The sequence below is a fragment of the Castanea sativa genome, chromosome 10 (genome assembly GCF_040712315.1).
Source record: "Castanea sativa cultivar Marrone di Chiusa Pesio chromosome 10, ASM4071231v1".
Taxonomy (NCBI): Eukaryota; Viridiplantae; Streptophyta; class Magnoliopsida; order Fagales; family Fagaceae; genus Castanea; species Castanea sativa.
The window spans coordinates 23,202,655-23,273,246 of NC_134022.1; the positions used below are offsets into that span (position 1 = coordinate 23,202,655).

The window sequence follows — 70,592 nt, forward strand, 5'->3', positions numbered from 1 at the left end:
TAATGGGCATATACACAAAATTGCAATCCAGATTAGTACTCGAGTTTCAAGCACTCGGGTACCATTCAAAGTACTCGAGTAGATGAAACTCGAGTATAAATCTGGATTCCCATCACATGTTGGCGGACAATCCAGATTGGTACAAAATTGCAATCCAGATTAGTACTCGAGTTTTAAGAACTCGGGTACCATTCAAGGTACTCGAGTCGATGAAACTCGAGTATAATTCTGGATTCCCATCACATGTTGGCGGACAATCCAGATTGGTACAAAATTGCATATCCAGATTGGTACTCGAGTTTCAAGAACTCGGGTACTTTTCAAGGTACTCGAGTATATGAAGCTCGAGTATTAGTCTGGATTATCCCATCACAAGCTGGCGGACAATCCAGATTGGTAACCGAGTTTAGTGGACTCGGGTACCAGATTATACAGTACTCGAGTTTGGAGAACTCGAGTACTAGGTGAATTTTTTAAAATAGAAATTCCATGCTGGCATGCCACGGTGGAAGTGTAAAATCTAGTACTCGAGTTTGGTGAACTCGAGTACTGGAAAAAGTGGTATTTCCCCAATTACTTCCGAAACAGTTTTTTTTGCCTAAATTTTTTTTAAAATGATGGTATTGGGCCGATTTCCCCCACAAACGAACGCGATTTCAAACATGAACATCTCATTTGTTAGTGTTGGGCCTGCCGCCATTTTTCTTCTTCTTCGTCTTTTTCTGTTTTTTTTTTTTTTTTTTGGAAAGCCCGTTAAGTTTACAATTTTTTTTTTACCAAAGAGGAACCTTTTTTTTTTTATCAAAGAGGAAATTTTTTTATAATAAAATAAATAAAGAGGAACAAATTTTTTGGACAAATGAGAGTATCTAATTATTCCTTCTAGGGTATCCAGTCCTCCCGTCTGATACACACTAGATTATTATAAAGAATAATCTCTTGAGAGTTGCCCTAAAATATTGGCAAGAAATTTCTATCTATAATTTTATAGATATTACGAAACCTTAGGAATTATTGTTTTATTTTATTTATATATTAACCACTATTATCAACGCAATAAGATATAATACTTCTTATCTTTTACTAAATTACACTTTTGTTGCTTAAAGTTTTGGTTGTTGTCATTTTGGACCCTAGAATTTGAAAATTTTCATTTTTGTTTACCAAGTTTTTTTTTTTTTTTTCATTTTCAAAATGGTACTTCCATCCAAATTTGTTACCTAACTTCTGTTAAACGCCACTTGAACCATCCAACTTAGTTTTTTAAAGGGCAAAAGTGTATTTTAGTTTTTTTTTTTTTTTAATGAGGAACTATTATCAATACAAGTAGCTATTATATGGCAAAATTTGCCAAACAGTACCATTCCATAAAATTTTTAGGAGAATAGCATGCGTTCAAACTTAATTTGTTAGTTGGACTCTTTTTGGAAGTCGATTTTACCAAACTCAACTTCCGGACAACTTCAGTCCACTTCCACCAAATATACAAGTTTGACGTGGATTAAAAAAAGTAAAAAAACACCACATGGAAGTCGAGTTCAGTAAACTCGACTTCCATTAAAAGTCGAGTACATTGAACTCGACTTCAAGCTTGCGTCAAACTTTGTATACCGTATAAAATCAAGTATAGTATACTTGACTTTCACTAAAAGTCGAGTATAGTATACTTGACTTCCAGGCTACTCAAACCCCACCTACCCCACCTAAGTCAGTTATGCGAGCACGGTAAAAAAATTAAATTTAATGGAAATCGAGTTTGGTAAACTCGAGTTACAATTAATATTGCAACCACCTCAACTGTCTCAGATGAATACACTATCATCTCTTAATCTCTTACACTAATTTCATCTCACAACTCTCACTTCTCCCAGCTCTCTCCCACGCCCAAATTCTCCCTTTCACCACACATTGATCATTCTACAAATTAAAAGGCTTTTCTTCTTCTCAATTTATAGGTAAATCATTCAAACCTTTTTATTTTATTTTATTTTATTTTTTGTTAGACCTAGTTAATATTCAAACCTTCTTCGATTTTACCAAACCTTCTTCTCGTTGTTGATGATGTGTTGTCTGTAATGGTAATTTATTATTATTATTATTATTATGTGCTGTTATATTATTATTATTATTAGTTAAAAGCAAGCAACTGTCACCATAAAATTCCCAGCAAAGAAAAGTTTGAGCTCTTCTATGCATACATTGTAAATTATAGTGGCAAGATTCAGGAAACATGAACTTCTCTTGATAAACAAGCTTGCTAAAAGTTGATAACCAACACTGACCACACTTGTTTTATTATAAAAGTAATAAATGATTTATTTTAAAGAAAAATTGAAACGAGGACAAAGAATGTTAAGTGTACAGTTTATGTACTCAACTATCCTTGATAAACTATTTATCCCAAAGAAAAAGACACTTAATTAAAGTAATCAATCATCAATAATAAGAATTTATAGAGTAGTGTCATATTGAGTAGTATATATTCATATCTTATATAAAGAACAAATGAATTAGTATGAAGAGATCAATTTTAAAGAACAGGTCATTATTATTATTATTATTACTGTTTTTGGCATTTGTCATTTGTGCTTTGTAATGGGTTGTTATTTGAAATATGCAATTGGTTTTTCGTTGTAATGTGTTCTTATTTGCAATGTGTTGTAATGTGTAATGGTTTGTTAGTTGTAAGGTGTAACGTATTAATTTTTTAAGGTTAGCGACCATATACAAATTTGTTTGAGTTTAAAAATTTGTTTATAGTTGTTTGGTGGACTATACAATGTTATCTTTATATTTGCCTTGAGGCAATATTTTGTAGTTCATATCGAATAAAGGTGTTATATTTGTCACTAACTTTCAGTAAACTTATTTGACTTATAGGCTTGTAATGAGTTCGATTGATTTATATCTATATTATGGTGGGGAGCCTTGCAATAATGTGACTTATAAAGTGACATATGAAGGGCTTGGTAAAAAATTAGAAATTATTCAGCTAAAAAAATGGCGAGAGATCAATTTGAAGAAATTGAAAAAGGAAATTATGAAATAGCTGGATTTGGACCGTCAGTTGCATGACATCAAAATTACATATCGTGCTCCTCATGCAGTGTTCAGTGATTGTATTGTCTTCACGCCTATTGAAATAAAAGGAGACAAGCATGTTAAGATTATGTTTGACAGGATAAACTCTACGCCCCAATTAAAAGTTGCTGAGTTGTATATAAGTGTGGAGCCTCATATAGAAGTTGGCGGTGAAGATGTGCAACAAACAACTTTGGAGGATGGTGGCGGGGAAGAATTCCAATCATTACATGCAAATAGTCATCCAATCTACTTCAAAGTTCTACAACAGAGAGACACCAGAGAGAAAAGGTTCAGCAAAGAAGAAGGCCCTCAAAATCGATTATAGGGAACTCATATTCCCCTTTTTACCCACATTAATTTTTTTTTACCCAAGTTTGAAGTCTGGAAGTTGAGTATACTATTCTTGACTTTTAGTGAAAGTCGAGTATACTATACTCGATTTTATATGGTACACAAAATTTTTTGCAAGCTTGAAGTCGAGTTCAATGTACTCGACTTTTAATGGAAGTCGAGTTTACTGAACTCGACTTCCATGTGGTGTTTTTTCCCTTTTTTTTAATCCACGTCAAACTTGTATATTTTGGTGGGAGTGGACTGAAGTTGCCCGGAAGTTGAGTTTGGTAAAATCGACTTCCAAAAAGAGTCCAACTAACAAATTAAGTTTAAACGCATGCCATCCTCCTAAAAATTTTATGGAATGGTACTGTTTGGCAAATTTTGCCCTATTATATACATATAAATAATAACATAAGTGGGCTCCAATTAGCTTGATTAGTAAAGTTTATTGCTATTAATGAGAGACATGCTTTATAACCCCCATACATAAAAAAGAAGCCAATTGTTATATTGGTTTGATAATATACAACAATCATCTTTGCGTGGACACTGAATATTTCAATTCCTATTGAATGTATAAAAAAAATGTAGTTATAATAGTACTTTATATGAGTCAATTATACTATGTTTATTTTTCAAGGGTTTGTTATAGGTTTTGAATCTTTAAAAGACATCAATAAATACGAATGATTTGTTTTTAATTATGTTAATGAAGTTTGCATATAAAATAAATAATAGTCCATTGATTATTATACACATGAAAAAAAATACATAAAGCAAATCCAAGAAAAGGGAAATAAAAGAAAAGAAAAATATGATGAGACCGGGGGGGGGGGGAGAAGATTGATGAAGAAACAAATGATCTTTGTAATTTTGGGTGGAGCGATTGCTCCTCCCCTATTCGCCCTCCCAACCCCCATTGGCCCCTTGGCTTTGCTCTTAAGTATAAATAAACTAATCGCTAACCCGTGCGATGCAGGGAAAAATTATTGACTATGAAAAAAATCCAACAATAAAAGAAGAATAGTTATTACATATGCAATGTTAGGATTCCAAACACCTAGGGGTTGTTTGGATTTGCTATTTCCATAACTCATAACTCTGTTTCCATCACTCATAACTCAAAATATGTGGGTCCCACGAAAAAAAAAAAAAACTTTGTTTGGATTTGTTTTTAGTTTTTGTTTCCATCACTCAATTTTCTGATTTTTGAGTGATGAGTTATGGAAATTGAAAACACATTTTAGGTGTTTTCAAGTTATGGAAACAGAGCTATGATGACATTTTGGTAATTAAACACACATTGAGGGACCCACAAGTCTTGTCAAGTCAGATGTACCTTCTCTCTTCCACTGATCACTCTCTTATCTTTTTCTTTTTTCTTTCTTCTCCACTTTTCTTTCTTTTTGTCTTTCTTCTTCCTCCGTTCTTCAGCTCAGTTTGTTCTTTCTTTTCTATTTTTCCTTCCTTTTCGTCTTTCTCATCTCAGTTCGTTCTTTCTTTCTTTCTTTTTTCTTCCTTTTCGTCTTTCTCATATTCAGTTCGTTCTTTATTTATTTTTTTCTTCCTTTTCGCCTTTCTCATCTCATACCCATTAAAAAAAAACCAATGATTGGGGCAACGAATTGGTTGTTGTGGGTTTGTGAATTTTCTGGGTGCTTTAAGGATGCTAATGAATTTTCTGGGTTTGTGCTTCAAGCTTAGAACTGAAGTGGCTGTTGTGGGTATTGGGGGTTGAAGGAAAAAAAGAAGAAGGAATGCCTGGTTTTGGGAGATCGTCGCAGGTTCGAGCTGCACCAAGTCATAAATGGGTTTTCGAAGATTTTGAATTTTGTTTATATAGATTTTTTTTGCTACAACTTTAGAAAATGATTTTGCAAGCTTTGCAAAATGACTTGTGGTTGGATTTCGTTGTCGTAGTTTGTGTTGAAAAAAGTTTCCTTAGTGCCCATGAGGTGTTTGACAAAAGTCCTCACTGATAAAAAAGTTGAAGAAATTATTATTTCTTTGAATTTGATCACAAGGTCCAATTAACATTGCGCTTGGAAATTTTTTGAGGGGAATAAAATGGCATGGGTATTGATTGTTGCTTCTCTAGTAGTGCTCTGGGTAGCATCTCTCTGTAAATTGATCACAAGGTTCAACTGCCTCAGGTCGATTTCACGAGCTCAACCTCCCAATCCCATAGATGTTCCAAAGAAAGACAAATGGGAAAAAAAAAGGAGAGGCAGAGAAAGATGTAAGAGCCAGGGTAAAAAAGAAAAAAAATGAGAGAAAAGTCTTCTTTGGGTCAATGTGTGGGTCCCACAAAACAGTAGAAATAATTGAATGATGTGAATTGAAAACAATTGCCAAACGGGTGGGTATTAGGAAATTTGGGTATTTTAAGTAATGAGTGATGAGTAACGAAAATTGAGCGAGGAGTGACGAGTGATGAAAAAAAAAAAAGGGGCCCTAATATCCTCAATTATCCAATAAATGTTGCAATGTTAAAATAACAAATTGTAATCAATTGAAAGATAAAAAATGTTTTTCATAATTTTTTGTGATTTTTTTTTTGTAATTTTAAATAACTTTTTGTATTTTCTTCTTTTGTTGCTTCGTAGTAGTCATTGAATAACTTATTTTGTTCTCCTTGAGTGCTGATGTTGAAAGTACGGCACCCTTAATGAAGTGTTTGTGCTTCTTAGCATTCTTATGTCTCAAAAAATTCATATAAATAACTAAACCTTCTTACGGATTAGACAATAAACAACACCTAAGAATATATTATAATCGTCAAGATCATGATCATTATCTCATACTATATAGCATATAAAGACTACACAAACTGTAAGTGTAGCAATCTTTTTCAAATATATATAAAAATTATCCTACAAAGAAGACAAGAGTTATGAATACTTTCCCTCCATGCTTACCACCAAAAGCTAAAGATTGTTATAGTTAACCTTCTGAGCATACCAAGTCATCCCTACCTCAAGAACAACGTTTCATGATTTTGATCACCTAACTAGTGTATATTAAACAACAATAATTTTGTTTTATAAAAATGATAAGTTCAAGTTTAAGTTAGACTTGTTAGAGAGATGGAGTTTCACTCCTTGTTAAGTTTGGATTAAACATAAATTATTTTGTTTTGAAAAAATGTGTTTAAAAAGATGACAAGTTTGAGTTTAAGTTTGACTTGTTAGATAGGTAAAGTTTCACTTCTTGTTAAGTTTGGACTAAACAAAAATGATTTTATTTCAATATTGTGCTAATGTGAAAAATTGTAAGAGTTTTAAAGGGTTCAGTTATATATATATATATATATATATATATATATATATATATATATATATATATGTAAACATATTTTAGAGAAAGACATACCCAACGCCTATATTTATTGTTGTAATTTACTTTCTAGAGTGTTATAGCCTCGTTTGTAGTCACCATATTACATTAACCAAATTATGTCCATAGTTTAGTATTTTTTTTGCAAATTAGTTTAACTTGATATCAAATTTAATTTATTTTAATTTTTAAATAAGATAGTCATTTAACCTATGTTATATACTCCATGATGATTATTTATTATCATTAAGTCAAGATATCAATTGGTTTTTGGTGTATGCAAAACATGAACCTAGATCTCTAATTTAAAGCATAGCATCAAAGTAATATAGTTGTTATTTGCTTAGTCTTGAATATTTTTTATTTAAATTATACACTTAGATATGGTTAACATGGTTAAAGTAGCTTGGCGTCAAACTTAGCACTCAGAAATTCAATTTCGTGTCTTACAATCATCAAATTTATGTAGTAAGGTCATTTTTATTAGACAATCTAATCACATAATCCTTAGACGCAAAATTAGTTAGCATGCTCGAGATGAACTTGAAGTTAGAGTGAGAAATAACCTTAAAACTTTCTCAAAGCATAATTCTACAATCAAATAAACATACTTATATGAATAGCATAATGTTAGACTAACTCTAAAAGCAAACTGTAAATAACTCAACTGGAAATTCAAATCTTTCATTCTTCATTGTAATTATCGAATTCTTCTTAGAAAAATTTATAATTTAAAAAGACTTTACACCAATTGACTTTAAATATATAAATATAAATTTAACCTAATGCAAGTTTGAGCAAACATTTTTTCCCCCAAAAAACAGAGAAAATTTTAAAACCTAAAACAAAAAAAAAACCCAAAAATATACATAAAATGAAAAAAAAGAACTAAGAAAATAAAAAAAATTGTACACGTTGGCAGAGAGAGGAAAAAAAAAGAGAGAGCACAAGGTGAGACCTTGAGCGATACCGAGAAAGAAGAGAGCAGAGAGAGAGAGAGAGAGAGAGAGAGTAATAGCAGCGATCGAGCTACAGAGAGAGAGAGCAAAGCTCAAATATAAAATCAGCACCACCAAAATCCAAAAAAACACACACACACACAAACACAAAAAAAGAATGCACCGAAAATTCAAAAAGCAAAATTGAAAACAAAAGAAGAAGAGCGCGAGCGAGAGTCGAAGTTTTTTGAAGATTCGAACCACCCAGTGAGTCAGGGTTCGATTTCTCTGCAATTCGTGAAGTTGGTTCGAAAGGTCAGAAGCTCAATCAATCTCTAACCCTCTCTCAAGCTTACTTTTTTGCTCTTCATTGGCCTCTCTCTCTCTCTCTCTCTCTCCCTCTGCGAAAAATTCTCACTCTGTTTAATTCTTCGAACTCACTGATCTCTTTTGTTCGACTTCAAAAAGTTTGGGATTTTGTTGTTGAAGTTTGAAGCATTTGAATTTCGTGAAAAGAAAACGTTGGGGGGGTTTTGGGGTTGGTACAGTGGTGCAATTTTTTGTGGTTTGTGCAAGTTCAATTTTTTTTTTTTAAGTTGGTGATGTAAAAGTTTAGGGTTTTGATTTAGTATGGGTTTCGATAAATTGAGCTTGATTTTGGTGGGATTTAGTGAATTTTTGTGGGTTTGATCTCTAGGGTTTTGGTTTTCGAGAAGATGAGATTTGGGTTTGCATTGTATGGTGTTTGTGGGTGGTGTGAATTCAGGGTTGTTTGGAAATAAGGATACTGGTATTCCTGTTGGGAATTGGGGGTTTTAGTGATTTCGTTGGATTTGCATTGAATGATATGTGGGGGGGAAATTTTTGGGTCGTTTGGAAACAGAAAGAAGTGTAATTTGGGTTGAATTGGGGTTACTGGGGGGGTTTCTGATTCTGTGGATAGTGTATGAATTTGTTTCTCGAGAAATGCAACCTCAGCAGAGCTCGAGAATCGATTTGGTTGACTTGAAAGCGCAGATAGCCAAGAAGCTTGGGGTGAATAAGTCGAAACTCTACTTTTATCACTTGCATAAGTTTTTGAGCAACAAATTGGGCAAGAGTCAGTTTGAAAGTTTTTGTATTCGGACTTTTGGGAGGGAGAATCTTCCACTTCACAATCAGTTGATAATTTCAATCTTGAAGAATGCATGCCAAGCCAAGACCCCACCAACAATTCATTTACCAGGTCCCCAAAAATCTGGGATTCAAGTTGCAAATAGTTCTCCTGGTGGGGAAGAAGGGCATGAAGAAAGTGGGGCCATTTTTCCAAATCAGAATCAAAATGTACCAGTTTGGTCAAATGGGGTTTTGCCACTCTCCCCGCGGAAGGTTAGGTCTGGGTTACGTGATCGGAATAAGCTCAGGGATAGACCAAGCCCACTTGGACTAAATGGGAAGGTCGAGTGTATCTCGCACCAGTCCATGGGAACAGAAGATAGTTGTAATAAGGTCAATATGGTAAATGGTGATTTGACTCCGTGTGATTATCAGAGACCAGTGCAACATCTTCAAGCAGTTGCTGAGCTACATGAACATGAAAGGGAGGGTGCTGTTCAGCGACCTGCAGAAAAGCCTAGAATACATGATAAAGATCAGACTGCAGTAACTAGTGTTGAAGATGGAGAAGAGGTGGAGCAGTTGAATCGCCCAAGTTTCTCTAGAAGTCCTCTACGTGCACCCCTTGGGATTCCGTATTGCTCAGCTAGTGTAGGTGGGGCCCGCAAAGTTATGCCATTGGCTAGCAGTGGTGATTTTGTTAGCTATTATGATAGTGGTGGATTGTCTGATACAGAGACGCTGAGAAAACGTATGGAGCAGATTGCAGCAGCACAGGGCCTTGGAGGTGTCTCTACGGAATGTGCTAACATGGTGAATAATACGTTGGATGTGTATTTGAAGCAGTTGATCAGGTCTTGTGTTAATTTGGTGGGAACAAGGTCTACACATGAGTCAAAAAAGCAACCTGCTCACAAGCAGCAGATTCAAGGGAAAATTATCAATGGCATGTGGCCAGCTAATCATTCACATATGCAGAGCACAGCTGCACCCACGGATGTTATGCAGGAGCAAGGATCCCAGTACTCGATATCTTTGCTTGATTTCAAAGTTGCCATGGAGCTGAATCCTCAGCAGCTTGGGGAAGATTGGCCATTGCTGCTGGAGAAAATTTGTATGCAAGGATTCGAGGAATGAACCATCCCTTCAAAGATGCTTATTCAAAACGTGCTTGGGTTGGTTTGTTCTGGTACCAAAGGGGTGGACAACTGTTATTGGAGATAATTGATGCACTCAGTTCTGTTCCTACTGCCAGGGTAAACCAGATTTCTCCCAGTTGGTTAAAGCTCTGGTCCTTGCAAAATGAATTATGGGCTTGAGCATCTTAATGTCTGTATTTGCCTGCTGAAGAGCCTGGACTGGTCAGGAAATTATTTAACTGCAACCAAGCAAGGGCTACTTTCAAAAAGTATGCCCATGATTGGTTGCACTGTTGTATGTTTAGAATTGATATTGGCTGTATTTGCCATCTCTACAGATCTCAAGCATTTCCTGTAATTTACACAGCCAATGAGGAGGAAAACTAAGAGTTTTGCAGGATACTGTTGTGTAGCTTGGTGAAAGGTAAAAAATTCACTTGTGTAAGAGCTGCAGTAACGCTCTGTATGTATTTTTAGACTGAGAATTAATTGGAATTTGAATATCAATAACACATTAACTTCCATTGTTATCTCCTTGATGGTTTGACATCACTGTTTACATCTGAATATCCTACTGCCGATGTATCCTCCCTAACTGCATCAATTTTATGGAAATTTCTGACTGTAAATGTTACTATGTCATCTTGCAAATATTAGTGGTGGCATATCTTGTTGTGCATTTGCTGAAAGTACCAGTTGCTGTGAAAGTGCTCTATTTTTAATTCTCTTTTACCATTCAGAAGGAGATAGCTTTCTCTCCATGGCTTGGAGTCAAAAATTAGTTTTGATGTCTCTGTTTGATATTTACGAATCTCATGTAGCCCTGCGGGATAACTCAACATAATTACGAATTGAAAGGGGGAAATAGCAATAAGCCATTTGTGTTGGCTTTCTTATATCATCATTACAGATCTTGGGCTTCTCATGTAATTTACAGCCAATGACAAGGATTTCTGAGAAGTTCTTGAAGCTATGTTGTTGTATAGCCTGATAAGGTGTAAGATGACTTGTAAAAGCCTGCAGTATGCTATCTGTATATTTTTTAAATTTGAGAATTAATTTGTTCCATTTGTTCCATTAATGACATTCTGATGTCCATTGTACGCTCCCTGATGGTTTATACATGAATATTCCAATTAATGCAGTGTTGATTTTATGTCAGAGGGAATCTTGGTGGTTGTTCTATATTGTCTTGTTTCCTATAACCATAATCAAACAAAAGATTGTGATTACACAAGTATTCTTTTATTTTTCTGATGCTGTAATGTTGTCGTAACGATATCATAAATGGGAGATGGGGAATGACTTTGATGCTGAGCACATTTGAATGCTTAGTACTGCTTTTGGTTATTGTTCTTCAGAAAAAATTTGGAATGAATTGAGGAAAGCTATTTGGAAATTGATGAATAGAAATTTGTAGAAGTAGTGGATGTTAGTTGACAAAAACATTAAAAAAGTTTGTGCTATCTTTCCACGTTACTCGATATATTCATAAAATATGTGAAAGAATTATTTGATTTTACTTTATTAGGACCTTGGTGTTATGATTAGTGCCCTCCATCCATGAGATGTGTTGCGTGTTCAAGCTCCAAAAAATTGGGATAAGGCTGCCTACCAACTATCTCTCCCAAATTGCTGAAGTGGGAGCTTCACGCACTAGGTGCGACTATTTTATGATATGAACTTGCAATGAAATTGGGTTACTTCTTTATATAAGTAAGATCACTATATTGAATGTATTTTATTTGATCTTTCCTTTTTCTTCCTCTGTTATCAATCCCTTATGCTATAAATTTTTTTATCAGTTTAATCACTACCTCTGGAAGTATGTGGTTCTGCCTGTACTACTAAGTGCCAATATCCTGAGTAAGTTAGTCTTTAGTTATGACCCCAAAAAAAGAAAAAAAGGCCATTAATGTATTCCTTAGGGTTAAAAACTGGCCAAAAGTGCAGTATGCTGGAAGTCTTATTGAAAGGTTTGTGCTTAATTTTTCAATTTATTAGTCATTAATGGGCCTGTTGAAAATGTCTTTATTGCCATGACATCCTTCTTGTTGATCTTCTGGCATTGAACTCTTTTTGTCAGTTCTGTTGTTTCCATGAGTAGTTTCGGTTGTGTGCTGACACTTTGAGGTTTCTCACAGCATGCACAATATAGGTTCAAATTTCAAGCAGTTATCCAGCTGGTCCAAAACCATCCTGTTGTGTAATCTGCCTGCAAATCTGAAGGGAAGAAAAGTACAGGAATGCTTAATATCTAAAAGAAGCAGAACTTTTTGATACATTTATCAGTGCATCTTTTACGTGCAATCCTTGTACTTTCCATTTGCATAGGGACCTCAGTCCTATATATAATGGCAAGTGAGCTTTCCTTCAATTTCTGTTTTCAGTTGACTTAAGGACATTCCTTCCTCAATGCCTTGTAACAAGAAGAATGTTAATCTCATTTTGGTTATATTGTAATAGCAGTACTTCCTCAATGCCTTTCCATCCAAGATTTTTGATTGGAAGCTCAGAGCACAACATGCTTATCATTAGTGATTTGACTCTGCATCTGTTGGACTCATTGTACAATCTGAGAATGAGAGCTGTTGGTCAGGGACTCATGAACCATGGCAATAAAGAATTCTTTTGTTTCTGGGCATAATGAAGATCATATTGAAGTAGCTGTAGTTGAAGATGTAGAAAAGTGGACCTTGTCAGAAATGTGAATTTTGTCCTTCGTTTCATTAAATTCATTTTGCTCATCTTGTATAAGTGGGATGCGAGAAGGTTGACTCTTTCAAGTAGTTGTCATTTCAATAGTATTAAAGGTGGGGGGTTGTTTGGCCATTGAGCTATAGCTCAAAGGCACCTCCTCACCTTGTAAGAGTAAGATGGAGGGTGAGATTTTGGGTTCAAGACCCACCAGGTGCATCTATAACTTACCATAAAAAAGGTGTGGGGGAGGAGAGAAGGGGGGGGCGGGGTATTTGTTAAGGAGATACTGACAGAATGTACAAAGTTGATTGCAGAGCCTCAAGGCCATGGATGGGTTTCATTTCAATGTGCTTGTATGTTGAATCTTGATAAATGACCTTTAGCCCTAAAAGCTAAGCTCACGCAGGATATTTTAACTTCTTTTAAATGAGAAGAAGAGTGGAAATAAGGTTTGAACCCAAGATCACCTTCTTTGATATTATGATAAATTACGCTAGTCCCAAGACCTTAATTTGTTAGGAAATTGTGAATTTAATCATTTAAACATTATTCTAACACATTTATACATGCAGTGGTTCTTCAGTTGAGCAAGATCTGTGCAAAGAGCCATAAAGCACTGTGCCCTGAAGCAGTAGATTCAAGTCAAGCTAAAAGCTGGTTTGTTGTCAAGTAATTGCTTACATATGCAAAGCTGTGCTGAACCTGTGCAAATTATGGAGGAGAGAATGCTCAATGATTTTCTTTTGTTTGATGTCTAGGTTGTAAGAAATCAAAATTGCAGCCACTTAGAGAACACCAGAATCTTTGCTGTTAATAATTTGCATGCATGTGTTTAAGGAAATAAATATGAATGAACATTGATTTTCCCTTGGCAATGGTTGGGTCACTCTGTTCTTTGTGGCTGGATTATTGTTCTTGGACTTGGACGTCATTGATGCACTCGATTTTCTATATGTAGCCATGAGGAATCAGATGACTTCCTTCAGGTATTGCTCTGACACTTGTAAGGTGATTTAGGGTATTGAGCATCAAAACATGTACTCCTACAGAGCCTTGATGAAATTCCAATCATGGGCTACTTTTCAGACATGATGCTCATGTGTGGTTGTCCTGTTATGTATTCAGCATTTTCTGTTGCCCTTATTCTCCCAATACTATATTTATTGACCTGTCTGATTAATCTACAGCCAATCTGAAGAAAATTTAAGAAAATTTTCCAGAATGCTTTTGTATGGTTGGTGAAGGGTTGCAAAATTGAATTTTCAATGATGGTTTTGACTTTGTTGTCCCAAATAATGACTTCTTAATACCTGTATTATATACTAGAACATAAGTGTTACATGTGGATTTATCCATCTAGTTTCATTGGTAAATCTTAGACTGAAACTTTCCTGTAAGTTCTCAACAGCCATTCAGAATTTATATTTTTATTAGCTGCAAAACATTGAGGTGGCATGAGTAACTATTAAATATATTATTTTGGATGCATTGGAGCTACATTATTATTATTTTTTAATTCCTGTAGGAAATAAGAAAGTTCCATCTTCTTCAGAGGAGGGAGGCAGACTGATTTGGATAAGTTTAAAATTCATGCTATCTCAAACATCCAGCTTGCAAACTAAAATTTGAGATTTAGGGTTTAAGAAGAAATTTATTCAGAATAAGTTGGGAAAATTTTGTGTATAAATTTTAACAGGGAAAGCAATGCTGAACACACTAGTACATTTGTTTAACCTTACAAATGAGGTTTGGAATTGAACAGAATGATTTCTGTCTAACACGATTGGTTTACTGATTAGAAATATGTAGCTGTTTGTGTAAAACATTTGATCAGGGTTCTCTTAATTTTTTGGGTGGGGGGTGTGGTTGGCTTTCAGTTCCTTGTCCCATTCACTATTGTAGCCTAATGCTGAACACACTACTACATTTGTTTGAGTAATGAAGATGTTTCTTTCTGTTAGTTAAGCATTAATTTTGGCTTTATTTGTCCGATACTTCATGCCTTTCACAATTGTGTTGTAGAACTTTGAGCAGGTAGCCAGCACAGGTGGGGCCACCCAAATGTGCCGTTTGTAAAAAATCTGATGAGAAAGTGAATTGAGAGGAACAAGAGCACTTGGCATTTGAAGGAAATAAACTTTTCATACTGTTATAGCACGCCTTAAACAGTGTATTTAGTAAGAGCAAAAGCCTCTGTACAGATTGGAAGTAGAGTGAGGTTTTCTTCAATTTCTATGTGAGATTTACAAAGATATTGTTTCCAAATGGTACCTGTTGGCTAATACAAGAAAAAGTAGTATTTGTAATACTCACCATTTTGATGGTTTGTTTTGCCAATGTACTTGAGAAGGGCAAGCTGGGAATTATCATCATAAGTGGCCTAGCCCTCTTGGAACAATGTGAAGGTGACTTACTCTTATCAACACATCTGAAAGACACAAGCCATAAACATAATGTAACATGTGGGAATGATTTTGTGACTTCCAGAAGCCACTGCATCTTCCTCAAGTACTCGCTTCAGTTTCTCAACAATAGCAGAGGTCCAGTTGAAGTGGTTATCATTGAAGTAATATGTGCAGCAGTCTGTCCGCTGGAATTTTAGTACAAGTAATCTATTATGGTCAAAACTATCATAGATGGGTTGCATTAATCTTTGCTAGCCATTTTGTTGGTGGTGACATAAATGAGGCATTTAGGAAACATCTGGAGGAGATCACAGCAGTGTTGGACCCTTGAGGTCTTCTAAAGGAATGTGTTTATTTATTGTTACTTGTTGGGTCTGTGTGTTTTTGAAGTGTTTGATTACAACTGGTGTTTAGTTGGTGGGAGTAGCAAGATTGAGCTAAAAAGGCATCCTGCCTCAAAGCAGCAGTCACGGCCATATGCAATGAAACAGTTGGGGGGTGGACCTAAATATACAATGACTACTATATCACTGCCCGATGCTGCTGGAGAAAATTTGTTCAAGAAAGAATTGCTTATGGTAATGCTGGTTTGTCCCCAATGAGTGTACACACACACACACAAAAGTTGGCAATTTCATTTTCAAAGGGCTTATATCTATCTTGGGACACTGCCAAAGCAGCCATTTTCCTTATTTTGACGAGGAATCAGATTACCCCTGTTCAAGCTAATCTGGAGATTGAATGAGATCTGAGCATGAATTGTTTGTATTCTCTTTGCTGTGAGAAGCATACATATTCAGTATCCTTGCAAAATCAACCAAAAATGGGTGTTTCCAAGCAGAATGCCCAAGTCTGATTACCCCAATCATGTGCTGTCATCCACCACTATTTGCGTTGGCTTGAGTATCAAATATCCTCAGCCCATGACGCAGAGCTGTGTGTGACCAAGAATTGATCTAATAACCTCCAGTAAATTTTTTTAACATAAATGCCTGTCTGCTTGCCTGAAGGTGCATTCAGCTCATGTTGGTTTGTCTTCTGTCCTAACTAAATATCTTGATCTTTCCATGCAATATACAGCCAACGAGTATGAAACCTGAGAAAGTTCTGAAATGATATTGTTATGTACAGACATGGAACAAGGAATTGTTCTTCTGGGATTTTGTTGGGAGGGGGGGGGGGGGGGGATACAACTAAACGAACTCAAACTACATGCCCACACATATGTACATAGTTATGTATGCATTAACTTGTAAAACATATGACTAAACTAACATTAGAGAGACTCTTGATTAATGGAAAGATTAATGAGTTCTATTTATAATTTAAATTTTTACTTAAATTGAACATTCATGTTGTATGTACAATGTATTATTAACTTTATTCTCATTTTAACAAATAATTTTATGCTTTATTGAAATTTCTAACCTCTTAAATATTTAAAATTTTACTTTAAGTCGTATGTTTTTACTATTCATAATACTAACAAGCTTGTGAAATACGTCAAATGCCTAACACATATTACAGTTATTTGACCCACAAATAACAAAATCATTTTAAGAAATTACTTCTCTATTAATCTCTCAAAAAACTTAATCTTTTGCTCAATTGACATTCCATAGGATTTGTGCCCTGTCTTGTCTCTAAAATCAGCAAAATACTAGATAGTAAGGGACAAAACAATAAATTGAAGAAGAAAAAAAAATGTAAGTACTCAAGGAACTCAAAAAAACTAGGCATGTCGAACGTATACAAACAAATCTTAACACTATTTTGTACTCATACCAACAACTAGAGAGGGGGAAGGGGGGGGGGGGGGGGAAGAGGGGTGGTGCTTATGTACACATTTGTTTTAATGCTATGATGCTTTCTTTTTTATTAATGACTATTTGCAACTGGACAATGTTAAATCTTCTATTGGGCATAAGTTCTATTTCCAGTTTTATCTCTACTCTTGTCTGGCAGATAATGGAAAACTTAATGGCAGAATGGGTACAAATGGGAGAAGTTTTATGTATGGATAATATTGTGGAAGACTTGATGGCAGGTTCTAAGATTCATTGAGTTTTGGTGAACCATTGATAAATGATATTTGCTAATTTGCTATTGCTTTTGATTGTTGAATTTGTAGATGTCATAGCTTTATAAAACATGTGGATTGTTCTTGGAGGACTGCTCTTCCCCTCAAATACTGTAACTTTTATGCTAGGGGAGTTGGCTAATGGAAGTCCCAAGGCTGGGGATTATGAGGGAAACAGGCTACTTATGAATTATCATGAAATTTGAGGAAGTCAAAATTATGCTGCTACCTATTCAAACACCCCCCCCCCCCCCCCCCCAAAAAAAAAAAAAACCTTGTGACGAGTATATTCGGACTTTGAAAAAGTTAGGGAAATTTATGCATAAGCTGACTTGCGCCAGTGATAAAGGTAGCAATTGTTGTGTTATGTGACATTATTATTCTGTCAGCTTGAAAACTAACTTCGATGTGGAAGGCAATCTCAAAAACCAACTTCTATGTACACTAAAATTTTTCATTTTAAATTACATAGGAATGGAAAACACAAAATTTCACTTTCATACTCATCTGAATGTTGCTGAATATGAGTCGTTTGAGACCATAATTTTTGGGAAGATTGGTCAGATGTGGGAAGGATGTCTCTCAGTAACCACATTTTCAGATTGGGGCAAAATGCATTTCAGGGATTTGTATGAGAAGCTTCGTCTCATATCATTTTTGGTCAGTGCTCTCCACTTCCTGGTCTGGTTGCTTTGCAGAGATCTCCATTCTCATTTCTTGACTGAGGACCAAGTTGAAGAGTCACAGCGACTTGATAACTTGGCTATAAGACGCAACAGTTGCCTTGTTTCCAGGGAAGTGCAGGTGAGCTTTGTGACAACATTCTTCTGATGCACTTCTCTTTTGCTTCTGTTTGTGCATATGAGCATGCTGTTTCTATGTCACACTTCTTTCTATCCCATCAGTCCCTCCATTTCTCATGTGTCTACTGGCCACAATTTTATAATTAAGTCAGTAGCATGTTCAAACATTTGATGTTATCCATTTTTAGTTTTTCGCACAAACAAATATCTTCGTGCATTACTTGAAAATATGCTCATAGTTTTGGCAGAAAAGGATAGACCCTTAAAAATTATGTATCTTCAACATGATTATTATTTCTCAGGACATCTTACTTCAAACACAGTTTTGGCAATTATTATCCACAGTTTCCATTTGCACATTACACAACTAGAAAGAGCAAAACATAGGTTCAATTCTTTAGGTATTGTACATTAATTTCTCTAATCAATTAACCATATAGCTAAATCTATTTGTGATGTTTTGGTCAATTCAAAGCGGTTCTGAATTCAAAGGTGTTTCGATTGGGCCTATTAGTTAAGTCCGACTTATTCAATTTGATTCAGAGTTTAACATAAAATAGACAAATAAAACAACATTGCTTTAATAATTTATTCACTTTGTCAATAAATAACCACTGTTTTTGCAACCTACCTATAAACGTTTCTCCCAGCATTAATGTCCAATTTGGATGGAAGAGAAGGAAGGGGGAGTAGAGTAGATTCAGTGGGTTTAAAAGATTGAAGAGAATGCTCTCACAAGCTTTTGCTTTTCAAAAGAAAATATGCAACTATCAATATTTGCTTCTCTGCTACACCATTACTTCATCAAGCTGATATTGAGTTCTTACCATAATTGTCATGCCTACATCCACCATTGGATCTGCACAGATTGCAGTATGTTACAAAGTGCCTCATCATGCAAGGTGGAGTTCTACTTCTCCCCCCACCCTCAAGGAGTTTTGGACTAGTGATCTCCACATCATAAGATATATCCCGGCCGACATAGCAAGATATGATGCCAGATCATTGGCTAATTACAAAAGACTTACAATCTGACATGACCATTTTTTTAAAAAAAATATTACTTTATGTATATACTTTGTGAAGGAACTAAATTGGTAATTACAAAAGATTTACAATCTGACATGACAGTTTTTTTTAATATTACTTTTATGTATATGCTTTGTGAAGGAAATAAGGTGGCTCATGTTTTGGCTCAATATGCTAGGAACTTGAGGCACTCTGATATCTGGTTAGAAGATATACCCACTTTTCTTCATAGCTATCTTTCAAAGATGTACAAATTTATTAAGAGATGTAATCTGTCTAGTTGAAAATACATAATAAACATAATTTAATCTTACTTTTTTGTGTTTTGTTTAAAGTTACAATCAATTTGTAGAATTTATGTGGTAAAATTTGTATTATGCCCTAACAACAAGTACAGAGACTGAACCAATTTTAGCATAACAGAGGGCTTGACCAGGGAAGAACTAAAATAAAGAAAATTACAGATGAGATTCTTCGAGACAGGAATTTTTATTCACAATTTCAATGTAAGAGTTCATCTATCAAGCCAATCGCCTGGGTTTATTAGTTCTTTGAGATGAAAGAGATTTCCTATGTACAATAAAAGAAAAAAAAAAGCAAAGAATGAATTAAGGCAGAGACGCACTTAATTTGTACAAAATGAAAAAGACAGTCTCCTTTAACTGTGATTTAATCAATTGAACTAAAGACCGCAACTGATTTAATTAATCGAACTAAGAGGGCGACAAAGGTGATGGCGAGGGTGAGGGCACCGCCGATGCTTTGCAAATGGGGCACCAATTCTTCAACCCCAGCCACTGTTCTATGCAGTCCACATGAAACTTGTGCTCACACTGCAATCTACCCAGTTCATCTCCAACAACATACTCCTCCTGCACAAAAACATAAAAGACACTTCAGTTCAAAAGAAAAGATAACATTTCAAACCCATGGCAATAGCTGATAGATAGCTTGTATCATTGGTTAATGCAATCCAGAAACTAACCGGATCAATTTCATTCGTTTATTTACAAGCACATCCGGTTTAATACAACTGAAAAACCATGACAACCCAAAATTACCTTCTGCAAGATATTGGCTTGTCAGTTGATCAAGTACCAAACTGTCTAGTCAATGGGGCTTACAGCCCAGTGCCACTCTTCCCCCTCTTTATAATAGGCCAGGAAAAAAGAGAGAGTAACAAACTGTCTATTCAAGAAAAAAAAAAGAGTAACAAATTGCCAAGGGATTGTAATTGTTTTTCCATAATTCAATGAGTATAACAATGGGGGAGAGGGGATTTGAACCTCGGACATCTTTATTGGCCCAAGTGATTTGAAATTTTTTTAGTCACGAATTTTCTATTGACTTTGGTATTAGATATATTCAATACCAAAGTTCTCTTTAAAATTCATTCTAAGCACATCTCCGGTTTTGCTTTTGGAAAGGTTGAAGTGCTTAAGGGAATTTAAGCTCTTTTAGCTGGAATTGCCAAATGTTTTTGCAATTTTTGCCAAAGAAAACAGCTTTTAAGGAGAGCTTAGCTTTTAGGGAAAAGCTCTAATATTCATTGTTCATGCTTTATAAACCTAGAAGTTTAAAGCAAAATTCACTGTAATTTTCCAAACACTCAAAACATTAAAAAGCTTTTCAGTTAAAGCTCTATATCACAAAAGCTCCAGATGAGCAATTAAGCCCTACAACAATGCCAAACAGGCACTACAGAGTAACTGAAACCTATTCCAATCCCAGCAGCAACCAGAATACTCAAATGGTTTGATTTAGCTCTAGAATTTACAAACTAAGGTGTTACCATGTTAGTGTTCTTGACCACAAGTGGTTTAAATTTGACTTCAGCCACAGCCAAACCTAACTACTCTGCCAGTGTTAATTAAAAGCAAATGAAATCAGTTATGGAGTAGGTATCATGGAGAAAAAAACCTGGCATATACTACATTTGACATCATCCTTTTTCCCAACATCATTTTCCCCAATGCAGCCCGCTGCTGCATCCTCTGGAGCTGTAGACTCATAAATGCTCCTCTTCAGGCATTCTGACAATGTTTCTTCTGTCAGTGCTGTGCTCACAGTTCCCATCCTCTCTTCCAGAGCTAATAATTCCTGTCATGTAGCAGTAAAATGGGTTGCCAAACGTGTACTACTTTTGAACACAAAATTATACAATTCATAAATTATTTATTTAAATTCTTATAATTCTAGTATGCATAATAATAAAGTAATAAAAGCGAAAAATAATTACAAGAAGATAGGACAGAAGAAAGATGCTGTGAAAATTTGTGTTCTAGTCTATTTAGCACCATTTTAACATAATAACTAACCTCATATGACATGTTATCAATGTCCAGTCTCATGTCTCTGTGCTGATCATAGACATAAAGGCCATTAAGGAACAAGTTGGTCTCCAGAACAAGTATTTGCTGCAAGACAAGAAAGAAGAGTTAAACAATGAACAGTAAATCAGGTGAAGAAGAAAACCCATAAACAACTACCTCATATGTAAGATCTTCATCTTGTTCGATCCTCTCAAGTGCCATTAATACCTGCACAAAGATTACATAAACAAAACGTGCCACATGGTGCAGGTTTCTTTTAAGACCATACTAAGTGAGATGTACTTGATAAAATTTCTAAAACCCTAGTACCTCTGCAATTCCATTGTAGCGCCTGATGCTGTCCCGATTCATCAAAGAGCGGGTAATGCCCACTTCTGCAGGACTAGCTGGCCTAATACTGTGCAGACGCTCACTGCTACCGCCAGGTCGACTGTAAGAAAGTGCATGATTTGAGGGAATTTCAGAAGATGATTGATGTGATGAACTAGGACCATTCACGTCACTAGATATGCCAGTTTGAAGCATTTGTGGGATTGCAACAGAGGGCTCATTTGGTGACAGACTGTTCATATTTCCTTGATTAGAGAGCCTTGCCCTGGTGTGACTATTAACTGGTCTCTTATTCCTAACTGATGGTACACTATTATCCCTGTGAGAAGGAATATTTCTAGCTCGTCTTGAATCAGAAATGGAGATGCTGGGGCTAGAATTGGAGCTCCGTCCTTCCAACAAAGACCCATTCATCTTCTTCCCTCTGGCAGCAGAACTACTTTCTCCTTCAGAATTTCTCCTTTTTACCATATCCTTCCTTTTACTGAAACTTGATTCTGAGGATGAGCAACCTGATGGGATGACATCTGATATTGAATTACATCTGAGATTTCTTAAACCATACCTGTTTGCACCAGCACGTGTTGCCTGGACAGTGCTCTTAGATCCCAAAGACACGGATGAAGCAACTAGATTATCTTGGTTGCGCAATCCAGATCCCTGATGAAGATTCCTTCGAGATCTTGTATCTGATGCTACACTAGAGCTTCCCTCTTCCATTAATGTGACACTGCTAGACTCCACTTTTTCCGACCCTCTCTGAATCTTTCCAGGTGGGGCAGTGAGTTCTGAAACCTCTGGTTCATCCTGAACACTACTAGTTTCAGATGAATCAGTTGCTAATTGAGATGATAACTTCTTTGAAGGCTCTATGACAGATTTTCTTCCCTTGCTGATCACAGAGGAAGTCTTAGAGGAACTTCCAATTATTTCCTTGCCACTTGAAGAAGAGCGGAGTAAAGGTCTTGAAGGTTTGGCCTTTTCTGAACAGCCATTTTGAACACCTCTAGCAGAATTCGGTCTGCCATTGCAACCAATTCGGTTGCAAAATTGAGCATTATGATCTCTATTGTTGGCATTCTCTCTCAACGCAAGACTAGATCCCTTTCTAGAGACCACAATCCCATCTACAGCTCTTTTACCAGAATATTCATCCATGAATAGGGAGGTGTACCTTTCAAATCTGCTAAAAGAGCAAAAACAGATGTTTCAAATCACTGGAACCTCCACCAGGTTGGTATTAACATGAAGAACAAAATTGCTTGCACAAAAATATTTTTACAGCTGAAGAATCCGTAACAGAAATATAAGCAACACATACATGGAACTTATCATTGATGGAAATCATACAAAGTTGTGTAAATTACATAAGTTAGCCAAATATTTCTTAGGTAGACATGTAATTACAGTTTCAGGGGACCTAAAGTAGGAGAAATCAAGCAAAATCAATTGCCCTAACAAACAAATAGGAATGAGCCCTACGCCTAGGAATCAATAATATGAAAGCTATGGCTAAATAAGGCAAAGCATACATATAAATTTTCACCAAGGAAAAACAAGATTATATATACTGTTAATTACAATACGTAAAAGTAATTAGAACATCTTTCTTGCATAAAAATATGCTCCAAATCTTCAGACTACCAAATACAAAATTTGATGCCTTATTCAACTCTAAGATCATAGGAGACATGAGTGGCATTATAGCTGATATTTCCAACAAGAACTTAACTTTAATTTATTGATCCAGCAAATCTGTAGGAAGTTAAAACACAGGAAACAGTTTCCTGAATTATTTTACAGTGACATTGCAAACAAACCCCTAGCTCTATTTCTAGAGGGCTGACATCGCACACCTGCTTAGAGCTGAAGATCAGTAAGCTCTTTCCCATGCCAAAATAAATTTCCAGAATTTTGGCTTCAAAATTTTCTAATGTACTCATAAAATTTCAAAACTTTTTTTTGAAATATATATTTCAGATTATTAATAACATTGAGTTCCAATGTGTTGGCTATAATTTTATTAAAATTAACTGAAACAGTCAAGCAAAATCAACAGAACAACAAGCACCCAAAAAAAAAAAAAAAAAAAATATATATATATATATATATATATATATATATATATATATATATATATATATATATATATATGTAAACAGAGTTGCAGCCAAGTTCTACAATAGTACAAGGATGACAATAAAAGAAAAGTACCATCTCCATCTGCTAATTCAAAAAGAATAAAACGATCAAATACCTCTTTTTTTTGTGATCTAAGTTTAATAAAATTTTAATTAAATACAATATTTGATGTCATTGAGAAACAAAAACTTCTTAAAATAGAGCAATTAACAGGTAACAGAAGAACCCCATTTCCTAAAAAGCAAAACTTGATCATAATTAAACACAAACAACTGCACAAATGCAAATACAACTTTACTTTTACAGAAACAAAAGAGGAGAGAAAGCACGAAGACATTAGAAGACCTTGGTTACAAAGTGATCAAACTAGCCAATAAAGACAACCAAACAATTTAGGCAATCTCTGAACAATTAAAAGGGAAGAAACAAACGAGTATAAAGAGGACCCAGATGGCCACATGCCCATATTTCATTCCCATAAAAAGTGGGTGTCTGTCAATTTGTTTAACGACATCAACTTTGCATGAATTTTTCTCCACACAATCATTCTGTTTTTTCTATTTTTGTTCATGACTCTTTCTCCGAGAATTCTCTTTAGATAAGTGACTCTTTCTCCGTGATTTCAGGGCAGATAAAGCTCAACAAGCCCACCAAAAATAAAGTTTAATAATAAAAAGCGAAAGATAAAAAAAAAAAAAAAAAAATTTATTGTTATAGCTCCCTCAATATAATTCACATAAACCATTGATAAAAAGAACCCAAGTTTCACAGATTAAAATCAAAACTAATAGCACAAAAAGAAAAAGAGAAAGCTATTTGAATATTTTCCAAGAAGCCAAACAGAAATATTGATTGAGACGAGACAGGACAATTTTATGTACACCAGAGCTAAAAACCAATAAAAATCCATTGTCAAAAGAGAATATCTTTTCAAATTCACTGACAGAAATAATAAATAACCCATTTCTAATAAAGCACAAATATTTGATAACAAAATTCACCCACAGAAATAAAACCCAAAAAAATAAAATAAAAATATAAACTACACCCACATAAGGAAACCATGAATATTATTTGAATTCATCAGAAGCGGCAGAAAGGTTTGAAATTTAATTCTCTTTGTACCTTTATCTTATATTCTTTCTCCTTTGAATACCAGAGAAAGAAAGAAAGAGAGAGAGAGTTCACAGCTTTTAGACTTCAAAGAGCAAAGCTTTGAGTTTTTAGAGAGAGAGAGAGAGAGAGAGAGAGGGGCACCAACGCGTGTGGAAGATCCGAGGCTAAGCTGAGTCCAATGTTAATTAAGGAGTCTTTTTAGGAGGCCCAACAGAAAACACAACACCGTTACTTTTTTTTTTTTAAAAAAAAAATTAAGAAAGAGAAAAACAAACAAATATACTATAATAGTGCCGTCCCAATTCTTAAAAATGTGTTCGGTGAGATCACAGCCGTTTGATTGGAAGGATCAAACGGCTCTTGATTACTATGACGTCATCTTCTACCTCTTGCACTTTTTGTGGACGGAAGGGAATGAATATTACCTTACCCCCTCTGCCCCACCACACCGGCTGAGCCGCCTCACTCCTCTAACAATTTGTGTGCCTGTATTTATATACACGTATCGTGTGTCTTTTTTCCTCTTATATGGCTTTTTGGATATATACTATAGATTTGGAAAGGTTTTATATATATAAAAGATAGTATTTTAATTGATCTGCTTCAAAATTATTATGAGAAGATATTGAATAATTTTTAGTATAAACAAGGATCAAACTCGTCAGAATTCTATTTGTAGATTCATTAATTATAATAGAGATGTATAATTTAAACCTCGTGCGTCTCTTTAGAACTATCCATCTGAGCCGCAAGGCTGTTGACTAGAGGCCTTTTTTCACAATATCATTTTATATAAATTCTAATGAGGTGAATCATATTTGTTATTAGTTTATAATTTTTTGTTGTAAAATTAAACATAGTTTGAAAATTTATTATTTGTTTATCTTATGTATTTTGGGTTTAGCACGTCAATTTTTTCTTAAGAAATCTTGACGATATTAAATTGTTTTAGATGAAAATGGTTTTTACTTTTTAATTACTGAAACTGACATTTGTTGTTGGTTTTTCGTTTTCGTCCACAAGTTTTTATTTTTTTTATCCTTCTTAATTATGATTAAGTTGAAGAAAATGATTCATTGTAATTTTCTTTTTGAGAAAACATTCTATCAATTGATTACACTGTACGAGAGAAAGGTACATTTGCTATAATATAGACAAAAATGGTTTTAATTTATTAAATTGACTATTCTTGTTGGTTTTTCAGTTTTGTCCACACCTTTTCTCCTTATTTATTTATTTATTTCTTGAGGGTTCAATGGCTTAATTTCAGTCAATATCACATTTCCCTACCTTGTTGACCAACATTCAATATGAATGCATCTAATCTCGGCAAAAAAAAAAAAAAAAAAAAAGAAAGAAAGAAAGAAAAAAGAATGCATCTAAACTTTTCTTGAGAAGTTGACATCAACCATCCTTTAGAATCAGCCAGGTGTCAACTTACATGGTGCCTAATTTAGGTTATAATGTACCTTTTCATATAATATGCATGGCTTATCAAATTTCATGCTTTATAGAAAAAAGAAAAACATTGTTTTTTTGGAAGAAGCCTAGTCCCTTAGAAGAGATTTAAAGTGTAAACATAGATTTATACTCTTTATTAATATTTTCTTTCACTCTTTTTTTCGTGGTAGGGATAAATACAGTATCATCTCTTTCTTCTTCTTCTTCTTCTTCTTCTTTTTTATGTGTTGTCCTTTTCCATTTATTTATTTATTATATAATTTAATAATTACAAAAAAGATGGTAAATTTGAATTCAAAATGTATTTGTTGGAGATGCGAGTTATAAGGCTCTTAGCTTTATGTGTTGTCTTTCAAACTCTCATTCTTATAAAATGACAATAGAATTTATGAAAAAAATTTATATAGTTGTTAATTTATAATACTCTCTAGAATCTTTGATATAAAAAATAAGACAAAACTTAGGTACAATATCTTAGGTGTTGATCCTTAAGTTCTCCACTTAAGATTGAGTCATGTAACTACTTAACTAAAAAATATACTTCAATTTCATGAGGAAAAATCCAGATGACAGAATCTTAAGACGAGAATTTGGGAAATAACACATAAGTACTGTACCTAAATCTTGCCCAACATATATTAATTTTCCTTTTCCAAATCCCTAAATTATATATTTGTTTTTAGTAATAGTAAAAAACTAAAAAGTAGTATTACTTAAATTGGGCAAGTTTTGATATTCGGTTTTTTTTTTTTTTTGAAGATTGATATTCGGTTTTAAAAATAGGGCAACTATTAATAGAGATTATAAATAGGGCAACTAGTACTTAAATAGGGCAACTATTATTAGAGATTATAAATAAGGAAACTATTACTCAAATAGGGCGACTATTCATAGATATTATAAATTTTACTTTATATAGATTCTTAAAATAACCCAATTTTATGTTATTTCTTATTTAAGTAAAGTAATACTTGTAGTTGTAACTTCTAAGTGCATTCATATCAGTTTGTGCAAAATTTCTACCCATTTTAGTATAAGATCCTACTTTTTCTATTTACATATTTACTGTTCAAACCCCTCCACATCAGATTATCTATTTTACACTACATTTTATTAAAATATCATTTTTTATTGTTTTTTTTTAACACAACAGCTATTATCGGCGCTCTTCTTTCATCATCGGGAATAAACAAGTTGTGTTGGGTTGACACAAATATAACAAAACCCATTTCAACCTACACAATATTAAATAAAACATTCATCTAGAAATATTTTTTTTACATCTCAAAAGCAATCCATACACTTCAAGTCTTCAATCCACCTTCTTGTAATCTTTAAAAGTAATACCCATCAAATCTAGTTTATAAACTATCTAAATAAACCCACTTGCAAGATATGCAGATGGTGTCCAACACTAATACAAACACCAAAAAAGAACACACGACACAAGACAAAAGCTACAATCGTGGCCTTAATCAACAATTAATTTATCTCATATATTAATAATGGCACGTAGGTTCAAAGTTTATAGAACAAAAGCATTATGCAGAAAAAACAAACACATGAGAGAGAGAGAGAGAGAGAGAGAGAGAGCAATAATCGATTTGAGACTTTGAGTTTGAGAATTGAGCGTGAAACTATAAGATAGTAAAGTGAGTAATACGGCTAAAATTTAAAAAAAGAAGAAGATATTTATAAAAAGGTTTAGAGATTTAGGGTTTTTAGGGTTTAGAGATCTAGGGTTTGTAAAGTTTCAATTTCTAATTATATCCCTCGTAAGTTTTTGTAATTACCCACTTTTCTTTTTAAATTTAAAATATATGTTGGATATAAAACGTATTTGACAAATCTAAAATAAAATAAATATTTATCTGTTATACAAGTTAAGCGGGTTGTGTTAAGTGAGTCATTTTGGGTTGACACAAATATATTGGTGAGTCAAATGTGTCTATTACGGGTTACGCGGGTTGACCCGCTTTTGAGACATTTCTTATCGTGTCGCTTTCGGATTGACTTGTTTATGACCCAAACCCATTAAGGCCTAACCCTAACCAGAAAAAATCCGTGTTGGGTTTGTGTCGTGTTTGCAGGTTGGGTCAAGCATTGACACCCCTAATCGGGATACATAAAGAAAGAATAAAAAACTAAATGCAAAATGAATAGTGTCAATAAAAATTTACATAGTTACTGTAGCAATGTTACAAATTTATACATTTTTAACTTTACAAATTAATATAGGTGATTTGGAACTTAAATATGTAAAATTGAGTAATTTTTCTTATGGCGGAGTGGGTCAACCTAACTCAAGTGTAGAATACTAGAATGTAGCAATTTTAGTCAAAATAAATTTTTAGGGGGAAAAACAAATCTTCACAATTTAACAATTGACAAGTGTTGGAGAGTATATAACGATTTTCCACCCCATCTTCACGTATATTGGGGGAAACAAAAAACCCTGAAAAGAAAATTTGTTTCTAGTTTTTTTTTTTTTTTTTTTTCACAATGAGAAAGATTTATGTTTTTTTTTAAAAAAAGAAAAAGAAAAAGAAAAAAAGATAGAGAAAGATTTGGTTTTAGTAGTGTACACCACGGCAATACAGCTTTTGGTCCAACATCATTTTCTTTAGTACCCAATACCTATCCATATTAAATATTGGTCACGAGAACCATCACAAAATTAAGGAGAAAAGAACTATTCTGTATCGTTTCTGATTCTGAATGGCACGTTTACCTTGCACGGCCATATCTTCCTTCTTATTATTTATATTGTTTATTGTACTTATAAGCTGCCCTTTTTCTATTAAAAACAAAAAAGAAAGACTTATTTTGGATTTGAATCTTTAACATAGCTTAATTACCATATTTCAGTCACATTCTTTTTTATAACGAGAATTTCATTTAGGAAACAAATAGAAAAGAAATGTCTAGATTACTAGATAAATCACATTGATTGATTAAAAGTCTCAAATTTATGGTTAATTCATCACGGTTCAAATATGAATTGCTCAATTTTACTTTTTTTTTTAAAAAATTTATAAAAGCTCAAATTTTACTTAAATATTGTATAATCTCTGATATATTAGTTTCATGTGCACATAGATATATAATATATACATCGATACATTTAGGTATCTAAAGATTATTGGCATTTCTACCTAACTTGAAGGGATGACCAGAGAGTTTTTATTCCTTCTTCCTTTTTCTAAACTTGACCATCAAGTTGTAAAAATAAGTTCCTCTCAAAAAAAAAAAGTTTGTAAGATATTTGGGGGTAGTATATTCAATGAGAAACCAAGATCTTTGTCTATAATTTTGGCTCTATAATCTGAATAGTAATAAATTCTAAACCTTGTTGAAGTACATGGCTTGAGAACGATTCTATTTAAGGCCTTAAGATTTTTGGAAAAATAGATAAAAATTGTGAAAGATGTTAAGTGGATTCCTGTTTTAATCAAGAGGTAAAGTGGAAGTTGCTTGATCCTGTGGGCAAACAAAGCGGCTGACTAGGTTGCCAAGGAAACTTAAAAGAAAGCCTTTTTTCCCTACCAATTTGGTGGCTGTCTGTCCTGTTAGCCTATCATCATTATTGTAAATACTAAATAGACACTAAAATAATATTAGTCAATAATTGTTTAAACATTGATGAAATTATAAAATCCAAATTATTCAATTAATCATAACTAGTTAGAATTTTCAAAAACTCCTCATTGGAGGTATTCTAAGTGCAAGGGCATGGGTTGGATCCTAAGCCCAAAAAGGCAATGGGATTGAGGCTTAACGAGCCCAACACAATGAATTTGTAATGAGGGGATTAGAAACTAGGCTTTAACAAGTTGGACAACAATTATAGTGGATCCAGATGACAAGAAAAACTAAGGTAAACATGTTTTATGCAAAATAACTCTTCCTCGGCAAGGTCCGAGGAGAATAGTTCTTGTATATATTTTTCTTAAACTTGATTACAATTTTAGTTCTTGTTGCTACAGTGTTTTCTCTATAGATTCTTATATGAAAAACCACCCACTCCTTCCTGGAGGATCTCTTATATTATATAGTTTCTTTCAGCTGATCTTGGCCTTCCAAATGTTGATCGTGTAGGACACTACTTGAATGCTTGTCCAATTAGACGTCATTTCCAGATCTTTTGTGAGTTTCAACAACCAAGACAGCACTGTTCAGGGGTTTGCTCCACATAAATGCGGCTAGGGGGTTTGGTGGGGTGTATTAAATGCGGTGGCAGCTACCATCCTTCCAGTCATGTCAGGGTTAATCCCCTCTCTGAAGTTCTTCCTCTACAGTGAGGCCTCCTCTGGTGATGTGCTATTGACGTGGCCATAACTCGCCTCTCTGGCCTTGCCGTCTGAGGGTACGATCTCCTCGGAACTACATTGGCCTCCTCGGCCTCGAGTATGACATGTGGCATTATTACCTTATTAAATTTCTGTACCCCACACTAAGAATTCAAAATAATTTTTAATCTTTTTACCTATTTTTTTTTATCTGAGATAGAATTATAGTTTAGCTTAATTTAGTTGTATATGTATGAAATTCTCTCTTAAAAGTTTGACCATCGGCCATTGCCTCCCCTTACTCCATAATTGTGGTGTGACTATTACGTTAAGGGTGTTCGATGGTTTTTATCAAATATATATGTTTAAATTGTTTTCTTTTTTTGGATGAGTAATTAAACAGAAAGGAAAAGTAACAAGGCAAAGCAATGGCTTGTTTCAAGCAAGTAATTAAGGAGATCACCATTTTACATTTTTTTACTTCAACCCTTTTGGCAAGGGCTTCACGTTACAATTAATGTCAGAATACGCATCACTCTTTGACTCGTTGTTTGTATTGGATTTGGCTCTATTGGTCACTTAGCCAAAAAGGGTCTCAAATTTTCAATATGATCTAATTAAAATTCTGACAATTTAAGCCACCACACCCCAAAAAAATAAAAAAAGAACTCACAACTTTGAACAGCTACATATTTGCCAAGTGTTTCAGGTAGAGAGGACCAAGCTCCCACCACAACCAAAGTTGTGTCCCTAACATAATTGTTAAATTCTTCCCACTTCTTGTTTGCTAGCCAGAAAAAGATAAGCTTAAAAATATTTTATGTTAATGAAGTAATGACCTGTATCTTACAAAGAAAGAGAGCAAAGCATGGTGTGACACAAATTGGACCGGATTCATATTATTATTATTCATATAAGAAAAGCATAACATACAACTTGGCTTTATCCACTAATATTATCTAGGTCATATTTTAAGATGACGTGTGTTTGGGCAAGGAATTATAGAACTAATCTGAAGTCCCTAGAAGCAACTCTTTAGGGCTTTTATAAAAACTTATAAGTTGCTATCTAACTTTGTTCCCATTTGCTAAAAACATTTTGTTCCCAAAATTGACTTGTCATTTTTGTAAATCTTCAAAACTAACATGCTATCCAATATTGTGGCACCGAGCACCTAGTAAAATAACATATCGAAACCAACTTACCAAGCATGCTTTAGCGTTTAGGTCCCCAAACCATTTCTAAATTAAAAGGCACAAAGTTGGATTCATAATATAGATGCAAGCTTAGGGCCTGTTTAGTAAGCATACTCAAACTCACATTTTTACTTTTTAAATAATTTTACACATATTTCTACACACTTTTTTACTCACACAAATTTCAAAAAATTACAAAAATCTCATCTCAAATTACTCTACTAAACACCCCCTTAGTTTCCTGCAACTTTAACCAATAAGAAAAGAGAAGAGAGGGGAAGGTGATATCGACATCCTTTTCGTATGGGATAAATTTCATACTAGTAGGGTACTTATTTTCTAATTAAGAGGGATGTTACATGCAACTGTTACAAAAAATAATAAATTTATCAAGTTCAATGTAACACATTGGGAGCAAAATATCAACAAACTCTTTGTGAATGGGCCAACAAGTGTGGTTTATTGTTTTATAACTGAAACTAAGTCAGTCTTTATTTTATTTTATTTTTTGATAATTCGATAGTTATATTAGGTTAGGGGGATTTGAACTTCGGATGTTATAGAAAAATTAAGAGGTGCCAACCAATTGAATTACAAGACTTTTGTATTGGTTGGCCGTTAGTCTCATTTTTAGAAGATTCAATCCCGTGTAAATAGTTCGGATGTCATGAAAACATTAAGAGCTGAAAACCAATTGAGCTGCAAGACTCTTGACAATTGGTCTCATTTTTAGATGATTCAATCCCTTGTAAATAGTATTTTATGCTAAGACTCCCTTAAATAGTTTTGTCAAGTAAATGGGACTGAATAAAATTTAACTTATCAATTTTTTTTTTTTTTTTTTGAGAAGGACGAATAAACTAGATCAAATTGGTCTTCCTTTCTTTTCTTTTTTTAATGGGCAAATTGGTCTTTCTTAAAAGACTATTAAAAGCGATTTAATTTTTTTCTCTCAAATACTCAATAACTGTATTTTCTAAATCTAGATTATTTGATACTATCTCTCAATATATATATAAAATTATAATACTAATATTAATGATCAAGCCTGTTGAGCTGGTGAACCGGCCGGTCATCCTTTTGGTTAATATTCCATTTTAGTTTTTCTAATTTTGGTATGGTAGGAGTTATAGAACTCTTTTTTTTTAATGCATTTTCTTTAATTTATTAAACACAGCTCCCTTAAACCAAATCCACTTATCCAAAAAAAAAAAAGAAACTAAATAACTAAACACTGCCTTTCTTGTTAGTTTAATTTGTGACACCTACCCCAACCCATGAATATGATCAAACTTAACTCACAATCTGCAAAATGGTAATGCATGCAATTTCTTCAACTTATTTTCATTTGTAAATTAATTTTGAAAAATAATTAGTAGTGTTAATTTGGTGGGATTCAAAGTTATTGGGCAGCACTTTCTCATGCCAGACGAGACTCCCACTTTATAGCGCTTACAAAGTTTCATCACTTTCTTTTAGCCTAAAAAGATATGTGCTTCGTTGGAAATATATACTTAGAATCTTCTGTTAGACATGTCAAGAGGCAGTACAAAAATAATCATGGATTTTTTTATTTTATTTTATTTGAGAAGATAATCATGGAATTAGAAAATAAATTATGGAAAAATAGTATATATAATGAACTGGGAGGCCGGACTTGTAAGGAGGTTATCAATGTAACATTCCAAAAATTAAGAGCTGGATTGTGTAAGGTGGTTCAAACTCATCCGATTATATCTAACTTATAAGAAAAGAAAAAAAAACAAAAGGAAAAACAAAAAGATAAAAACAAAACAAAACTTGGACCTTGTTTCTATTATAAAAAAAAAAAAAAAAAACTTGGATCATGAGATTACAGTTCCTTAGATATTGTGTCTTAAGCTGCCACATATATGTATAAGAATGCCCCATTTGAACTTTAGACTAATTGCAACAAAAATAGTCATTCACTATATATATTTTTTTGGAGAATTAGTTCACTAATTAATTTAGGCTACTAGAGCAATGAGCAAGGTAAGATGGGCTCGATCCAAAATGTCCACACTCTACAATGATTATATATCCCTGGACTCCTCAAAAAAAATATATATCCATGGACTGGCTGGTACATATTTAAAACCTTTTTTTCGATAATAGGTACATTTTTAAAACCATAAAGTTGATAGTGATCATATCATATTGGGGCATTTGATCTTTTTCAAGTCACATGGAATAAATGTACCCAATAAAATCATGTTATTATTATGGAGTATGGAGCCTAGGTAGAGCTGTTATGTTGGTACCCAAAGAAAAGGAAAATTCTTAGTTTTTGTTTTTTTGTTTTTGTTTTTCTGTTTTTGTTTTTCTTAGTTAAATTTTTTGTTTTTGCCTAGGAAAAAGTCAACCAATTCCCCACCTGTCTCGCTCGTTTGGCGAACAAAATTTTGTTTTCATTTCATGGCCTCCAACACCTTCACCGTCAATACCACCACCTTGAGTTATGCGCAATTTGCGCTTCTTTAATCAAATCAAACTCAAAACTCTTAACTAAGCCTCTCTTTAATTCCCTTCACATTTTTTCATCTTTCTATGAATTTTCTTCCCTTTGTTCCCCTTATTTTACCCTTCCCATGAATCTTCTTTGATCAAGGTACTCTCTCTCTCTCTTTCTCTCTTACCATAGATTTACTCCTCCATGGTACCTTTGCTTTTCATGTCAAAATTAGTATCTCTTCGTTTTTTGCTTCCTTTTGATGTCTAAATTTTTCAATGTCAAGATATGGTGAAAGACTAAATTTTTATATTTTTCAATGTTTATTCCATTTTCTTGGTTATCTTGGCATTGAAAAAGAGTATGTTGTTCTAATTTGTGTGTGTGCTACTATAATTCGTTGACATGTTGATATAAAATTTTCCTACAAGAAAGCAATTCTCGAATTTCCCACTGTATTGGTTTGAAATCAATTTATGTTGATTGAGCACAAAGCAATTGAATCAAAAGAATTGTTGAAAAATAAGGTAATGGGGCTCTTTTATTTGCTTGCTTTTGTTTCTATCTTTCTGAAAAAAGATAATGAATAATTAAACGATATCAGTTACTTGTCCTGGAAGATAAACTCACAACTTCTTTTGGGAGAGAGGTATGATTAGGTGTTGGATTTGGTTCTCGGTAGTTTAAATTTTAGATCATTCCTTTGCTATTTCAACAGTCATCTGTTGTATGTGTAAAATGGTTTAGTAGTTTGTACGTTTTTATCGTTTTGAAGCAACATTGTGGGGTTTATAACAGTCATTTGGTTATGAAAGGTTTGCCCCTAAAAGACGGTATCTCATGCATTTTAACTCTCACAACACTTAGGTTTCAATGTTTTAAGAGAGAAGATATATATATAATATGCATGAGATGTCTTTTTCCTAATAAATATTTTTCACTTACAAAAGTTTGAAATTTGAATGATCAGCATTAAGGAATTATGGTGAATTTGGTATATTTGTTAAGAACATAGACTATGTAATTCAATAGCAAGATTTCCAAAATATTTATTCAATAAAAAGTTTAGTTATATTAGGTGTAAGCAAAACTTGATGCTCGCATGCACACACACATAATTTGAAATTTTTATTCTCTTGAAAAAAATTTGAAAAAAAAAATGATAACATCAAGGCAGGGTAGAAAAAAATAGTTAATTATTATTCAAACAAAAGTAATTAAATTAAAGAGTTATTATCAGGAGTAAACGCTAAAAGTTGAAACACTCTAAGAAAAACAATAATGGTGTTTGGTCCAGCCTTGGGTGAGGCTGAACCGTGTCTAAGGTGTAGACATCAATCTCTGCTAGCCACGAGGAAAATACTAACACTTCAATTGACTTCTATGTTTGATTTGCTGGACTATTTCCTATCATTTTCTTTGTATTAATATGCATACCCCTGTCCAGAGCATCATAAAAGAGCCTGATAAAGAGAATGAGAATGACATTATTTAAAGTGATTACATTTTAGAATATATTATCCTATTTGTCTATTCCATGTTATTGGTTTTGAATTGAAACCAATAGATGTTACAAATTAACTCCAAATAGGAACATATACACTTATTGTGAATAAAACAATTATATATACTTACTGCAACTCATGGTACTATGACTTAAAAATAGAAAAGATCTTTATTTAAGAGTTTTGTAATTCAACTAATATTTCATAGTGTTTCTAATGGAGATATCTACGATTTAAATCCTCCACCTTCAACAATCAATATATCAACTAAAAAACAAAGGAAGGGCCTTTATATTATTCTTATACTTTTATTAAATTTAGTTTATAATATAATGAATTTCAAAAGGTCTTATACATATTAAATTTACTTTTATATGTAGTAGCAATCTTTGGTAGGTGTAGTAATAGGCAGTTGAGCTTGAGCACAAATAGTATATAGTTCCTCCAAAAGCAAAATGATAGCTGTGGAATGTACAGAGCTAAGGCAATGATGATGTGAAGCAATGAATCATAAAATTGGCAATTTTTTAAATTCCAAATGACTGTACTTTGAACTTTACATAGTGTCAATGTCTTTTACATTTTAAAATCTAGCCCATATATTAATTCATCTATACGTATGTGTGAAAAACTATTGGGGACAACTTTTTATGTAACAGTTGAAATTAGCAATACCCATTTGTTTGTTAAACTTGCTCGTCTTTTCCCCCAATTGAACATACATACTCATTGCTCTTTCATTTTTTTTTTTTTCAATTTTTGCTGAAACACCTAACAGTATATGGCAACTACGAAGAGAGAAGGTAATAATGTTTGGAAGGAGAAGAGGGTGATATCCCCTTCAAAGTCTCGTGCCCCCAATATCACCAAAACTCGTCCAAAACCATCCACAACAAGCTCTACAGATCACAAGGGTGCTTCTTCTTCTTCTTCTTCTTCTTCTACAACTACGACTACTGCTGCAGCAACTGAAAAGCCACTCCCAAGCTATCTTAGGCCAACGCTAAGCTCACGCCATGAATCTGTCAAGAATGCGAAGAAACCTGGCCCCGAAGACACGGCAAAGAAGGCCAGTTCTTTGAATAGAAAAAGATCCTCTGATAATAAGCCACAAAGTGCAGTTGTCTCTCATGGCTTGAAAGAGAAAACCACAACAGTCCGTTCTAATACTATTCCATCCAAAGGTAGCCATTCTCTGAAACCAATTGCGGAGAGGACTCCAAAAACGTCCAAGTTTGGTAAACCACAGGCGCCTTTGCATGCAAAGGGCACCATTAAGAGCAGTACCAATCCTGCAGCCACTAAGAAGGAGTTTCATAATGCTTTGGCTTCGACAAAGCGTCTTGATGTAACACAAACTTCGAGTCATGAAAATGAAGAGGAGAGAGAAACTTTGGTTCGTGAGGTTGAAGAAGTTGTGAACGTGGAAGTTGGGGCTGAGACTGAGAGTAACATATCTGAAGTGCCAAAAAGTGAAGATTTTGAGGGTGGTAGTGTTATTGAATCTGATCATGTCGACAGTATTATTGAAGATGAGCATAAAGTCATGCCTTGTGACATTCCTGAAGTTTCTGAAGAAATAAAAACAAAAGCGACTGCTCAGATTGAAGAAGCTGAAGATAAAGCACAAAAAGAAGAAGAAGCTGAGAATGAACATAGAGGAGAAGAGAATGAAAGCAAAGAAGAAAGCAATGTAGAAGAGAGTGTGGCAATAAGTGATGAGGCGGTAGTGGAGGTCAAAGAAGACAAAGGGGAGGTCAAAGAAGACAAAGGAGAAGATTCTGAGGCTGAAAACAAGAACGAGGGCAACATGGTGGATGAGAAGGAAGAGGTGGATGGAGGAAGTGAAGGGCTTAAATTGAAGGAAGGACAAGATGCGGAGGTTGGTGCTGTTGAAGAAACAAAACCAGAGGTGGTGAATACAGCATCATCTAAGCGCCAAGTGGGACAGGGAAAGAAGGAGTCTCAAGCATATAATGATGTGATTGAGGAAACTGCAAGCAGGCTATTGGAGAAGAGGAAGAACAAGGTGAAAGCATTGGTTGGGGCATTTGAGACTGTCATAGATATAGAAACCCCATCCAAATGAAACCCCTCTTGTTCTCCTAAATCAGTTTGACATAATTAAACTCATACATTACTTACAATTTTAAGGAGAGTGTGATAGAAAAATTCAGAAAAGAAAAAATTGGAGTGAAAGCATTCAAATCAGATTTCAGACATGAACAATTTTATCTAATAAACCACATCATTTGGATGGGGGAAGTTGACATTATATGTTTGTTAATGTTCCCTATTTGTTGATACTGTTGTATTAATTGCATTTTAGTGTATGAATCATATACTAATCTATAGATTCTATACATAGGTTTTTGTTTTTTTGCTTTTCTTTTCTGAGATGTAAATTAATGTCAACATTTGTATTGTAAAATTTACTATTCTATAAATTCTTTTGTGTACACAAACTTATTGAACGGCTTAATTTTAAAATGAATTAAACTGATATTAAGTATTAACTCTTGAATTAGGTGTTGCAACAAGTATTATTTTTATGTCACTAATAAGAGCATTATAATTCAGTAGTATTATCCATTTCTTCCATGGAGGAACATTTGTGTTTGAATTCACTTCCCTCACTTGTACTTCTATTTTTTCAAGAATCTTATAGTTCAAATTCCTACCCTCGCACTTGTTGTAAGTACTTTTATCAAACAATGTTTTCCTCCCAAACAAACCGAATAAAAGAAGCATTTACTACCACTTAGAATTAATTAATTGTGATCATAAGCAAAAATTAAAATTAAAAAAACAAACTGATGATATGAATTGACTCTTGACAACTAGCAATCCTATAATGAACCCCCTCAAAAAAAAAGCAATCCTATAATGAAGATGGACCACAAATTTGATAGAATTTACTAAAACAAGTTAATGGTATTTTAAACCAAGCGAAAAAAAGAAGGAATTGGTCCTCTCTCTATTTTGTTTGAAATGGAGAGTGTCCATTTTAAAGGCCAAGATTTAAAGTTGTATATATCTAAGGTCTAGATTTTGCCAATACATTAACTTTTAGTTTAGTTTAACCACAGTTAAATTTTAAATGAGTTGGCAAAATCTAGGTCCTAGATTTATACTATATTGAATCTTGGCCTTTAAATGGACACTCTACAAAGGATCTAAATTAATAATAAAATTTTTTCTTTCTTTTTCGTATAGTAAATGGGAGAGGGTTTCAATGTTGAAACTAGATTATCCTTATTAAGATAATTGAGTAATGTCATTAAACTATAAGATTCATCACAAAAAATAAAATAAAACACTTATATGAAGGATAAAAAGGCAAACTTTTTTCACCTTATTCTTTTCAGAAATCTCACACTATGGAAATTGTTGTGAGCTGTCTGTGTTGCTTAAGCTTAGTTTGGATAGCATGTTCTGTTCCTTAGTCTTAAAGTTTCTTCCTAGATTGTCTAATACTCTAATTTCTTCCAACAAGGAATAACAACGGAAAAAATTAATCCTCGAAACAAAGTTTTTGCACTCAGAAACACTGAGTTAAGGAAAACACAATTCAATTAATTTTCATTAAGAACTGCTCCATCGGAAATATTGATAAAACAAATACAAGCAATGCAAAATCAAAACCTCAAGAAACTCAATAGAAAAACTAATTGAAATCAGAAGATAAAAATAACTCAAAAATAGTTTATCAGTCCTCAAAACATCTCAGTTTTTTTTCATCTATATATATATAGTATAACAATCATGTATAACCCATATAAAAACTTTCAACCATAATTAACAAACCAACTTCAAAATTACAATCCAATGTCTTCTTCACTTTTGAAACTAGTCCCTCTATAGTACCTTAACTCCAAAGAAACTTGCCTTTCTAAGCGAAGCTGATGTCGAAAATTAGCAATAAAAATCTCTGCCCTTCTATCAATATCATCATCTGAACCATAACTTCTAGCTCGTTGATACACTTTGGCTGAACCATTTTCGTCGAGTTTTTCATCTTCTATGCAACCATGCAAGCCCTGGCGATCGTTGAAGCTCAACCGGCGCCTCGTAGAAGCACTGCCAGTAATTGAAGCCAAGCGCCATTGCAGTAGGTTAAAGCTAAGCAAAAATCTTAATTTCTTCACTGCCTTCTTTAGGTGGCCTAGTAATAGCCAGTTCTCTTTACCCATTTGTTGTTGGAAGTGATACTTTTGATGCAAGAGCGTATGAATGGTGAAGTTAAGGCTTTTATAGAGAAAATGATGGTGAATTATTGCACAAGATACTGTGTTTCAGTACGAGGGAAGATAACGTGTTATTAGTCGTTAGATATGATTTGCGCGTGAACTGTAGAGGCTACAGCTATTTGCGTTGGACTTACATGGAAAAGGAGTGTGAAATATTCCAAAAGCTTTAGTTATTGAAATAAGCTAAATTTAATCATTTAAGTACAAACTTTTACGAAGCATTATTGGAAGACAAAATATTCCTTTGCAGCGGAATAAAATGTTCATAACTCTAGTTTCTTAAGTGTTGAGCTAGTATATTATAATCTAAAGTAGTGATATTACATCTATGGTTATCGTCTAACAAATTTTGAGTCTTTATACTGTCATGTTTCTGCTTTCAATTACCCGCGAAATTAGTACTTTTCCAGTAAAGAAATATTAGTAAAGTGACTGGATGACTTTTGTTTCTTTTGGTCGGTGAAGGGACTAAATACTTGCTTACCAAGTTTTGGTTTATGCTAAAGACCAGGAAAAAATAAAATAAAACAAAACAAAACAAACTTAGGAACGGCTTGTAAAATTTGTTTTATCTATAGCATTATTGTTTCAAAAATGAAATTATATTAGCAACGTTATAAGACATTGTACCATGAGAAGTTGAGTCCAGTAACAACATTCTTGTTACTTTTATGTTCTGTTAAACTCATGATCCATCAGAGGAATATCAAATAATTTCCATCTGAAAATGATAAATGATTTCTGCTTAATATTTTTCCATCAGGCCTGATACAGCTAAAGACTACGTCAAAAAACAAACATTAAAGAGACACAAAATTTCAAATGGGCAATAAAAAACAAAGATGGGTGAACATTCCAAGATGGTGAATGGTCCAAAACTTAAGAGTTTGCAGCCCACTCGGCAGCGGCTTCTTCATCAGTCAATTGATCTACCACTTGGCCTTCCTCAATCTGCTTCTGTTTGTCTGACCAACCGGACATTTGTCTCCTGGCATCCCTACGAGCTGTCCTCTCGGCCACTTTCAGATCTTTAAAACGTTGTTCGAACCTGGCTTCATCCTCAGGTGAAAAGAAAACAACTTCCCTCTTCCCTAGCTCTTCGTACATCTTCTCAATCCTAGACTTCCAGTAGAGGCCCATTTCTGTGTCCATCTTGTGGTAAGGAGTTTTCAGCAGGTACTCATCAATCCCTCCTGCCTTGTCTATGCAACGGAGGGCATGAGTGGTGACTTTCACTCGAATATGGCGGTCTAAAACGTAACTGAAGAGCCGCTTCTCTTGGACATTCGGCTTCCAAGTCCTCCTTGACCTATCGCCAGAATTGCAGAAAAAGTTCTGATGAATAAAGATACTACTTCTAAGTTGATAAAAGACAACAAAACTTCAAATGCCAAAATGGAGCAAGCAAGAGACACAACTTATGTTGCGCAATAACACAAGACAACTTCATCCTATGAATTGCATAAATGAATCCAATACAACATTAAATATCATGTATTAGAAGCATAGAGACTGACTGATCATATGCCTAATTTTAAAATCCTCATCCAAAACAAACTGCAACAAGCAAATTGATCAATTAAATATCATGTATTAGAAGTGTTAAGGCTGATTGATTAAATGCCAAATTCTAAAAACCTCATCCATACCTAACCACCACAAGCAAATCCATGAAAAAAGTAAGCACTTCACGTACCGAATGGCGTTCGTCCAGATTATAAATATTCATTATCATAAAGATTTATAAAAGTAGACATATTCATGTTTTATCCATGCACAATATAGCATTTGTCATCATCATCTCTGACAAGGATTCAATGACTTGGTTAGAGGAAATCTACAGCAATGATGGCCAGATATATGATATCATTGAATCCATTCAATCACATAGCAAAGTCCAAGGAATTGGAGGCTTGTGCAAATACTTAATACTCCATCGCTTCACCAGGCCTCATTCCTATGTTTCAATGGATTGGTAGGACTACAACTCTGACTTATTAATGCATAATACCATCTTTTTTAATAGTGAAAAAAGAAATCTACAGGTAAAAGGTTAGGAGCAATGTAGAATCAATCTCACTAGGACCAAGGAGTCAAGGACCTTTGGCTCAGTTTCAATCGGGAGATGCAATCCTGCCTAAGGTCAGAAATATGAATTACCAAAAGGACATACAATGGCAATGGGCATGTATAGCCCATGGGTAGTGTAGGGAGGACAAGGGGTAAAATAGCCGAATAGGATAGAGTACGTCTTAAGACATCAGGGATACTAATGTGTCTAATATTATACAAAACTAAAGTCAGACTCAAAAACAGTGATTGGTCTTCTAATTTCAACTGATACCTCCTTCCATCCACTTGCTACTACATACCCACCAAGTATTGCAAGCACTTTTCTGGCAATGAATCATATGAGAACTCGGACCCGAAGATGTGATAGATGTGCAAATTTTCCAGCTAACAAAAATCCTGATTTACCTTATGCCAGTATAGTATTTATATTTATTTTTATTTTTTTGATAAATAACGTAATTTATTGAAGAAAAAAGACCATATATACAGGATGTATACTAGAGAGCATAATCATGGTGCAGAGTACAATGAGCAATGAAATCTTTTTGATAGGTGAAAAAGAATAAAAACCCAATGAATGCCCCAGTAGAGTAATTGATGAACCAACTCCAAGGATGGGGCACGTTAGAACTAGCAGACCTTTATGGGATTAGCTTTCTTTGCTAAATGCATCCATTGACCCCTCCTCTCCTTCCCAGGTTTTTCTTTCTTCTCTTCCCCCAACTTTCTCTCACAAGAAGAAGAAAAGAAAAATATGAATGTGGGACTAGTGGTCAATGCTCCGTAAAAACACACTTAGAAGTTCTATCAAGGGACCCAAACACGTACCAGCTCCCAAATTTGTAATCAATCACATACAAGGGATTGAACTAAGTGTTGGTAGATAAATACAACCTTCTACAGATTCAAGAACAAAAAGAAGGAAGAACAGAGTACAATTACTCTTCATACTGCAGCAACTTTTAGAACGTTCACAATACAAATTCTGAGTATGGTTTTAAGCATCTTGGGTAATAAATAACATTGAGGCAGAAGCTCTCTCTTTCTCACTCTTACAGTCCAGTCATTGGTGAAATTAATTGGGGACCTAAGCTACAATACCTAATTTTTGTCCAATTTCTATTTCATTGTCATATATGCACAGTCTAGTTGTTTACAATAAAAGCTTACTTACACAAATCAGAAGCATTTCACCCCTGGAATTCCTAGGTTGAGGCTGTAATTTCAGGTTTTAACAAATTAGATAAGCACAGAATGACAAATTCTCCTCAACCAATGCCAAACAAAGTCTAAAAGTATAAGACTTGGAACACATTTAAACTTCAGCAGAGAACAAGTTTAATTTGATCCTACTACATACAGATTGTCAAAGCTCCTATATTTAGGAGATTTCAAATGACAACGCATATGAACAAAATCCATCCATTCATTCAATCAATATAATCTTAACATCAAAAACCCATGAAGCGGAAACAATCACAAATACACATACACACATAAATTCAAAGAGAGAGAGAGTTACAGACTTGTTGCCACCATCTTCGCTGATGCGATTGCCAAACTGGATGTGGCGGCCAGCGAAGAGGCCGCGTTTGGCTCGACCCATGACAACCTTACTGTCCGGTATGCATTTCTTGAGTGACTCTTTCAATCCGGGAGCCAAGTTCTTCTCTCCTACATTCTTCAACACTTTCTTCATCATCTCCTTTCCTCTAAACGCCATTTCGTTCTCTCTCTCTCTGTCTCTGTGTCTTTTCTTTGGCTAGGGTTTTGGTGGAAAAAGCTAAGGAAAGGGGCTTGAATTCTTGGATTTTTACTATATATGTATGGGAATTGGATTCAAGTGAAAGCTATATGGGAAAAGAAAAGTAAAGAACGGAGCTTGATTTGGAGGTGAAGGTTTGGCTGGGTTTTGGGCTCTCCTCTGCAGTGAAGATCTATACGGTTTAGTTCAATTTGGGGGCTTTGGGTTTGCCATGTCAGCGACTAATTAATTAAAAGGGTAAATTTCACAAACGCACCTGAGGATTGAGATAATACCAATTTAGTCCTCAAAAGACAATTTTGTCCCTAACTTTCTTTCTCTTTCTCCAATCTGTCTCCGTTCCTCTCCCTTTCTCTCTTCTCTTTCTCTCTTTCTCAGATCTCTCTCTCTCACAACCCACCGCCCAACAAACCCATATCACCCACAGCCACAGCCACTAGAAAAGCCACTGACCACCACACTTATATCACCCACACCCACTGCTGCCTAGCAAACCCATATCACCCAACGTTTATTTTAATCCACTTACCTACCCAACATATTTCACAGCGACAACGGCGGCGACGACACCAACAGCTGCTCGTTTTCTGGTCCCGTCGCCGTGAGATCCGCTTTCGTGTCCGAGAACCTCACCGACTCTGTCGTCAACATGCGTCTCGGCGAGCTGACACTGCGGACCAACAAGTCGGTGAAGTCCAGTTCATCGTCGGAGGACTTTTTAGATCTCTCTCAAAGCTTTCAGTGACTTCTCTGCTTGTAGCAGCGAAATCTCCGGCGAGCTACAGAGGCTCGCGAGCTTGACGCCGCCGGCGTCAGAGGACAGCAACGGCCGATTGAGCGAGGTTCACCCATGGGGTTTTTGCAGAGAAAGAATTTCTCTACTGAGATAATTGAGAGCATTTCGCCTGAGGATCTTCAGCCGACGGTGAAGATCTGCATAGAGTGGGTGATATGGGTTTGTTGGGCGGTGGGTTTTGAGTTAGAGATCTGAGAAAGAGGGAAGAGAGAAGGGGAGAGGAACGGAGACAGAATAGAGAAAGAGAAAGAGAGTCAGGGACAAAATTGTCATTTGAGGACTAAATTAGTGGGTTTTAGAATGTTTGAACCTAATTGGTATTATCTCAAACCTTTCGGGTAAGTTTGTAAAATTTACCCTAATTAAAAAGATCAATGTTACATACATTATAAATTTTCATAACAAAATCAACAAATTTGCATTTAGGTGAAAACATTTTTGGGAAAAGAAAATATTTATAAGTGTTTGGTTGCATTCTAAAAATTGTTTTGGAAAATATTTTCAGGTGTTTAGTTGCATTCTGAAAATATTATTTTTCTACTAGTTTTTCACATTTTTTCAGTCATTTTTTTTAACTTTCAAACAAATTTTATAATAGAAAATTTCAATATATATACTTAAAGAAACAAAAATCAAAACAAAACCAATCATTAAACTAAAAAATTTGGTCAAAGAGAGAGAGAGAGAGAGAGGGGTAAAATAGGTGTAATTGGTTGAAGGTAAAATAGAAGTGTAAACTATTTTACACTATAGGGGTTGATATTTTATAGTCAACGGAAATCATTTTCAGGCCAATCCAAACATGCCACATGGTGTAAAATATTTTTCGTATTCCTTTTATAGCCAAAACAAACATAGCCTCGAGTTACAAGTTTTCATTAATTCTCGTCTAAACCCATTGGGAATCATTTTATCGTATGCCATTTACAGCTTGATATTTCAACAATTGTGAAAAAAATTGAATCATAGTGAATGTATTAACTAAAAACAAAATTATTACATCAATCCTCTCCATTAGTAAAATGTAATATAACTAATTCGCAAAATATATAGTTGATAGTGATTCATAACAAGTAGTCTTTGTTTATAAGAGTTGTCCAGGCCCAATGATGTCCAAGACAATCTTCAGAAGGGAGAAAGGTGAAAGACGCAACACAAACATGAAAAGTGGTCGTCCAAGAAGATATTAGTCGTCTACACCACAAGGTGTAGATGACCAACAAAAATTTAGTAAATTTCAAAGTATTTTCTACAAACCTAGAACAATCAGACTACGATTTACTATTTTGAGACGTGAGGTGAATTCTCTTAAATTTGCTATACTCTTCCCACTAAGTTTATACATCTCCCATGATGTTAGTGGAGCCTAACAAGTAGACCCACTCCAAAAATCTTTATAAAATGGACCAAGCCTCATCCAACAAAGGTATGTTCTATTATTCATCCACTTTCTATACTTGAGTCCTAGAGAGAAATTTGATTTAACCATTAAAGGGTCCTTAGTTGGTTCACCCTGGTCACCTTCGATAGTCTTTTTCTTTCCTTTCAAGTCATTAATATGCTGTTGAAGTCTAGAACATTTAGCCTACTGATTTCACTCATCATCAGTAGTAATAGTCACAATGTTGTGTGTTACACTAAATAGTTAAATAATAATTAAGGTACAATTAATCTCATGCAATTCATTTAAAAGTAATGATTTTAAAACAAATAAGTAAATACCCTAAAGTTACATTTGTATATTCATAACCTTCATATTTAGAAAGATTTTCATTTAAATTTAGTTGAACTGAAATGGATTGAAATGCTACATTAATGTGACTCAACAAGAGCGTAGTAACAATAAATGTTATACTTAATATTTTGGATATTACTTGTAAGGACTCAATTTGCACCTAAGCCCAAAAGGAGGAAATGAATAGGCCAAAAAAGCCCAATACAATGAATTTGTAGAAAGTAAGTTAGAAATCTAGATTAAGTGAGTTTAGATAACAATGACAATGGGCTAGATCACAATATGACACAGATTGGATAGTTTGTGTAACAAAAATTATCCTCGGACTCAAGCCGAGGAGACTGAATATTCTATTTCTCTTTCTTAAAGACAGATTATAGATATTGTTTTTATGTCTACAGTGTTTCCTTTCTTCCTCTCCTTTTTTCTTTTTATCCTGGGACTTTCCTGTTCTTTTTACACTTCCCTTTCTCCTCTCTCTACCCTCCACGTATGGATTAGATTGTCAGGCAGGATACTTGTCCCATCAACCCCTTCCTGAAACTTTTGAAGATAGCTATAAGGTGAGCCTTGCTACTCAAGCATCACTTCCTCATTAATGCAGCTAGAGAGTTAGCTGTAGAGTGTTCAATGCGGTGGCAGCAGCTTTTTCTTTAGATATTTCATGGCTTTCCTTTGTCCTTTACTCCTGTGATGCACATCCTTATCAATAGAGTCTCATGAGACGTTGCCTCTAGATGGCAGATAATACATTCCGACCTTTGCTTAGCTGGTTCGAGAATATATTCCTCATCGGACCAACTTCTCGGATGATCATAATTAGACTTTGCTTCTCTATAAACTAACACGGACCCTTAGTAAGATGTTTACTCTCATCAGACTGCTTAATGTCCTCGGATTGGGCCCCGGGCCCATTATGCATATAAATATGTACTCTTAGACCCACCTCCCTCACATTACTAGTTTGAGATCAATATATATTTTTAATAAATTTGGATTTTGAATAGGTGTTCTCAACCCAAATTTGTCTTTTCCCTATATGAAGGTGCACAAAAATGGATTGAATGCACCTAATAGACCAAAATAGACTGAATAGGACCAACTTGGACCAAATAAGACGAAAATGGACCAAATAAGACGAGAGTGGACATAAAGGACAAAAGTGGACCGAATAAGACTAGATGGAACCAAAGTGGGCCGAGCAGGACTGAATTGGATGGAATAGGACCAAAGTGGACCGACTAGGATCAGATAAGACCAAATTAGACCGAATAGAACCAAAGTGGACCGAGTAAGACTGAAGTGGATTGAATAGGACCGATTAAGACCAAATTGGACCGAATTGGACCGAATAGAATCAATGTGGACAGAGTAGGACCGAATAAGACCAAAGTGCACCGAAGTGGATCGAATGGATCCAAAGTGGACCAAGTAGGACCGAATAGAACCGACGTGGTTTGAATAGGACCAAATAGGATCAAAGCGGACCAAATTGGACCGAATAAGACTAAAGTGGACCAAGTAGAACTGAAATAGATTGAATAGGACTGAATAAGACCAAAGTGGACCGAGTAGGACTGAAGTGGATTGAATAAGACCGATTAAGACCAAGTGGACCGAAAAAGAGCAATGTGGACTGAGTAGAACCAAATACGACCAAAGTGGACCGAATATTATGTTGGAAAGACAAAAGAAAAGCCCAATCAAACTCCTAAAAATGAGGAAATTGTGTGCTTTTGTGAAAAAGACCAATAAATCAGTGGAAATTTTTATTTTTTACATTGTAATATATTCATAGATGTTTTTGCTTCAAGGATGTTGGCAAAATTTTACCACAATAGTCCAAGCCTTACTCTCACCCTAATGGGAATATGTATGAAAAATTAAAACGTCATGTTGCACCAAGCCACCAATTGCATTTTCTTACCTAAAAACAAAGATTGTCTCTTCAAGATCACAATGTCATTGGCTGTTACTCATTCTAGCAAAACTGAATTTACAAGGAAAAAGTGGGGAATAAGAAGCCAAGCAAAATTGAAAGTACGAGGGAGAAGAGGGGGAAAAGAGAAGCCAAAAACAAAAATATATCATCAAATATTTACATTCTTCTACAGACTGAAAGCGTTTGCCCAGGCAACTCTGATATTGATGTTACAAGCCTACACAATTGTTCTGCTGTAAAAACTCCAAAGGCCCTTGAGCCTGAGCTGTAAGGAGTACCATATATGTTGCTATATCTTACAACAATAACCATTTTGTATCTCTTTTCCAAAATTAGATCAACCACATGACCAATAGATGTGGTCATTGTTACACAAGGAGGTGGGCTTCTCATCATTGTTGAGAGCGGCGCATCCAACTGAATAAGAACGCACAAATTTGTATTAGCTTTGTAATTCAGTGTGTTACAAATAATTGAATTTCTCACCACTATTATAGCAAAAAGTATACATGTTCATGATCACTACTCTGGTAAACTTGCAAACATAGAAATTACATTCTAAGAATTAACACGAAGTTTGATTGCATTATCCTAACAATTCTAAGAACAAGGTCTACCCAACACTAGCTAAAAAAAATATCTCGCAGACTTATTTACAACTGTCTATATGATTAATTACAAGATGAATCTCAACAAACTGAATTAACAAAGTTAACTGGATGTAAAATACAAAAGCAGCTCAAGATGGTTAGCTGAAAGAAAATAAGCAAACCTCGTTGCAGTCTTCACGATGCAATAGTCCTACGCAGCTGCCCCAGTCATCAATTATAGGCACAACTGGATTTCTTAAGAAGCGCATAACCACCTTCTTCAAGGCCAGAGTACCATGTAGAGGCCGAGATGCTTCAAAAGGAATCATAATACTCTCAATTGGTTCATCTGGTGATACCTGAAGAGAAATGGTGTACTCAGGCAACCTAAAAGAAAATTTTCTAGATCAAAAGGAAAAACTAATATATATCATGAAGACAGTCAAGCAGTGCTGAAATATATGAAACATGGGAAACTAGCATTTGCACCCAACATTCAGAATGCTCAATTAATAAGGTCTGATAATTTACTGATTGTTCCAAAAGCTTATACTATTAGGAAATTGTGATTTCACACTCAACAGTCATTCGAACACTCCCCCTCATGTGTGGGCTTAATAAATGATCTAACACATGGATTTTTAACTTTTTAAGTAGGAGGTAAAGTGGAGATAGGGCTCAAACTTAGGACCACCTACTTTGATACGATGATAAATTTAATCACTGAACCATTTTTCTAACAGTCTCCATACAAGAGTCAACTAAATCTGCTTCTTGTGGGTGGTATCACTCAAGTATTGTGATAATTCTAGAACCAAAAATTGGATTTATCAGCCTTGCCCAAAAGTACCAAATTATAGATTATAAAGGTCATTGAATTCACTTAACCATTTTGGCCTACGTGATCTTCCGTATAAGAGCCACTGATGGTAAAAAGTGAGTCTACATGCACTGACACCTAAAATATGTATCACATTCAAAAAATAGTCATTAGGACCTTATGAACATTCCGCAATTTGAGAAACAGAGAGACAAGCTGGAAACCTGAGGCAGTAGATGAGGACTGAACATGGACTTGGTGAATCCCAACAAAGCCTCTAAGCGCAGAGCAGCCTGCATTACAGATGTATACTAAAGGTGAGTATATATAAAAGCAAAACCAGAAAATATCACAATAAACATGTCCGGAGCAAAAAAAATAAAATCAAGAAATTCAGAATAAACCGCCTAGTTTCTCAGCTAGCACAAAAGCAGGTGATATTATATGGTGCAACCCAGAAGATATAACCTAAAGGAGGCCCTTAACATGATTTCTGGATCTGTAAAAAACTATGGAACTTAAATGGCACCTTGCCAGTTGCTCAGCACCACAAACAATTTTTTTCTGTGCATCTTCAAAATCAGGACATCATATTTGCATCAATCGCAAACAAAAATATTTTACAGACAATCATCACATCAAAACATTGAGTAGTTTAGGGGTTTTTTTTGTATTTCATTTATTCCCATTATGCAATCATGGAAATTAACAACGCGATACGCACCAAGCCTCCTCGACTTGTCCATGATATTCCCTTCCATCTTTTAATGATATTTGTTAGATGTTCAATAGCCTCATCAACCTGAAAACAAGCACCAAATACCAAACAGGTTTGAAAATATTAACATCAGTTGCACATGACAATAGTATGGGAAGATGTGCTCTGAATAAAATGGAAAGGAAAGGTATTTTTTTTCTTTTTGTGTGTTGGGTGGGGGTGGGGGGGGGGGGGGAGAAAGAAACAAATAAGTACATGATGGTTTAGTTAATGTATGAGATAAAAATTCCAAAGACCATCACAATTGCATACAGCTACACCAAACAGGTTTGAAAAGTTCCAGATATGTGATGGTAATAAAACAAGGGTAGGAGATGTGACACATTAAGAACACAAAACAGTTGGCTCAGAGATATGTTTGACCAGATTCTAATCCAATATAATTTCTTTTCTCTTAGTCATCATATATTCTTAAGTTCATATTTATACACCACTTAATATCAATGAATAAGAATGCAATTTGGAGACTGGAGGTGAAACTTATGCTAGCATGATTGGCACATAATTACCACTGACAGGGCCCTCGTTAGTGAAAACTTAATTTCAATTTTTTATGCTATAATGCAACAATGTCAAATGATTGAATGATAGCAATCAGCTTACACATTCTTCTAGAGGCAGGGTATACTTTTTATTATAGGCCATAACTAATTTGCACCAACCATCATCAGGGAAAACACAAGTAATTGAGGAAAAAAGGACATCTATGCCTGAAAAGACATCAATGTTGATGATTATGTATAACCAGCTCTAGTACCTGACCATCATTTAAAGCTGCTTCCATGAGAAGATTATCAGCTTCTTCTTGACTTGTCAGGGAGATAGTTCCAGCAGTATCCGGCCACATGCGTTTATGCAGGGTTTTGACCATATCATAATCTCCTCTACCAGCAAAAGCACGCATCAAGGATAGATAGAGATGAGGCTTCGGTCGCAAGTCTGAATTTCTGCCAGCCTGCTTTAGCATTTCTCCAAATATACAAAGAGCATCTAAACATCAAAGACAGAGATTTTGATGTGTTAATATTTAATTTTTATAAAAACGAATTTATTTTTAAGTTATTAATACATTAAAACAGGATCTGGATCTGCCTTGAAATGTATTAAGCGGGAAGAATAAGAAGAATTGAATTTCACATTCTCCAGCCTCAAGTAACTGGGTTCAGATAACAGATATTGATGCCACTAAAAGATACCACCCTTTTGTAGTGTGTGTACACATGAATATCAGCACGCAAATACACAAGCTTTATTTCAACAATATGAGCTTGGTGCTTCTCAGCCAAATTCTCTAAATATAACATGAGCTCTGCTTAACAGTTTTTATGTCAATAGACCCTCCAGTTTCATAATCCATTTAATACTAATTTAGCAAACCCCCCCCCCTCTCTCTCTCATTCTCTCTCTCTCTCTTCCTTTTGTTTTCTGTTGAGAAATGAGTTCACATAGTCATTTTTGGAACATGCTGATTCTTTGTTGCCTTACATTTTGTAGGATAAGATAGCTGTCCTTGATAGGTTTTCAGATAACATGACACTCTGGAAGCACCTAAGTACATCTATCTAGCCCCAATTAAGTATGCAGTCATTTAAAAAGAGATAAAGAATACAGTTAGATAATTCCTAGCAATCAATTAACTATTCTCTTAATTTTACTCCACTTTACTGCTATGTTTATAGTCATTTTCACAGGAATATATTCAAGAAAGTTACATACTGAGAAGACACTCTAATATGTAGAATGCGACTAACAAACAGTGAGAGAATGCTAATATATTTGCTACGTGATATTCATGAAAATCAACTCCAACTCTTGTTCATAATTCAACAAATTCTATTTGGATTTTCAAGTATTACAAAATCTTTAAAGGACATATGTGTTGGCTCATAGTTCAGTCTTACCAAAAATGATATTCATTAAAGTCCTATCAACACATGCTGAACAAACGCAACATAAATTATAATAGATCTAAACTTGGATTACCACCATACAATCCAAATCTGAGTCCATTACGTAACCTAGTCGCCCTTTCAGAATTCTGAAGGAAAATTCAAATATAACATACCCTTGAATGCATCACAATTTAGCAATGCATCAACTATTGCAGTGTATGCAGTTCGATCTACAAGCAAATTATGACATGATTTCATTTCCAATACAATCTTCTGAAGTGAAAGCAGATCCTTGCAAAGTGCAAAACCCTACCAAAGAAAAAAGAACAAAGAAATCTTGCTCAGAATTTGAATCAACAAGACAAATATACAAATTTTACATTAGCCAAAAGAAAAGCTAAAAGGCCCTTTCCTCAAAGACAAAGTCCTGCTAATTGTATCCTACCGAAAGAAGGATCAATCATAGTTCCAATTTGTGATTATAATGAATCAAGAAAGACATGTTTTACAGAGGAAGACAGAAATACTTTTCACCAATCCCTGCCAAAAAATCCTATGATGTAGTAACTAATAACTTTTAGATACTGTACAGCTGTAAATGTTTTTGAAATACTTAGATAATGTTTTGCACTATGCACATTTGAACTTCTACAAACTAAGCATTATATAATTAAACAATAAGATAACCACAAGAGCAACCAACCTTAAGTAATGTTGTATAGGTGACAACATCAGGGAAAAGATCATCACGGCCAAATTTCTGCGCTCTGTCCTGAAAAAAGAAAATTTTATAATTTTAGTAATCTAGGCTATTCTCTTGTGCTATTTAAGAGTAATTTCCAGGCTCCAAACTGGCCTTCTGGATACATGCTTGCGACCTTCATTTCCTCCAACACGTGCATTGCTGTGTTCAATTTGTCAGTCTTGACACAGGCATAGATTAGCTTATTATAAGTGAGCTTATCAGGCTTTAACCCTGAACGCAATATCTCTTCGTACACGGCTATAGCAGCCAGAGGATGGCCAGTGTTTATATATCCCTGAAAGTTATAAAAAAAAAAAAAAAAGAGAGAATATTTAAGCAACATAATTGAGCTTTAGAGTTCGATAATTTGCATCAAACGCTCAAGACCACATCATCAACTACTCCAATTTGGTGAGCTTAATGCTAAAGCACTAAGGGGAAAAACAAAAAACAAAATCATACACTGCAATTTGTACTTTTCTCACAGATAGCCAGATAGGTCAGTGTCGAACCTTCATTAATAAGTTATATGCTGAGACTGAAGGATTACCGCCTTCACGAAGCACAAAACCATATCGCCTGAGAAGGCCATTGGCACGGCGTAAATCTCCTGTACTACAGCAATCCAAGTGAGGACATATGAGTGAGCATGATATGATTGTAATGAAGCAGTTTGTAGCTTGAACGTTAAACCAAAAACATAAACAAATTCAATCACAGTACAAAATACAAAACCAAACATACCATAATAGCCATGTTATGAATCTGGTAAAAGTAACCAACAATAAATAAGAAGCAATGTTAACAATTTTCTAACACTGACCAGCTTCAATCAAAGCATCAAGCAGGCCGTAGATAAGTGGTGCTGAGAGCTTTGGATTCCCCACAGCAGTGCCTTGGTCCACAGATTCAAGTAATTGAAATGCTTCGTCAATTCTTCGAGCCAGACCCAACCCCTTTACAAGTATAAACAAAAACAGAAAATAGTACATTAATGAGTGTGAGAGAACAATTACCGAAACAGAAAAGTTATTAAAAAAAAAGAAAAGAAAAGAAGTAGAAGAAGAAGTTGTACCTTTAAGAGTGTAGAGTAAGATATAGTGTCAACGCCACAACCGTGTGGGAGTGACATATCAGCGAAAATCCTAAGCGCAGAAGCAATGTCGCCGCAATGAACACAGGCTTCCAAAACCGCGTTCATCACGATTGTGTTCAGCTTCCCGTGCCGTTTCTTTGCAACCTCGATTTCCTCTAATATCTACAACAAACCGTAGAATAAAAATAAAAATAACAATTCATAATTGTGGTCTAGTTTTGTAACAAGTGAATTATTTGTAATATTCATTGCATTGCGAGAGAGAGAGAGAGAGAGAGAGAGAGAGAGAGACCTTGTGAAGTTGTCTTCGGCGAGTGAGTTGGACGATGCGGGAGGTGAGTGGCTTGAGATTGGGAGAGGGTTTGCTGACGAAACGACGCCGTGTGGGAATAGAGGAAGAGGAACATGTAGATATAGAGTGAGAGAGCGAGAAGGCGTGGATCTGATGCATTGTTGTTGCGCAAGTTATAGTAATTACCCATCAGATTCAGCCATAGATTAAAAAACAGAAGAGAGTAAAGTTAGTGCTGCTGGAACTGTGGAAGTGGATAATGTGAGAGATCAGGAAAAGGAACCAAGTTTGCTCTCTTTCTCTCTTTCTTTGCACCGAAAATTATTGGCGGGTAATGTTGGTGGTGATCCTCATTTTGGGCCTATCCGGGCTCCGCTCTTTTTTTTCTTTATGAAACGTAGCCCATAATTATGTGTCCAATAAGCCCATTACATTGTACTAACAAATGGTAATGTGAGAGAGATCAGAAAGGAACCAGGTCTGCTCTCTTTCTCTCCTTCTTTGCAGTGAAAATTATTGGCGGGTAATGTTGGTGGTGATCCTCATTTTGGGCCTAGCCGGGCTGGGTTCTTTTTCTCTTTGAAACATAGCCCATCATTATGTGTCCAATAAGCCCATAACAATGCCTTCCTCCCCCACATTTTTTTTTTAAAATTTTTTATATTGTAGATTGATAGGGTTTTTATTTCTTCCTAGCGCTCAGCTTGGCATACAACTCTTGGTTAAACTTTGTCGTCATCTTTACAAAGGACGCCATAGACAAGATGCCAGCAATAAATTCAAAAAAAAAAAAGGGTATGCCAACACCAAAAACTTACTTTTCTCTTCTTTGTCTATTGCCCGAAAGATGTAAGGAGAAGGTTCGGGACCCAAGAAATGACGGGCCAAAGTCCCAGGGTCACTTAGTTCATCGAAGTCATCCATAGTCCTTGCGTAATCTGAAGCACTCTTGACGTAATTTTTGTACCTACTCTTTAGCTTTGGATGAGTCTTGGCTACAAAAAAGAAAAAAATATGCATTAAGATTAGATGAAACAAAGGTAAACCCTTACAAAAAAAAAGAAAAAGAAATGAAAGAAGACGCACCAAGCTTGGGTGTCCCCCACCTACGCAGCAACCTAGGGACGTCTCCCCAAAGATCGTCCGAAAGGGTCTCCTAATCATCCCCAAACACGAAGAAGTATCTGGACTTCCAATAACGAAATGACGAAGAGAGACTTGCGATGAGGCAGACCTTCCTATCCCAAGACACTAGTTTGTAGTACCCAACCTCTTTTGACCCTTTTAAACAATACAAACATAGAAGTTCGTCCATCCGAATCATATCTCCCTCCATCACTATCATCCAAATCTCCATGCAACTAATGACGATCCTCCAAGAGTTTGGCATAAGTTTCCCAGGCGCTATGCCCAAGTGGTGGAGAAGCTCCATTACAAAAGGATGGACAGGGAATCTGAGGCCACTCAAAAAGGCAGCCTCATAAAAACACACCTCCCTAGGATTGAAAGCACAAGCCTTCTCGCTTAAACTAGGAAGACGAATCATGGTCTCAACAGGAATTTAAAACCTATCCCTAAACCTAAAAAAAGTGCCCTCGTTTAGAGAACACACCTCCTTAAGGGCGTGAAAAGCCCTCAACACAGTGGGTGAAGAAGATGAAGGGTTTAAAGACGAAGACGCCAAACTGTGGTATCAACCTCCACGGCTTTGTCGCTAGACAATAAACCCTATGTCCAACTCGCTAGAACTCATCTCTATCGACATCTCTCATAGGGACCTAAACCAATCCAAGGATTGACGCAGTAAAGGGGAAAGATCAGCTAAGACCAACCCTAGAGCACTACTTCTAGGGGTAAAAGACCCAACCTTTGGACTACCACCGATGAACCCAAGAAGCGCCCTTAAATGAGAAAAAAGAAAAGAAATGGAAGGGCAATGGTGCCTAACCTCAAAATAGTCACACATCAAAAAGGAAGAAAGGAAACGAAAAACAGAAGTCCTTATTTAAAGCAAAATGAAGCAAAATCAGGTAAGGGAAAGAAAAAAATCGTACCTGAAAAAGAAAAAGCAAGGCAACTGGAGCTCAAAAAAAGGAGTCACAGAGATGAAGAAAACGTAGAAATGAGGAAAACACAAAAGTGAAGGAAGGGGAGGAAAGAGAAAAACATTTAAAGGCTTCTCCAAAAATCGAGACGCAGGAAAACCAAACGCCTCATCTAAGAACGTGCCCACGTCCAGCCAATCAAAATGCGACACGTGGCTACTAAGTGTGCAGCGCCATCACGTCGCCATAAATGCGATGGAAACAGAACCAATAAGGGCACACTCAACGTGGGGCGACCCTTCGTATTCCTTAGTTCGTCAAAAGGCCTGACGAACAAGGAATGGGGGCGGGGGGCAATCGATGAACCATAAGGCATTTTTTGTCCAAACATGGCTATGGACAAGGAACAAGCCATAAATGAAGCCTTTATTGACTGAGCCGTTACAATTGGATGAAGTAAAGATAGTAACGGCTCAAAGGTCTCTATATCTATGCATTAAGTGTCAGAGGCCTCCATATCTATGCATTTAGTGTCAGAGGCATTACCCAGACAAAGAATTAAACCACCATTAATGGTGGTTCCAACGGCTAGGAGAGCAGAAGCCTATATAAGGCACATCCAACCAAAGGTAGATGACACGTTCAGAATACTATTTCCATTAGCCAAAATCTTCCATCATTTCCCTCTCATTCTAACTTTATCATTGGAGGCTTGTCGACTGGCACCACATTAGTGACCTATTTTATTCCACTTGCTTATCATCTTGCAGGTTACGCCGGAATCATTTGGATGATCCTATCTACTAACGATTTTGGCATCATCAGTAATTATACAAGGATTCAAACATTGTCCGTTTCAATTTTAGGCCAAAATGGCCAAATACCATTATTAGCCAAAATATTTAATAATCTACCACTGTTTGCAAAATATTTAATAATTTACCACTATTTTTTAAACTCGAGTTTGACATGTTATACGAGTTCTAAAAACTCAAGTTTCACAAAAATTGCACCATGCAAAGAGTTACTCAAGTTTATAAAACTTGAGTATCATTAGTACAAAATATTAAATATAAATAGTCTTTTGTGATAACATTCTATTTCTATGCATATGAAACTTGTCAGTGCGTTGGGCTTTTATGAATACTCCAGCAAAGAGTTGCTGACACAACTTGTCCAAGAAAGATGTGTCAATTGATTTTCCTGCATCATGCAAGTTAGAGATAGAATTAAGATCTTGTGCAATACCTAGGGAATTGCACAGGGTGCAATAGCACAAATCTCAGCCTTCCATTTAATCCAACGGCTCATTCTTTCAACACCTCACCAAATATTAAAAAGACCCTTTTACCCTTAATATTTTTCAAAGACCGCCATTTCTTCTATCCTGATGGGTCTAAGTTCATATTTCATAAAATCAAATTTCTCTTTCTTGCGCTACTGCCCCTTCTCTGTAATTGCTTTCTGCCTCTCCCTTAACCCGTCGTCACCGCTGCCAACATACCCAACTTAGACCCATCAGCCAAAACAAAGAAAAAATTGCATCTTACCATCTAAAATTTGTTAACTCCCAATCACTCACACTCACACTCTCCTTCTTTCTCTGTCTCCAAGTGTGAAGCTGTCTCAACTCTCAAGGAGTGAAGCTTTCTCTGAAGCAACACAGCCAATGGCCATATCGGTGGTTCCAACGGTGCTTGGCATTGTATCCATGGAAAATCCCCAAAATCTAATTTGGCATAGTCACCGCGGGTCCATCTTTGATTCAAGGAGGTGAGTTATCTTTTTTGTATACATTGAATCAAAAGAAAAATTATTTTTTGGGTAAAGGGAAAGTTGGGTTAGGGGTCAGGATAGTTGGGGTTTGATTTTAGTTTTTGTTTTGAGGAATATTTTTGGGTAGTTTTTTTGCTGCAACTTGAATATTGCACATTTTCAAATGGAAATGGGAAATATGGTCTAGCAAAAATAAAGAAATGGATGGTCAGTGATACCGGAGATATAACTAAATCCCTGTTTTACTTAGATGTTACATTTGTTGAATTCTATACTTTTAGGTCCTGGATGTGTTTGAACTGTAGCGTTTTAGTCTTTGCATTTCAAGTTTGCAATCAGAATTTAGTGATAAAAATTTACTGTCATAGGGATAGAAAATTTTGATAATTGAATGTTTGTCCTTGTATAGGTATGATACACTTAAGCGGTTTCTTAAGAAATTTTAGCTTGAAACTATCCTTTATCAATTGGGTCATCATCTGTCATGATCATATATTGGATTGTTATAATTCTTATATATGATAAGTACAATGTTGGTACAAAAATTTTCAGCTTTTTTTTTTCAATGAGAAACATTCATTCTTTTATAATTATAATATTAGATATTTTGTACATTTGTTAATTACAGGAGTATTCTTTGATTCATTACATAGTGTGGTGAGAAAATTCTCTCAAAACATGGATGCCAATGCAGATTTGAATCCTAGAGTTGGCATAGAATTTGATACATCAGAAGATGCATGAGACTTTTGGGTAAAATATGGAAGGAAAATGGGCTTTGATGCTAGAAAACATTATATAAATAAAAGTAAGAAGATGGAAAGGTAACATCAAGGGGATTTGTATGTGCAAAGCAGGGCATTCAAGGTACAGAAAAAGAAGATACCATTCGCACTCGTAACCTAGATGATACAAGGACTAATTGTCCTATAAAATTATACGTTTCATTAGTGTGAGATCTCAACAAAAAATTTCAGAAGTTCATGTAGGATTGATTGAGTTAATGAGTAGAGTGGCTGGTAGGAGAGCTAATCTTGGATTTATTAAGCTTGATCAGAAAAATTAACTTAGAACAAAACGGCAAAAAAAACTTGATATATGGTTAAGCTGCATGTTTATTAGGGTACATTCAGGAACAATTGACTAAAAATTCATCCCTTCAATATGGAGTACAGTTAGATAACATTGAGCAGATAACTAACATTTTTTTGGCTGATTCTAGAATGGTTATTAATTATGCTAATTTTGGTGATGTGGTAACATTTGACACTACATATGATACTAATAAAGAGCTAAGACCATTAGGGGTGTTTACCGGTTTCAATCACCATAAAGGGTTAATAGTTTTTGGGGTTGTTCTTTTATATGATGAAATAGCGGAATCATTTAAGTGGCTTTTTGAAAGCTTTCTAGTTGCATATGCAGGTAAAAGACCTAAAACAATTTTTACAGATCAAGATCCTGCAATGACAAAGGCATTGAATGAGGTAATGCCTAACACTTACCATGGATTATGTACTTGGCACATAATGCAAAATGGGATAAAACATTTGGGGAATTTGATGAAAGATGGATCTTCATTTCTTCAAGTTTTTAAAACTTGTATGTTTGATTTTAATGATGATATTGAATTTGAAAAAACAGGGGAGGAAATGATTGACACATATGCTATACATAATCGTAGTTGGTTGGATAGTATCTACAAATTGAAAAGAAAATGGGCAACGTGTTACATGAAGAATGAATTTATATTGGGAGTGCGAAGTACCCAACTCAGTGAAAGTTTGAATGGAGATTTGAAGGATTACTTGAAATCTTATTTGGATGTAGCAGAATTTTTTGAACATTTTGATCGGCTAATTGAGCAAAAACGAGAAAGAGAGTTACAAGCTGAATTTAATGCTAGGAAAAAATTTTCCCAGTTGGGCTTGAAAAATTCTCCCTCGTTGAAGCAAGCAATACAAGTGTACACACCTATAATATTTCAAATGCTTCATGATCAATATGACCTTACATCAACAACAAGAATAAAAATAAAAATAAAAAAACAAAAAAACCAAGAGGACTTAGTAGTGCATACATACACTGTTGAGTTTTTGCATAAGCTTGGTGAGTACATAGTCTCTTATGACACTGGATATAAGACATTTGCATGTAGTTATAAAAAGTTTGAAATAGTTGGGATTTTATGTTGTCATGTTCTGAAAGTCTTTGACTCCCTTAATATAAAGACAATTCATGATATGTACATTATGAAAAGATGGACAAGAGAGGCAAAAAGTGGATTTATCTTGGACAATAGGAGAATAAATGTGGAAAAAGATGTCAACTTGACTGTTACATAGCGATATAGAAGATTATGTATCAAGTTGATACGATTAGCTTCTCAAGTAGGGGACAATAAAGAGGCATTTGCTTTAATAGAGAAGATGATAGAGGAATATGAAGAAAAAGAATTTGAAGAAGCAACAAAAAATATGGTTGGTCATCAATTGCCCCATCAAATGCCATTGTTCAATGGTAACGAAAATCTTGATCCTATACAACATTTGGAAAATTTGGTTGAAAGAGCTAAAGGTCTTAAGAAAAAAGAATGTCGCAAGGGTGAAAAATGAAAGAAAAGTTGGGTTGAGAAGCAAAAAAAAAAAAAAGAGTAGAGTTGAATTAAATGATGAGGTTAGTTAATAGTTTTTCAAAGTAAATTTTATTTATTTATTTTTATCCCCTACTAAGTTTCCATTGTTTGTAAACTTTTATATAGTAATGGCTAATAACATTTTTTTTTTCATATAGGAACTTAGTTTTTCTCCTCACATACAATATAATAATTATGGCTCACAAGGAGAACATTATTCGCATTCGGTAAGAGTTTTTTTTATTCGTAGTGGAATAACTTATAGATAATTTGTGAAGTTGGAGATTGTACTACATTTGCCTTTTCATTTGTGAATTTATTAATAAGATTTTATTTTTTTGTGATATAGCAAAATATCCTGTCACTCTTTCCGCAGGAATGATGACTTCTGAATTGGGACCAATCCATAGTTACCAAACTAGTTTCACATCATTCTTAAGGGTAAACTTACTTGTTTATAAGTTTTGCACTTATAAGTAATTAGATGATTTCTTAAACTACCTCTCATATAATTGTAATTACATAGGCACCACTAGCTCCATTATTGTCTCAAGTATCAAATCATGCAGATTTTGGTCAAGTAAAATATAAATGTTTTCATACACGAAATTTTGAATAAACTTACCTGTCTACTTTTTTTGCAATTATAAGTAATTAGATGATTTCGTAAGTTGTTTCTCTTTTAATCATTGTGATTATATAGGCACCATTAACTCCATCATTGTTTCAAGTATCAAATAGTGCAGATGTTTGTCAGGTAAAATGTAAACGTTTCCATACATGAAATTTTGAATAAACTTACCTGTTTATATGTTTTATGTTTTGTAGTCATAAGTAGCTAGATTATTTCTTACACTTTTACTATTATAATCATTCTGATTACATAGGCAACATTCGTTAGTACCACCTTGACTCCATCATCTTAAGTATCAAATCATGTGAATATTGGTCAAGTAAAAATAAATGTTTTCATACATGTTTATGGAATAAACTTATTTGTTCATATATATACACTGGAAAATGAAGTTAGGTTCAATTATGCATTAACTACATGTGTTGAAAATACAAATGCTTGATTGCAAACACAACACTTTTTTGGTATGTAAAAAACTAATAAATGGTAAGTTAAATTATAGTGGAATTTTCTCATGTTTGTTTAATTTTAAAATGTAACTTGATTTTTTTGACATATTTTCAAGCTAATATTGATTTTGGACAGTTTGTTTGATAGTAAATTGCACAATGGACATGGTAGCATATTACATAGTGGAGAGTATTTTTGGACAACTTTGCATTGGACAATTTCTTGGGCAGCATATCTGACTATTTAGATAACTGATTGCACATGTAGCAAATTTTTTGGATAATTTTTTGTAACTAAAGGAGCTACTCAAACATGTTAAACATGTTAGATTGTACAAGTGCATGTTGGAGTAACTTCTAGTTAAACATTAATTATATATGCATTTGATTAATATTTTTAAATGCAATGTCATGTACAGAAAACTTCTTCATTTTTTAATGCAAGTTAAAATTTTTTATATGCTTCATCACATATACGTGCTTGATTCTAGAAGATCCTTGAAGAGAACTCGTTTAGGGGAAGGATAACCGATTTCTTTTACATGCTTTTACTTGAGACCACTGTTTTAACTGGAATTGTTCTTGGGGGAATGATACATTCTTGGAGTCAAACTGTTATGTTTATTGTAGATTAGATTCTGAATTTTTTGCTCGTTATAAATCAATGTGACACTTTGTAGATATGCATCTGATTCATTATCCATTACATTCACTTTTTCTTTGGTTAATTGTGGTCCTTATATTTATAATTGAACTATTGTTGTGTTGCTATATAATCATAGAGTTAGAGAAACTAGTTATATTGTGTTGAACCCATAATTTGACCACCAAAGCATTGGATCCAAGATCCACCTATCATCCATGTTATCATCATCATAAGCCCTAATTCCTGAAAACAAACCAAACTCCATAGTAACATTCTTCCTATCATCAATATCAGGAAAGAATCTTTTGAGGCACTTGTTTCTCTCTGTAGAAAGTTCAGCATCCTTGTGTGGCGTAACATGACCTTTGACTTCCTCAATCCATTGATTAGTATAATACCTAGTTAAAAGCAAATTAGAAATTCCTAAAGAATATAAAAAAAAAAAGATTAAAGAGATAGAAAAATTACTTCGGGTTCAAGGAGTGGGCTAGGCAATGAAGTGGTGTGCAATTTTTAGTCCACCGTTCAATAAGTATAGCATGTACCACATCATAGAATGGAGACTCCTTATATTCTTCCTTGCCTTCCTGCTGGTATATTTCTTTCTTCACATTTTCTATCATGGAATCCCACATTTCATACACCTTATGGAGAATGGGTGCATCCGTGTTAGCCACTCGAAGCATCTCATAAATAGGTCCTATGAATCTCAGAATATATGCAACCTTGTCCCACCACAAATCATTCAAAACATAATCCCTCACAGTTTGAGCTTTTCCTACATCATCTTCTCTATATGACATCCATTCCTCACTAATGACCATATTTCGAAGATGCCGTTTTACTTGAAACAATCTTTTAAGCATGATGATTATTGAAGCAAATCGTGTTTCAGCAACAACGTGCAATCCAGTTACATTCATTATATGCAACCTTATTCTACAAAGAATTCTTAGGTGCACATATATTCTTCAAGGCCAAATTGAGGGTATGCACAACACAAGGTGACCAAAATATATGAGGATATTCAGCTTCAACAATAGATCTTGTAGCTTTCATAACAGATGCATTATCAGTAATAACTTGGACAACATGAGTATGCCCAACCTCACCAATGACCTTTAGAAACAAATCAGAAATGAAGTGCTTGTCTTTGTACTCTTTGGTACCATTAATGGATTTGATAAAAAGTGGCCCTTTCTTTGATGTAGCCATAAAATTGATAAGTGGCCTTTTTTGTGGATCTGTCCACCCATCACTTACTATGCTTAAATACCTTTCTTTCCAAGTGTCTTTAATTGACTTCAACAACTTCTCAATATGTACCTTCTCTTTATGCAACAAAGTTGTTCTTAATTTATTGTAACCCGGAGGTATATAGCCCGCTAAATTATTATTACTTGCAAATTTGATCATCTCAATCCAATACGGGTTCTTAGCAAAATGAAAGGGTAAACCAGCATAATAAAATATCCTAGCAATAAGAGAATCTAATTGCTCTCGACATTAATTGTTAAAACACATCTCCAAAGTAGAATTCCCAACCCTTTTTTTTTTTTTTTTTTTTTTTTTTTTTTTTTTTCTGAAAAAATGGATGACTTGTAGCTGTACTACTGAGAGTAGGACCCAAATGAGGACTACTAGGAGAATCAGATGGTAAAGACCCTAGCTTAGGCTTCTTCAATCTACGCGAAGATTCCTCATACGCATCTTCTAATTTTTGCATTTCATTTAGATACTCATCTCCAACCTTACCACATGGTTGTATTCCATAATTAGACAGTTTTAACAAGTGTGCCTTCACCCTTGAATAAGACCCCTTAAAAGTTTTTTCACAATAGTTACATCTAAAAGTAACATTCCCACCACCAACAGCTGCTTTTTTTAACTTAGTAACATATTTCCATAGAGGAGCAACTGACTCAGTGCATCGGCATCTTTTCATTCTTGCTTTCATGCATATGCATCTTTCTTTCATGCTCTCATGTTGTTTGTGTGTTTTTGTTTGGTTGCTTAGTTTTTATTTTGTTTTGTTTTCAAAATAAAAAAAATGGAAAAAATCAGAAAAATACAAAAGCAATGTGTGTTTGTGTACATTGGTTCTTATGAACCTTAAGATGGCATTTGAAACAGAGTTTTCTAAACTTTGTATTGCTTGTAGCTTAGATGAGCATTCTTATGCACAACTAAGCAAGTGAGCTTTGTGACTCTTTGTTTGTGATGAGTAAGGTTAAGTGATCTCTTGAACTTAACACTCGTATCACTCTTTTTGACGGGTAGCACTAGAAAATCCTATGAGAAAGGCATAAATAACCATCTCACCACTGTAACTCGCCAATCATGATATGACATCTGTATGCTTCGGCATAGCAAAAGTGCAATGTCAAAAACTTAACATAATTGGGTATTTCTTTTCTCTTTTTCATATACCCATGCATGATTTGCTTAAATAAAAAAAAATATCCAAAGAAAATAAAAAGCAAAAAGATAAAAAATGCTTTAAAATATGATTGCAAGCGTGTTTTCTAGGAGACGTGGGAGTTATAGGATGTACCTCAAATGTGATAGTCCCCATCAAACAGTTATGATTGTGTGTGAGTTAAAGTGATTTTCTCATATCTCAAATCGTCATAGCATAGAGACACTTATGCAATCTTGCGATGTTTCCACACATAACATGCAATATTCTTTGCTACTTTGATACATATGCAGGTACAATGTGATTTAGCCATCACAAGGTTTACATGTGTTGATGTATGCTCACTAAACTGTCTTAACTTGTTTTTGAAATAAAAAATTGGTTAGACTTGTTTAGTGTGCGTGTGTGTGTTTTTGGGATCTCAAATGCTTAACTCTTTGTTGTTTGAGAGATGTTTTGAGAGGTTAAAATGTTGGTTGGATCTTTGGCTGAGTTGCATGTTTGATTGCATTCATATCTATGTTTTTCTCTTCTTGAAAAACTGTTTTTAAGCCATCTCGATACTTGGCTTATCTGTTGAGTTCTTTTGTTGCATCTTATTGCAATCTCGACACCTCTCAATAGCTAGGTGGATCAATTGAGAAAGTTTCTGTCCCCTCGATAGCTTCTCGATAGCTGTTCGATCCATTGAGGTCTACTTGATAGCTCCTCGATACCTCTCGATCGATCGAGATCCTCTGCATGCATTTTGCCACATGTTTTGCATGTTTCTCTTATCTTGTCATCCATAGTATCTTGTTTCATTACATTCATGCATTTATATGGATTCTTTGTACCCCCTTGATCATTTTTGATCATCTTTATGTTTCTCGAGTGAAGCTTTCTAGCTTCTTGTACCCATTGTCAATTGTGACAAAAATGGGGAGAAATTGGAGAATTTGTGGTTTCTTTCTTTAAGATTTTACAAGTTAGGGGGAGAAATACATTCCTTTTTAAGGGGGAGTTGTGTTTCATATTGTTAGGGGGAGTATTTACCTCCTTGTTGTTGTAGGAGCTGCTTTTAGCTTCTTGTTCTTATACCTTAGGTCTTGTGACCATGTTTACATACATTGTACTTATCTTTGATATATATGTGATGATGTATGTTTTTTTCACCTATCTCTACATATGTTGTTTCTTTTCTATCTTTATACACATGTTTCTTTAATTCGTATGCAATCTATTATTTCTGTCTCACACTAAGATGCCTTGATGAGTTTTATTTTAAGTGTTTCAGAAATACAAGTTGTCAAAGTCTTCCATGCCATGAACTCTCTTCTTGCAAAGTTTTTCAAGAGTTTGTGTTTGGGTAGAATTTATTGTATTCAACAAGTGAGTATGAGTTGAGTGATTTATGACTTCTCTCATATGTTCATTTGTTTGTTGTGGTTTTGTTATGGATTGCCAAAGGGGGAGATTGTTAAGGACATATTTTACAAGCAATTAATCCTTGGTCCTTTCCTGAAATTGTGATTGGGCAAAGGATTATTAGTGATGCTAGGCCTTGTAGGCGACGCAATCACTTTTTTGTCTATTAGATCTTGAATTGCATAATGAAGGGCAAAACAATGGTCGGTATCATGACCAGGGTCCTGGTGGTAAACACATCTTTTATTAACATCAAACTGAGAAGGTAAGGGATTTAGAATTGGTCTTGGGTCTAACAATTTCAGTAACCTTTTGGCTTTCAGCTTGTCATACACTTAACTTATGGGCATATACAACTCATGAAATTCTCTCCTAGGTCTAGGCCCTTGTGTACCTACTCAAGTGCAATGGGTGCAATCAATTGGTAAGGATTGTTTTTATGGACGTTGGAAATGTCTGCAGACTTAGATCCTACATTCTTTTTAAACCTTGGTGTGTCATCAGTCTTTATGGTTCCATTGTTTATAGTATCCTCAATTTGGGTTCTTGCAGCAATTAGAGCTTTAAAATTAGGAAAGAATTGTGCAAACAAATATTTATGATACACATGTAACAAATTCTTTACAACCATGGCTAATTGTTCTTCCTCACTCGGCCTATTCATCATCTGTGCGGTCTTAGCTCTCCACTTGGTGATGAAAGTGGAGAAGGACTCCTTTGGCTCTTGCTTGGTAGTCTCAAGGTCTCTTCTTGTGATGTCAAATTTTGTATTATACTGTATTGCTTGTGAAACTTTTGGCAGATGTCCTCCCAACTTCTTGCTCTTGCATCATCTAGGTTGAGGAACCACCTAAGAGCGGCTCCACTCAGTGTGCTTTGGAACATTTAAGTAAGTACTTCCTCGGTCATGCCTAAGGGCTGCATAGCCCTCATGTACATCTTCAGATGAGACTTTGGGCAATTGGTCCCATTAAACTTGTCAAGGGTTGGCATCTTAAACTTGGGTGGCAATCTTGCATTAAGGAACAATGAGAGAGAATTGTAGTCCATAAGGTCCTCCATTTTACGGGCTCTTTTAATCATCTCCTCCATTTTATTCATCCTCTCGTTGATCTTCTTCTCATTCTCTACGGCTGGTGGATCATGATCAGTCTTGTCCTCCTCTTGATTGCTCTTCAAATTCTAGAACTGTTGCATCATACGATTCACGTCTTCCTTCAGCTGAATCTGACTAGCTACCATATTGTTGAGTAACTCTTAGGTGTTCATGGGTTCCTCTGGGTTTGGTTGTTTTCCTTCCTCTGCCATAGTGTGGGAAGCTTCAAACTTCTAGTGGCTTGAACTACCTTGGAGGTCGAAGATGGGGTTGTGATGCTGCAGCAGTGGAGTTTCTTCTATGCTTGACAACTTCAATATGGTGATGGGAGTGACGGGTTTGGAACTGGAGCTGCTGGCTTGAGTGTCAGACTTAGGTTCTCTTTGTAGCCTTCCTTCAAATCTTGACCAAATTCTCCCCTAATGATAGGCTTGGTCGAGTTAATCAAAGCTAAGACCTCATCCACATCCATCAATCAACCAAAACAAATACACACAGCATGCAACGCAAGTTTAACGGGGCCAACCTTAGGATAGGTTCTAAGTCATTACGCTGTAGGGTTGGTTTGTTTTTTCATTGTTTCCCATAGCTAGGATGTTACACCTCCCAACTTGTAATGTAATGAACATTACGTTGGTCCAGTGACTTTGGGCTATGAGTTGGTGAGTTCACCACTGGGTACCCAAATCTAATGAAGACCGGTGATCCTTGGTTACTACCACCACAAAATTGTTGAAAAGGGGTGCATACATATTGTTTGGATGACACACATAATTAAAGTTAGGGAAAGATTTTAACAAATAATACATACAACACAATATCATACAACAAAATATATTACAACATCCCATCAAACATAAAAAAATAACTATATCATGCAAGACCATGCAAAATAATGGTACATATTTGGTCACTTAAGTCTAATACGATGCTTAGCCCTTGACATCCCTAGTGGAGTCGCCACCATGAGAGACCTCGAAAGTGCCTCTAAAAAAAAAAGAGACAGATTTTTGTGGTGTTCTTTTAAGGGCACCTCTCTTTTTGGGTAAGTGGTATGGAGTAGCCATTATTTTTTACGTACAAAAAATAAGAAAAACTAAATAAAAATACATGACTGAATTATTGAATAAAAAATATAAATTTGAAAATTTGAACTTTACATGACTTTGGGTCCTAGTTACAATCTACCAAATATAGATGGCTTTTGTCCTAATTACAATCTACCCAAAATAAAAACAAAGATAAAATTAGATCTACTTAACCAAAAAAATCTAAATCCGGAGGCTAGGTTACGGAATGAGAAGGTGTTAGGCACCCATTCTGCCTAGACAGAGTTTGGTCTTCTAGACTCTTGTGACTCATGTACCATTTTATGCATGTCATGAATGATATGTTGAAAATGTGAAATAAACTAAACAACACAAAACCATTTATGAATGTATCCTTTTTTGTTTAAAAAAATCAAATCTATTTTAATGATTAGAAAAAAATTGATTTTGAAAAATAAGATCTATTTTTGTATGTGTAAAAAGAATGATTTTTAAAGAAAAAATTCATATTTGTTTCTATTTAATAAATTTTTTTTCATTTTTTGGTTTGTTAAAAAATTCATATCTGTTTTTTAATAGATAAAAAAAAATGGTTTTGAGTATTGTAAAAGATCAGATTTGTTTTTGTGATGATAAAAAATGTTTTTTTTTTATATAACAAAAAAAATCAAATCTATTTTTTATATTTGAAAAAGATATATATTTTTTTTATGTAGAGGATCTCATTCATCAAATAATTTCATGCTATATGATTTAAACAAAACAAACAACAAAACAATAATTCATGATCTCTTTCCTTACTTTAAAAATCTGCATGCATTAAAAAAAATCAGATCTATATCTAAAAAGATACAAAATTTATTTTGTCTTAAGAAAAATTTAGATCTACATCTAAGGAAGATGTAGATCCGTTTTATTTTGAAGAAAAATTCAGATCTACATCTAAGAAAGATGTAGATCCATTTATTTTGTAGAAAAATTAATTTAGTGCATGCAGATCTCTAAAACTAAGAAACAGATTATAGTGACAATAAAAGAATCAAGAGTATATTTTGATAATCTAAATTAACAAATCAGAATATGAGTATTCAAAATAAGAAAGCATGTACCATCATGATTAGAGAAACATAAAAACAAAAAGGGTTAGAAAGCAACCTCTTGCATAAGCACCCTTTTTGCTTGAGATGATGTTTTAGGGTTCAAAGAAACTTATTCAGTTCTCTTTGAAACCTAAAAACCCTAATTCTTGTAGAAAATCTCATAGAGGATCAAAGAATATCAGCAATTTGTAAGTCATAAAACCTACGCCTTTTAGAGTGTAAAAAAAAGTCCTAAATTTTTAGACCAGACTCTATTTATAGAAGCCAAAAATCTCTAAAAAATAGGCACGGATGATTAGGATGTGAATCCGGACTCATCCTTTTGCGAAACTGTCAAAAAGGGTGTGCATTATCGTCACTTGAAGGCTGTTGGGCCAAAGCCCAACCAGGTGCAATTCAGCACTTTCAAAGTGCTGAATTGGCTCTTGGATGCCAAACATACTTCCATGTTCAGGTGCCATTTGGACTCTCTTTCTAGGGTTTTTTGACCAATCCTTGTATCTAGCGTGTTTTCATCCTCCATCCATGATTTTTTTAATCTCTTTTTTAGATAATTTAGGCTTTTTAAGAACAATTATCTTGAACAATAGTATCATAGACATGGTCAAGGGTTTGAGTTGGAGGAGCGTCATTGTGAGGGGGGAGGGGAGCACACAATTTGACTTCCTACAACCGCTCTAAAAATAAGCCTACGTGTCACAATGTCAAATGCCATAAAAATTTGCATGTGTCTTTCTCTTCATCGATTCGTTTTGAGGTGTATTGACACAATTCA

At 34.7% G+C, this 70,592-nt stretch overlaps 8 protein-coding genes, 1 long non-coding RNA gene and 1 pseudogene across 12 annotated transcripts; 4 read left to right on the forward strand and 6 right to left on the reverse strand.

Annotated features, from left to right (window-relative positions):
- Positions 1-7,683: 7,683 nt before the first annotated feature.
- On the forward strand, positions 7,684-10,460 carry LOC142613972 (uncharacterized). Its single transcript, XM_075786498.1, has one exon. It carries the CDS (start codon positions 8,661-8,663, stop codon positions 9,924-9,926), a length of 1,266 nt encoding a protein of 421 aa, XP_075642613.1. The 5' UTR covers positions 7,684-8,660; the 3' UTR covers positions 9,927-10,460.
- A 2,764-nt stretch (positions 10,461-13,224) lies between these two features.
- Positions 13,225-16,845, forward strand: LOC142613208 (uncharacterized). The gene is made up of 3 exons (XR_012840245.1): positions 13,225-13,297; positions 13,387-13,614; positions 14,651-16,845. It is a non-coding gene; the product is annotated as an uncharacterized LOC142613208 (long non-coding RNA).
- Positions 16,846-19,415: 2,570 nt separating this feature from the next.
- LOC142613207 (uncharacterized) lies at positions 19,416-25,043 on the reverse strand. 3 transcript variants are annotated; one of them, XM_075785445.1, is made up of 6 exons: positions 24,876-25,042; positions 21,588-22,794; positions 21,435-21,485; positions 21,264-21,362; positions 20,866-21,045; positions 19,416-19,817 (listed from the first exon to the last, which is right to left on the reverse strand). In XM_075785445.1, exons 2-6 carry the CDS (start codon positions 22,764-22,766, stop codon positions 19,659-19,661), a joined length of 1,668 nt encoding a protein of 555 aa, XP_075641560.1. In that variant the 5' UTR covers positions 22,767-22,794; positions 24,876-25,042; the 3' UTR covers positions 19,416-19,658. The 3 variants fall into 3 exon arrangements, 2 of the variants coding, with proteins under 2 accessions (XP_075641560.1, XP_075641559.1); XM_075785444.1 differs by having other exon boundaries at positions 21,588-22,791; positions 24,876-25,041; XR_012840244.1 differs by having other exon boundaries at positions 19,679-19,817; positions 20,007-21,045; positions 21,588-22,791; positions 24,876-25,043.
- A 9,258-nt stretch (positions 25,044-34,301) lies between these two features.
- Positions 34,302-38,019, forward strand: LOC142612919 (uncharacterized). Its single transcript, XM_075785092.1, has 2 exons — positions 34,302-34,441; positions 36,566-38,019. Exon 2 carries the CDS (start codon positions 36,569-36,571, stop codon positions 37,874-37,876), a length of 1,308 nt encoding a protein of 435 aa, XP_075641207.1. The 5' UTR covers positions 34,302-34,441; positions 36,566-36,568; the 3' UTR covers positions 37,877-38,019.
- A 1,586-nt stretch (positions 38,020-39,605) lies between these two features.
- LOC142612250 (uncharacterized) lies at positions 39,606-39,980 on the reverse strand. Its single transcript, XM_075784368.1, has one exon. The coding sequence runs from the start codon at positions 39,978-39,980 to the stop codon at positions 39,606-39,608; it is 375 nt and encodes a 124-aa protein (XP_075640483.1).
- Positions 39,981-40,765: 785 nt separating this feature from the next.
- LOC142613882 (uncharacterized) lies at positions 40,766-44,030 on the reverse strand. Its single transcript, XM_075786399.1, has 2 exons — positions 43,637-44,030; positions 40,766-41,346 (listed from the first exon to the last, which is right to left on the reverse strand). Exons 1-2 carry the CDS (start codon positions 43,831-43,833, stop codon positions 40,917-40,919), a joined length of 627 nt encoding a protein of 208 aa, XP_075642514.1. The 5' UTR covers positions 43,834-44,030; the 3' UTR covers positions 40,766-40,916.
- Positions 44,031-48,472: 4,442 nt separating this feature from the next.
- Positions 48,473-54,849, reverse strand: LOC142611872 (pentatricopeptide repeat-containing protein At5g10690). 2 transcript variants are annotated; one of them, XM_075784014.1, is made up of 12 exons: positions 54,562-54,849; positions 54,249-54,431; positions 53,997-54,129; positions 53,686-53,783; positions 53,307-53,468; positions 53,132-53,200; positions 52,602-52,737; positions 51,294-51,526; positions 50,483-50,560; positions 49,983-50,051; positions 49,121-49,297; positions 48,473-48,765 (listed from the first exon to the last, which is right to left on the reverse strand). In XM_075784014.1, the coding sequence occupies exons 1-12, from the start codon at positions 54,718-54,720 to the stop codon at positions 48,505-48,507; spliced, it is 1,758 nt and encodes a 585-aa protein (XP_075640129.1). In that variant the 5' UTR covers positions 54,721-54,849; the 3' UTR covers positions 48,473-48,504. The 2 variants fall into 2 exon arrangements, with proteins under 2 accessions (XP_075640129.1, XP_075640130.1); XM_075784015.1 differs by lacking the exon at positions 50,483-50,560.
- Positions 54,850-59,060: 4,211 nt separating this feature from the next.
- Positions 59,061-61,039, forward strand: LOC142612251 (protein FAR1-RELATED SEQUENCE 5-like; annotated as a pseudogene).
- Positions 61,040-62,897: 1,858 nt separating this feature from the next.
- Positions 62,898-63,669, reverse strand: LOC142612252 (uncharacterized). The gene is made up of 2 exons (XM_075784369.1): positions 63,269-63,669; positions 62,898-63,144 (listed from the first exon to the last, which is right to left on the reverse strand). The coding sequence occupies exons 1-2, from the start codon at positions 63,667-63,669 to the stop codon at positions 62,898-62,900; spliced, it is 648 nt and encodes a 215-aa protein (XP_075640484.1).
- A 16-nt stretch (positions 63,670-63,685) lies between these two features.
- Positions 63,686-64,691, reverse strand: LOC142612254 (uncharacterized). Its single transcript, XM_075784370.1, has 2 exons — positions 64,346-64,691; positions 63,686-64,236 (listed from the first exon to the last, which is right to left on the reverse strand). Exons 1-2 carry the CDS (start codon positions 64,689-64,691, stop codon positions 63,686-63,688), a joined length of 897 nt encoding a protein of 298 aa, XP_075640485.1.
- Positions 64,692-70,592: the final 5,901 nt, after the last annotated feature.

Coding starts and splice junctions, on each gene's coding strand:
- LOC142611872 (XM_075784014.1), bottom strand. CDS start 54,720: ATGCATCAGATCCACGCCTTCTCGCTCTCTCACTCTATATCTACATGT. Junction 54,130..54,248: donor CTTACTCTACACTCTTAAAG/GTACAACTTCTT, acceptor ATACTTGTAAAG/GGGTTGGGTCTGGCTCGAAG. Junction 50,052..50,482: donor GGACAAGTCGAGGAGGCTTG/GTGCGTATCGCG, acceptor TCTGTAATGCAG/GCTGCTCTGCGCTTAGAGGC.
- LOC142612252 (XM_075784369.1), bottom strand. CDS start 63,669: ATGAATGTAACTGGATTGCACGTTGTTGCTGAAACACGATTTGCTTCA. Junction 63,145..63,268: donor CATGCTATACTTATTGAACG/GTGGACTAAAAA, acceptor GCTTTTAACTAG/GTATTATACTAATCAATGGA.
- LOC142613972 (XM_075786498.1), top strand. CDS start 8,661: ATGCAACCTCAGCAGAGCTCGAGAATCGATTTGGTTGACTTGAAAGCG.
- LOC142613207 (XM_075785445.1), bottom strand. CDS start 22,766: ATGGATGAATATTCTGGTAAAAGAGCTGTAGATGGGATTGTGGTCTCT. Junction 21,363..21,434: donor ATGAAGATCTTACATATGAG/GTAGTTGTTTAT, acceptor CTTGTCTTGCAG/CAAATACTTGTTCTGGAGAC. Junction 19,818..20,865: donor TCAAATGTAGTATATGCCAG/GTTTTTTTCTCC, acceptor GTTTTTGTGCAG/GAGGAGTATGTTGTTGGAGA.
- LOC142612919 (XM_075785092.1), top strand. CDS start 36,569: ATGGCAACTACGAAGAGAGAAGGTAATAATGTTTGGAAGGAGAAGAGG.
- LOC142612254 (XM_075784370.1), bottom strand. CDS start 64,691: ATGAAAAGATGCCGATGCACTGAGTCAGTTGCTCCTCTATGGAAATAT. Junction 64,237..64,345: donor TCTCAGTAGTACAGCTACAA/GTCATCCATTTT, acceptor GAGAGCAATTAG/ATTCTCTTATTGCTAGGATA.
- LOC142612250 (XM_075784368.1), bottom strand. CDS start 39,980: ATGGGTAAAGAGAACTGGCTATTACTAGGCCACCTAAAGAAGGCAGTG.
- LOC142613882 (XM_075786399.1), bottom strand. CDS start 43,833: ATGGCGTTTAGAGGAAAGGAGATGATGAAGAAAGTGTTGAAGAATGTA. Junction 41,347..43,636: donor AGCGAAGATGGTGGCAACAA/GTCTGTAACTCT, acceptor TTCTGGCGATAG/GTCAAGGAGGACTTGGAAGC.